Genomic DNA, 70,244 nt, shown 5'->3' with positions numbered 1-70,244 from the left:
ATTTTTCGTTTAAAGGCTATGTTATTTTGGGTGCTTTGATGGATCTTATCACTGGACGATTCACAGGCAATCCTTGTGTCTTGTCAGGGCTCTTTCCCTGATTTAAACCTCTTCCTTGTGAATGACCTATGTTGAACAAATGGAACTCGTCGAAGGGAATTCCAGACCTTACTCGTTAGAGAGAATCTTAATTCTCCCTGTTAAATAGAGTTTACATATGTTTTCTTGTTTGAATAAAATGCTTATAACCTAAGTAAATTAAGACAGGGGCTCTAAATAATGAAAGACTCATAATATCTCTCTACAAATACTTTTAATTAAAAAAGATCTTCTAAAGATATAAAATACTCATAACTAAAATCTCCTAATAAAATAATAAAAAACTAATCTTTTAATAATTACTTGACCTCTAACATTACTCCCCTTCTGGAAACAGTGCTTGTCCACAAGCTCGAGATTGAATAGCTCATGCATTTTTTTGGCTTGTTATTGCATGTCAAGATATTTCAGCTTCCTTACACTCTTGATTTTTCCCAACATCATCGGTATCTTTTGCCTCAAACCAAAATAATTTCTTACATTGGTGCTTGAACAAGTATGGTTCGTCACAATTGTAACTAAGACCCTTGGCTCTTCTCTCTGCCATCATTACACGACTTTTTAATAAAAGGAGGATCTTTCTTGCTAGCACTAGAGTCTCTTGTCAATTCCCAACTACACAGGTCGGCAGCTTGAGTTAGTTGATATTTTGTCTCAAAAGTTCGCGCCAAATTCATAGCATGAACATAGTTTTTAGGTTTCTGCATCTCCACATATATTCAGATTGAATCTGATAACCCTGTAGTAAATAAATTAATTTATTGATCCAGTCTCATGGAATTTACACGGGCTAATAGTTCTTGAAATTGGCAAAAACAGTCTTCCATTGATCCCATTTGATTCAACTTCACTAATTCCCTCAAAGGATTCTCGCGCAGTGGTGGTCCAAATCGTAGAGTACAATATTCTTTGAATGCCTTCCACAAAAGATTAAGCTCTTCCTACCCCATTTGATAATACCACAATTGTGCCTTTCCTTGTCAAGTGAAAAGCGGCTAGACTCACTTTGTCTATTTTGACTGTCTTCTGATTCACAAAGAACATCTTGTATCAGTGCAACCAAATTAGCAATTCTTTTTAAACCGGACTGGTGGTCGAATCGGTCAGGCCACTGGCTCGCCAGTTCAACCGGTCCAATTTAAAAATTATTAAAATTTTTTAAAATTTAATTTAAAAAAAAAACTCGATTCAACCATCAGTTTTTTAGCCGGTTCAATCGATTCAATTGGTGGTTCAACCGGTTTGTACCGGTTATCAATTTAACTGGTTCAAAGCCATTCTCTGGACCGATCCCTTGGTCGGTTCCCAGTCCAACCGGCTGGTCCTGTCCGGTTCTAATAACACTATAAATTAAAGGGTCTTCTGTTCCATCGAAAGTTGGAAAATCTAACTTCATGTATTGTGGAACCACTCTGAATCTCGTCGCTGTCCCTAATTGGTTTTCCTGTTTCTCTAATTGACTTACTTTTTTGTCAACATTGCTGTTATTACTGTCAACCCCTTTTCCCTTATCAAAGTTTTGATTGGAAATAATCAATTCCCCCATCTATAGCATGAATTGATTGATCTTTAACTCTATTTATGCTTTAAACAACTCCAACTCCTCTCTTGTAATGGAACGTCCATTGTTCCTGGCTCTGATACCAAATTGTTATAGCCTCGACGGATGAATATTGTCACCGGAGGATTCACAGGCAATCTGTTTGTCTTGTTAGGGTTCTTTCCTTGATTTTTACCTCTTCCTCACGAATGACCTATGTTGAACAAGTGGAACTCCTTGAAGGGAATTCCAAACCTTAAGACTTGTTAGAAAGAACCTTAAATCTCGTAAAATTTGCTTAATTTGACTTCATTTTATTTTTAGCAATAGACCTCTTAAATAGAGGTTAATAGGTTTACTTGTTTGAATAAAATACTTATAACCTAAGTCAATTAAAACAAGGACTTTAAATAAAGAAAAACTCCTAATATCTCTCTAAAAATACTTTTAATTAAAAAGATCTCCTAAAAATATAAAATACTCATAAATAAAATCTCCTGATAAAATAGTAATAAACTAATCTAATAATAATTACTTACGTCTAACGTTTTATGGTATAAATAGCATTTAGAGAGTGTGGTTGATTTTGATATGTTCATATGATTTTGAATAGGATTTTGATTTTGTAGCTGAAAACTAGCTTGCTGGAACAAAGCAGGTCATGGACATGCATTCTACCGTAGTGGCATGTGGATCATTCTTTTCTTTTCCTTTTTCTTCTTTCCTTTATGGGCTTTTATGTCTTTGGTTCTGAATGCTGGCTATTATCTCTTCTCTCACATTTGCAGGGTGTTGCTTCAGATCAGCTATTACAAGTTGATAAAGAAAAAACTGATATTTTGATGTATTGTACAGGAGGTATACGTTGTGATGTATATTCAACAATCTTAAGGTAACCTGCTGTTCTGTTCTGTCCTGTTCTTCTGCTGTTCTGTTCTGTCCTGTTCCTTTCATTTCTTTTCTGTAATTATGTTTGAAATTTAGAGCTTTACATCAGAATTGAAAAATGCATATAGAGCTTAAACATGCACATTAAATTACAAATCTAATATTTCAACATTAAAAATAAAAATTATAGAAGTAAAAGGAATGGCATAGGTGTAACATAGTATCTTAATGCCAACTAATTCAATGGGCATACATTAAGCAAACTGTCCAACATACAACATTTCAATATCATGACTTTTAGAATACTTAAGGTTATTCTTTGGCTAAAGAGTAAGTGCTTCTAGGAAACATATACATGGAATGTAGAATGACATCATAGAGATGGAACAATATGTTAATTTCTGAAAAATGAGGACATTTCATAGTGGTTTATTGCAATAAAAATACATTAGATATATAAATATGTTTTATTTGCGTTTTCTCACTATACTTATAATTAATTTTAAGGAAGTTCAAACTAAATGATCGTTTAAAACAAATAAAATGAATTTAAAACAGTTCACTAATTACATTAATAGATTGTTAATTTAGCTATCTTGAACATGCTTTTCTAAATAGGTTGCACTGTCAGTTTGGGGCTCTAAACATTGAAATATGTTTAAGCCGAATGCTTTGCCCAAACACCTTAAAACACCATTAAACCAACCAAAATTATATGCCCAATGGCACTTAAGATTTGTTGTCTCCGTAAATCCAAGTAGTATCATTCTCTTCAGAACCCTAACTAGCTTTTCCTCCCTCTTTACTTCTTCAATGGTTCACATCAAACTTGTTCTAGCAAAATCATGAATGGTTAATTGTAGTGCAATAATTGGAGGTTGTATGCTTAGTTACGAGTAAATTCCACCCACCCATATAGCTTGCACTTTTCTTTTTCCCGGGTAGCACCTTGGGTTTTTTTGTCTCAACTAGCAGCCTATGATTGAATTTTGTATCGGAGTACTCCGCCATTAATTTTACCTGGTGAAAAAAATCAAAATTCTGAAGTATCTGTGAAAAAAAAAATCTGAAGTATCTTATTTGTTTACCTTTAAGTTCTATATCTCTTTTGGATAACATTAAAAGCTTAACCCTCTATTGCTATAGAAACTTAACCACATCATGCTTAATTAAGAGAAAAAAATCTTAGGGTGCTATGAGGAAAAGCTTGAAATATAAGCGGTGTTTTTGTTGTATCTAACTACATAAAAACAGAATGCAAAAGAAAAAAAAAAAAAAAAAGAAGAAGAAGAAGAAGAAGGATAACTGATAACATGTAACCCATTGGGATTTAAATTGTGGTTGGGAATGTGAATTTCTTTCACATCCTGTTATTGCTATTGTGCACAAATGGATGTTACCACGGTAAAAAATAAAGGCTATGAATATTAGGGGTGAAGAGAGTGGAAACTGTTAGATAGCGACCTGAACCTTGTGTTACGGCCGCTATTTAAATCCTTGATCAAACATGGATATGACACTGATATGTGGGGGCTGCAGTGTGTACTGTAAAGAGGGAATGCTCAAACTTAGTAACGATGTAAATTGTATTTATTGGTAGGAAGAGAAAACATAATGAGATACATCTTAGCTGTGATTGAATTACATTGCAAGTCAATGTACTATAGAAAATTGCCCACTCTAACAAGATAGTCCATTTTTATGTTAGACAACAGGGTTTTCAAAATTTGTACACCTTGGAGGGAGGGGTATCTCATTACCTCAAAACTGAAGGTCCTGTAAAATGGATTGGGAACTTATTCACATTTGACTCTCGTCTTTCTCTCCCACCATCTGCCTATAACAATGAAACAATGATTGAAGCCAGCATGACTCAGCAAGCATTTGACAGTGATAAATTTGCTAAATGCTACGTTTGCAATTCACAAGTTTCTGAGTTAAGGCATCGGAACTGTGCCAATCTTGACTGCAACTTTCTTTTCTTGTAAGTTTTTTTCTCCCCTTTTATTGCATATTTGGCCTGCATAATTGTGAAGGTTTAGCTCATGCTAGAAATGCACGTCACACAAATAACCTAACCGGGTTATTGTGGCTGTTTGAAAATAGCCATTAAACATAATTTACCTATGGACTGAATCAATCATATCAATGATGTTGGTTCTATAGTTCTAGCTTGTGCTTTTAACTCTAAATTTCTGGACATATGGGAATTCTTGAAAGATCATGCATAGAGGACTGATGGCAGCCTATTCATGAATTTTTGTTTTTGGAAATAGCATGAGAGTTGGAAGTGGAACTTCTTATCTTGGTAGTGGAAAATATAATGTTTAAATCACATTGTTTTCTTTTTTGTGTTTATTTCTAGCTTTCTCACTGGTCATCATACTTGTTCTACATTTATTTATTTATTTTTGAGGGGGAGGGGTGATAAACCATAAAAGTTTAGCAAAGTAAAAGGCGTTCTCACATCCTTTTTTTCTTTTTCTTTTTCTTTTTCTTTTTCCTTCTATCAAGATCAGGATTACTCCAATAAAAAACCACAATATATAACTTATATATTTTTATATTTTCATGTAGAAAATATTCAAAGTTTACATAACATATAATCAATTATTTGAGAAAAATTCATATTATTACTCAAAAATGTCCAGTCAATTTTCAGACTCAGTTTATATCCCCTAAATGTAATAAAAAGGTTGAAGTGTTATAAAATGTAAATAATTACTATGCTTAAATCGATTTCAAGGGCCTAAAGAATATCTTAGCGCAAGTATTCGGGTTAGAATGGTGCCCAAGTGTGCTTTTTGTGTGTGTGTGTGTTGAATTAGTGACTATAAGTGGATCACAAGATTAAACCTTTTTGTTTCAGCTTATTAAGTATTCAACCTTTTCAAATTGATACAAATAAGGAATTAATTGAAAGTTTTCAAGAGAGCTTTTAATAAAACTGTTCTATTATTATTAACTAAAGATCTGAACTTAAATAGAGAAAAGAGTCTTAATCCTAATTGGGAAAATAATTCTCTTATTCTAAGAAACTACTAAAACATAAGGGAAAATAGTTCTCTTAAACTAATAAACTACTAAAAGATAAAATAAAATTTTCCTAGAATATGAATAAAACTTATCTACCTAAATAAGATTTATCTACCTAAATAAATTTAAAATATATATTTTTCAACACCCTTCCTCAAGTTGGTGCATGTACATCAATCATGCCCAACTTGCTTACAAGAAAATCAAAATTTGTCTTAGAGAGCTGAGTATGTTAGCAATCTGTTGTTTTGAAGGAACAAACGGCATGCATACTTGGCCTTCTTCAATCTTCTCCTTGATAAACTGTTTATCAATCTCAACATGTTTAGTTCTGTCATGCTGGACTGGGTTGTGAGCAATATTAATGGCAGCTTTGCTATCACAGTACAACTTTATTGGTGAAGTTATTAGTTTCTTTAGCTCTTCCATATGTCTTTTTAACCATATAATTTTACAAATTCCTTGAGCCATTGATCTAAACTCAACCTTTACATTACTTCTTGCTACAACACTTTGTTTTTTGTTTCGTCAAGTCACAAGGTTTCCCTAAATAAATGTACAGTATCCTGATGTAGATCTTCTATCTGTTATTGAGCCTGCCCAATCTGCATCTGTATAAGCTTCAATTCCTCTTTGTTCGGATTTCTTGAAGAATAAGCCATTTCCAGGTGAACTCTTCAAGTATCTTAGAATTCGAAACATTGCTTCTTCATGTTCCTTCATTGGGGAGTGTATAAATTGACTCAATAAGCTCACTGCAAAAGCTATGTCTGGCCTTATATGTGATAAGTAAATTAACTTACCAACTAATCTTTGGTACTGCCTTTTATCAACTAAACGACCTTTCCGAATTTTACATTTGGATCAATTGGTGTGTCAGCTGGGCAGCAACCACTCATCCCAGCCTCTTTTAAAAGATCAATCACATATTTTTTCTGAGAGACCACAAGACCCATCTTTGATCGAGCAACTTCCATTCCAAGAAAGTATTTCAAAGGACCCAAGTCTTTGATCTCAAACTCCAATGCTAGATGCTCCTTAAGATGCCTTATTTCATCCACATCATCTCCTGTAAGAATGATATCATTGACATAAACTATAATAACTGCTATTTTACATTTTTGTAAATGTTGATGTCAGATTACAGTTTACTAATTAAGGAATATTTAAGTGTATCAGATAGGATTCTGTAAATATTTTACTGATTACTATCCCTAACTTTAAGGCTGTTTTTTTTAGACAGCATCCCTAGAGTTAGTCTGTTTCCTAATATAGAGTTTCCTAAGTTAGGCTTACTATGTGTATAAATATTTATGTAATTTCTTATGAATAAGACGGAATAGAAAAAGCCTGTTCTTAACATGGTATCCGAGCCGTTTTTTAGCTCAAATTCGGGTTTTTTCTTTGTCCGCAACTTCTTCTCATTCCCGATCAACCCTTAAGCCAGTAGAATTTGTTCAAAAGAAACATGGCTGAAATCTGTCAAAACCAAAGAACACCGGAGAACGGAATTCTCAAGAATCATCTGTTGAGTTCAAGAAAGAAGAAATTGAGAAGTTGAAGAATCTGCTGGGATCATTGGAAAAATCTCCTTCAATAGGTACTAGTGGTTTGGTTTTTTCGGTATATCCTCTTCTCAAAATTCTAAAATCTCGGATATACCCACAAAAGTTCTTGGGTCATTGACTGGAGCTCTGCACCACATGACCCACTCCTCACAAAAATTTGTTTCATATACACCTTGTCCTAGTAGTAGAAAGATAACAAGATGGCCGATGGTTCTGTGATCACGAGTGGCTGGTCAGGTGATATTGTTATAAACAAAACCCTTGCTCTTAAAAATGTCCTTCATGTTCCAAAACTATTTACTAATCTTCTATCCATCCAAAGAATTACCAAAGACTCTAAGCGTAGTGTGGTTTTTTATCACAATCGATGTCTTTTTCAGAATGAATACGAGGAGGATGATTGGACATGCTAAGGAAGTAAATGGCCTATACTATCTTGAGGAATCCAATGGAGAAGTTAGTGTTCAATTCCTCACCATTATCTTTCATATCCGAATCTATTAAAACCAATAAAACCAAATTTGGCTCCATCACCTCCGCCTTGGTCATCCATCGTTTAGAGTCCTTAAAATTATGTTTCCTTCATTGTTCAAAGGATTAACTGTTGAAAAATTCCATTGTGATGTCTGTGAACTTGCAAAACATAAACTTACCTCTTTTCCTAGTAAGCAATAAAAGAACATCCGCTCCTTTTACTCTTATTCATAGTGATGTTTGGGGACCATCCACTATTTCAAATATTTCGGGGCTCGGTGGTTTGTATCCTTTATTGATGATTGTACTGTGTGTCTTGGATATTTCTTTTAAAAGAAATCGATGTAAGGCCTGTCTTTCCAACCTTTACAACATGATCAAAACACAATTTGGAGCTAAAATAAAAGGTTTAGGTCGACAATGCCAAGGACTATTTCAATCGGTTTCTCTCACCATATTTCTAAGAAAGAGGCATTATACATGAGTCATCTTGTGTTAGCACACCCCAACAAAATGGTGTTGCCGAAAGAAAAATAGTCACATTTTAGCTATTACAAGAGCCCTCTTGTTCCAAAAAATTTCCTAAACAATCTTGGGGAGGTTGTTTTAGCTGCTACTCATATGATAAATAGATTGCCTACAAAAGTCTTTGAATCTCAAAGTCCTATGCAAGTTCTAGCAAAATTCTTTCTTGATTTTAGTACTTCAAGTAGCCTTCCTCCCAAAATATTTGGTTGTGTTGCCTTTGTACATGTACATTCTCAAAATAGAGGAAAATTTGATCCACGAGCTGTCAATTGTGTCTTTCTCGGTTATTCTTCCACTCAAAAGGGGTACAAATGCTATCATCCAGCCGCAAAAAATTTTTATGTATCAACGGATGTTACTTTTGCAGAACAAGAGAATTTCTTTACTCGTTCTTATCTTCAGAGGGAGATCTTATTCACAGAAGATAAGGACAGAGAATTCTTTCTTCTTGACATTCCACTCTTGTCCAACAACCAAACACTCACATTCCAGCTCTGTCCAGCAATCAAACACTCACATTCCAGCTCCGTCCAGCAACCAAACACTCACATTCCAGCTCTGTCTAGCAACTGAAACAGAGCCTAATACACCCAAATCACAAAGAGGATTCAGGACACTACCCGTCCTTCTTGGTTTACTCAAGGAAGAAGGCACCGTGTAAGTTCAATCATTTTCTCCTCCTATACAACCTGAGGTAATTGCTGAACCTACTACTGAAACTACTGAAAATTTAGATGAATTTCTCATCCCTATTAGAAAAGGGATTAGAGCCTCTACAAAACATCCCTTGTACTTATTTTTGTCTTACAAAAATTTGTCCCATAACCACAAAGCCTTTCTTACTAGCCTAAATTCTATCTCCATTCCCAAAATAGTATCCGAGGCATTAGAAGATGAGAATTGGAAAAATGCCATGAAGGTTGAAATGGAAGCTCTTGAAAAAAATAAGACATGGGACTTGGTGAAATTATCGAGAGGAAAGAAACCAGTGGGATGTCGCTGGGTGTACACAGTGAAGTATAAATCAGATGGTTATTTGGAGAGGTACAAAGCAAGATTGGTTGCTAAAGGGTACACTCAAATGTATGGAGTAGACTACCTTGAGACATTTGCCCCTGTTGCAAAGATGAACACTGTGAGAGTGTTGTTGTCACTAGCTGCCAACCGAGGCTGGAAATTACAGCAATTTGACATAAAAAACGCCTTTTTACATGGTGATCTTGAGGAGGAAGTCTATATGGATGTTCCACCAAGATTCGGTTCAAATCTGAGATGTAGTTTGCGACAAAAAAGGCTTTGTACGGACTAAAACAGTCCCCGAGGGCTTGGTTTGGAAGATTTACCAAAGTAATGCTCAAGTTGGGGTATAAACAGAGTCAAGGAGATCACACTGTTTGTAAAACACTCATCTTCAGGGGGAGTGACTGCTTTATTAGTCTATGTAGATGACATTATAGTGACTGGTGATGACCTGGAAGGAATGGAGAATTTAAAGAAATGCCTAGTAAAAGAATTTGAAGTCAAAGAACTCGGAAAGTTAAAATATTTCCTTGGTATTGAAGTGGCACACTCTCGGGAAGGAATCTTCATATCTCAGCAAAAATACATAGTTGATTTGTTGACAGAGATAGGCAAGTTGGGATGTAAACCAGCAGACACACCCATAGAGGTGAATCACAGACTTGGAGATGCACTAGAAGATGCAGCAGTTGATAAAAGTTTATATCAAAGACTTGTGGGAAAGCTCATTTACTTGTCTCATACCAAACCGGATATTGCCTATGCAGTCGGTGTTGTAAGTCAGTTTATGCACAACCCCAAAGAATCACATCTTAGAGCTGTGTATCAAATTCTACAGTACTTAGGTAAAGGAATCTTATTTAAAAAGGGGGAGAATTTAACCCTTGAAGTCTATACTGATGCAGATTATGCAGGGTCTATGGTTGATAGAAGATCAACCTCGTGCTATTGCACTTTCCTAGGAGGCAATCTTGTGACTTGGAGGAGTAAAAAGCGAATGTTGTGACTAGATCTAGTGCGAAGTTGAATTTAGGGCGATGGCTCTTGCAATTTGTGAGCTATTATGGCTAAAAATTATTTTGGAAGATTTGAAGATCAAGTGGGAAGGTCCAATGAAGTTGTATTGTGATAATAAGTCTGCTATCAATATTGCACATAATCCAGTTCAACATGATCGCACGAAGCACGTTGAGGTTGATAGACATTTTATAAAGGAAAAACGGACAAGTGGCTTAATTTGCACTCCATTTGTGTCCATCGATGGTCAACTAGCGTACATACTTACCAAAGGGTTGTCGGAAAGTTGTTTCAAAACTAGTAAGCAAGTCGAGAATGGATGATATCCACTTCCCGACTTGAGGGGAGTGTCGATTACAGTTTACTAATTAAGGAATATTTAAGTGTATCGATAGGATTCGTAAATATTTTACTGATTACTATCCCTAACTTTAAGGTTGTTTTTTAGACAGCATCCCTAGAGTTAGCCTGTTTCCTAGTATAGAGTTTCCTAAGTTAGGCTTACTATGTGTATAAATATTTATGTAATTTCTTATGAATAAGACGGAATAGAAAAAGCCTGTTCTTAACAGTTGATATAACATCGTGTGATCAGCTTGCCTTTGTCAGTAATCTTGTTTTTTAACAACTTGAGTGAACCGTTCAAACCAAGCTCGAGTAGACTGCTTTAGACCATACAAAGATTTTTTGAGTTTACATACTCGAGTTCCAAATTTTTCTTCAAAACCTGGAGAAGGATTTATGTAAACTTCTTCTTTAAGTTTCTCATTCAGGAAAGCATTCTTCACATCTAGCTGCTGTAAAGACCAATCAAGATTAACAGCAATTGATAAAAGAACTCTAACGGAATTTAATTTGACTACTGGAGCATGTTTCAAGATAATCTATCCTATGTGTTTTGAGTGTACCATTTAGCCACCAACCGGGCTTTGTATCTATCTAAAGATTCATCTGGTTTGAATTTGGTTGTGAACACCTATTTACAGCCCATTGTTTTTTTTCTTACAGGTAGTTCCATTGCTTTTCATGTACTTGTTTTTACAAGAGCGTGCATCTCCTCTAAAATAGCCTCCTTCCATTCAGGAACCTGTAAAGCATTATTCACATTTTTGGGTATTTTTACATTATCGAGACACAAAACAAAGGTTGAGAATGTCGAAGATAAGGCTTTATAGGATACAAAGTTAGACATTGGATATTTGACAATATTTCTAACACATTTTCTTTTGGCAATTAGAGTATCTAAATCAAAAAATTTATTGGCTGGATTATGAGCTTTACCTGGACTTTTGACAGGATCTTGCAGGTCGGATTCTTGGTGATGAATCTGGTAGATTCCACTTTCTTAATTTCGATTTCTTCTTGAATAAACAATTAACTCCTTTGTTTGTTCTATATTCTCATGATCAGACTCTACACCTTTATACTCCTTTTCGTTAACATTAACATTATTAATTTTTGTGTTAATCATAAATTCGCCTTCCCTATTATTAGAATCCCTATGTTGTATATTCCTAGTCTTTTCTTGATCAATTATAGAATCTTCCTTACTATAATTCCCTCCCTGAAGATTAGAATCAAAATAAGATTGTGTTTCAACAAATGTGACATCCATGGTAACAATAATCTTCCTATCAATTAGATCATAACATTTGTAACCCTTTTTATTAGAAGCATAGCCAACAAAGACACATTTTTTTGCTCTAGGATCTAGTTTACCTTGGTTGTAAAGATGAACAAAAACACTACAGCTAAAAACTCGGAAGGATAAATCTGTGATCAATTTAAAGTTAGAAAAGTTATCTTTAAAGAGACGAAAAGGAGTTCTATAGTTTAGAGTTTTACTGGGCATTATATTAATAAGATATGTAGCTATTAACAAGGTTTCGCCCCAAAGATAACGTGGTACCTGACTAGTGAATATCAAGGCTCTAGTTACTTCCAAAAGATATCAGTTTTTTCTTTCTGCAATCCCATTTTGTTGTGGTGTATTTATACAAGAACTTTGGTGGATTATTCCATGTTTGGTTAAGAAAACACCTATTGGTCACTAAAAAATTTCCCATCATTATCACTACGAAATACTTCTATTTTTACACCAAATTGTGTTTTCACCATAGCATAAAAATACTAAAACACATTTTTAACTTCAGGCCTATCTTTTAATAAAAACACCCAACAAACACGAGTATAATCATCATAGCTTTATCAAAATCAGAAACAGAATTTAAACATAAAATAGTTGTTGGTTGACTTAGATGGTTGTCTTCAAGAAAGTAAATTCCACCAAATTCTTTAGTATTGTCAATCATTCTTCCCAAGACCATGTCTTGAAATTTACACATAGAGGAGTCAAATATAACATGACAATTTGAGGACTGGGATAATTTACTAACCGGTATGAGATTACAAGCTAGATTTGACATATGTAAAACATCATGTAAAACCAAGGAAGATAAAATTTTAACTGTGTCTTTTTCAGCTATTGTCTAGAAGGACCCATCTGCTACTTTGATCTTTTTGTTTCCTGCGCAAGGTGTGTAAGTTAAAAAAAGAAAATGACTACTAGTCATGTGATCATTAGCTCTAGAATCAACGATCCACGTGTTTGTTTTACAAGGCTTGACATTGAAAAAAACAAAAAAAAAAATCAATTCCTGATTGGGCAAAAGAGGAAGAAAGATTATTGGATAAGTTAGGAATAGAAGAATTCACTCGAAACTGTGGTGATTGAAAAAACTAGTGTTGATGCTCTAATTGTTCTTTAGTGAAAAGAAATCCTCCCAGAGAACTTTGGCCCTCATAATTTCCATTAGTTGTTTGGAAAGCTCTGCTATCCCCTATTGTGAAACACGACCATTGCCACTCTTTTTCCTTTCATTTGTCGGTTTCCCATGGAGCTTCCAACACGTTTCTCGAGTATGCTAATATTTTTTGCAATGGTCGCACCAATAGTTACAAGAGTAGAATTATCATCATTAGCTTCAAAACCTGGCCTTAACATTACTTTTCTACTTGTCTCCTCTCTTCTAACCTCAGAAAAAATCTCACGAAGTTTTAGAAGCGGTTTTTTCCCTAAGATCCGAGATCTCACTTCATCAAATTCTTTATTTAAACCAGCCAGAAACAAATAAGCTTTTTTATTCTCTTCTTTTTTCATAGGTTTTACACCCTCTCCAGGACACTCCCATTCATCATTATAACATTGATCCAATTCTCACCAAAGAGACATCATCTCGTTATAATAAAAAGTAACTTCTTTTTCCCCTTGCTTAGCTTTCCAAAGTTTTATTTTTAACTCAAAGACCCGTGAAGCGTTTTCTAAATCTGAATAGGTGTCTTTCACAGCATCCCAAACATCTTTAGCAGTTGGGAGAAAAAGAAAAGGTTTACCTACGGATGCTTCCATGGAATTAATAAGCCACGCAATTATGATAGAATTTTTTGACCTCCACTTGCTCATCTTTGGATCACCCACCTGTGGTTCCTTGACTTCTTCATTTAAATGACCTAGCTTGCGGCACCCATCAATTGCTAATTTTACGGACTGCGACCGTTCCAAATAATTCTTGCCATTCAGCTTGTGAGATGTCAGCTGAAAAGAAAGGTGAGACGCCTCTGTCCCTTGAATCATTGTACTCTCGGTAGTTGTTTCAACTGTAAAATTTTTTTCCTCAATTTGATTGCTGGATCTCTTATCTCCAGTGAAGGTTGTTTTAACCATGATGTTACTAGAGATTTAACCTAGCTCAGATGCCATGAAAGTTTTCAAGAGAGCTTTTAATAAAACTATTCTATTATTATTAACTAAAGAACTTAACTTAAATAGAGAAAAGAGTCTTAATCCTAATTGGGAAAATACTTCCCTCATTCTAATAAACTACTAAAAAATAAGGGAAAATAGTTCACTTAAACTAATAAACTACTAAAAGATAAAATAAAATATTCCTAGAATATGAATAAAAATTATGGTCAGTAATCTAATCCTTAAAATTTAAGCCTATTAAGTATTCAACTCTAAAGACCAGTAATCTAATCCCTAAATATCAGTAGTAATCAAATCAGGTCAGTTGTCATCAGCTGTCAATGCTTGGTCAAGCATTCTGCTGTGGCTCGGTCTTGACTCGAATGCTAAAGGAACAGTTAAAAATAAAATGTTGATGGTAGTTGCTGATAGAATAAATTTCTAAGAGGGAAAGAATAAGAAAAAAATGGAAGAGCGAAGAATGTTGAAATTTTGAATTATGCTAAAGGAACAGTTAGGTAAGAAGTGTGGAGCATGTTCAGATCTTGATACCCTATGAGACATCTAATTTAAAACCACTTGTGACTAAACCAATGGGCAAAAGTAGTGTTTTTCTATCATCTTATATTCAAGGTCAACCTCCCCATTTATTGTCTATTAGTTTTTAGGTAGGATGCTTAACATTGAGTCAAGGCCTCGAGTATACTTTGTTCATCTTGCCTAACCGCATTTGAGGTTGATGACTCTTTGTGAGGCTGTTTACGTGTAGGCCTTTGTTGAGTTACATGTGAGAGGGAGTGTGAAGTGGTATTACCTCAAATCTATTAAGTTTATTGTGATCTTGATTCAAGTTGCCGATTAATTTTAGGTTGGATGCTTAACAGTTTATGTTACCTTTGTGTGGTTCATTCTTTACTTTTTGATGTTGATGTTTTGATTGGTTTATAAATAAACTTTTATATTTTGAAGCCTCCCTTTGGAGTTTATTTCCTCTCTTCATTTATTTGGATGGTGTAATGACTAGATGGCACTTAGTTTGGTGGTTATATTTAACAAGCGTTCCCATTCAAACTTCCTGCTTTTAACTTGATTCTCAATCTGTATAAGATTAGATGGTATTGGGATTGAAAATCTCAATAAATGAGAGCCTGAAGACCCACCCCCTTTAAGCCCTTGTCAAATTCAAAGTTCTGCTTGTTTTATGTAGAACTTTGTTGATGAATATTTGTTTGGAGTTTTGCTTGAGTTGGTCAAGCAAAATTATTAGTTGATCTTAGTTTGCTTGGTTTTATTTTATAAGCCTTACCCATTCTTTTCTCTGCTATCTTCTTCTTCAATCTGTATAGAATAAATGAATGGTATTGGCTTGAAAATCTCAGTAAATAAAAGCATGAAGACCAAGCCCCTTTAACACCATATCGAAGACGAAAGTCTTGCTTGTTTTATGGAAGATTGTTTATCAGTAATTTCTTTGGAGTTTGCTTGAGTTTGTCAAGAAAAGTTATCTGTTGATATGAAAAGTCAATCCAGTTTGATCTAGGAACATTGGGTTTTGCTTGAAGTATCATGGAAAATTATTGATGGTAACGAAAAACTGTTGATGATAATGATAACTTTGTGATCATTCAAATTTTGGGAAGTTCTATGGTTTTAGAAATATCATATTTCGGTGGAACTAATGTATTTTTTTACATAAAATATTTACTTTCCAAACGTTCGTTTTAGGTAAATAACCGATGGGTAAATTGTATTTATCTCTACTATCCAGATGTTGTGAAAACTGTGTGATGGATTTGAGAGGATGTTGTTGTTACAATTGCATGACTGCGCCCCGACGCAGACCTGTTTTACCGGGGTTTCAAAGATACAAAAAGTGGCATGTGTATCGAGATCAGAAAGTCGAAGCTTGAGCTCAATGAAGAATTCATGATTAGGATGTTTTTGAGGTAATCATTCATAATCTACCACAATTTTGTGGTACCTTATAATCTTGTTAGTATCTAGTTATTGTATCTAGAAAACATGCAATTTTTAAGTTTGCAACAGTTTATGCTATGTTGTAAGTGGCCACTGTAGTCTAGCACTTTCATTATAATTTTATATTTCAGCAAACAAGCAACTTAAAATATCAACAGAAACAAGAAGAAATCTAAATCAAAAGTTAATAAGAAAAATAATATGGATTAAGAGATTGCGAAAAATATTCAAATGAAAATTGAACACAAATATGTCTAGTGAAAGGCAAATTAAAAACAAATTTGGGGATATCATAGCTCCCCTAAGAGGATGATCAAAGCCTTACCATTTTGTTTTGAAACGCAGATTTGCATAATGCTATATAGGAAATCAAGTCCATTAATAAGCAAGACAAAGACTGGAAACCCCAATCAATATAATAACACTGACTTTAACCTCCACGGTGAATTATCTCACCTTCTTTATTTTATTATTTCTTGTTTTTACTACCACCGGCAGTGTAAACTCCAGCCGCCGCCTTTTCTTGTAAGGCCTTTGCATCTCTTTCCCACCGTTGTTCAGGGGTCAATCCATCGTCCTTGGATTTTCAATGCTATTGTACCCTTATGAAGAATACATAAGAACAAAAGATCCAACTTTTTGCTTTTTCCATTTTTGTGCTCAATCAAATGCCATGTTTTAGTGAATTTAAGAGAAGATTAGGTGATACTTTTATGGTTTCACAATATATATTCAGTTTTCATTCATTTGAAATCTTTTTTTAATCCCTTGATGGCTATTATTATTATCATCATCGTTTGATTTTGATTTCTTCTTCTCTCTCCATGTATAATATTTTTCCTTGGAAAAGCTTACATGAAATGAAATTGCAAAGAGATAACGACATATATAATGCTGACATGGAAGTTCATTGACTAGTGTAATTTTCTGCAACAAAGTTGATGTTACAGCAATATATATTTCAAATTAGGAAGCTAAGTTTGGATTGGGTGAAATGGATTTTTATAGAAGTTTCCATCAAATAATTATTTTTATGAAGCCAAGAATGAAGGAGGGAAAAAAAGCCAATTTTTCTTTTAAGAAGTGGTACACCAAATCGGGCAAACGACTTTTGTTGAACATAATTACTTAGATACCCACAACCTAAAATTATTTAAGAATTAATATTAATACCAGATTTGCCTTCACTTTAATAGTAATGTACAAATATGGAAAACTAAGGCATGGGTTGAATCTTTTTTATATCTATATATATTTTCTACATGAAATATATAAAATGATAAGTCTCGGAAATCATACAGTTCACTTTGTAAAGTGAACATATTTTCGTATTTTCTTGACTAAGTTGGCACCCAATTTTCAATTGATATCAACTCGATTAGGGGTTTCATAATAAGTGTAGATCAATAGCATCCCTAATTTAAAGTATAAATGTTTTTAAATTGTAAAAGTACCATAGAGACCTTTGTACAAGAGTCAATTTGCATTGTCCCTTCTACTCAAAATGGGCAAATTAGTCCCCGTACAAAGAGCAACTGTTTGTTCTATTGAAAATTGCGTCTACTTTTACTGTTAAAAATTAGTTCATATATGTCAGAATGAGGTACATGTAACATACAATGTGTAATTGATTGATACGCCAGTTTTTAGCTGTAGAAATGAGGTGCTAGCTATCCTACCGTGGATTGAGCGAACACAGTTGTTCTTAGTCCCTTGAATGGAAGATGTTGTCCTAAAAAAAACTTGAAAACAGTGTTAGTCTTGGACGCAAATGGTTGAGAGAAAATGGTTATTGCAATTCTGAAAATATTGAAAAGGAACGGCTTGTGAGGAACGTTTGTCCAAGAATCTATTAAAGAAAAAAAGTGAAAAATAAAATAACCCAAAGAGAGGCGACTTTGAATACTTTATATAGCAATCATGATAAGCGTAACTAGTGGGGAGTGTAAAAAGAAATGGCACCATTGGGATTACCTCCTGGTTTTAGGTTCCATCCCACTGATGAAGAGCTGGTGAATTACTATCTCAAAAGGAAAATAAATAGGCAAGAAATCGAACTCGACATCATCCCCGAAGTTGATCTCTACAAATGTGAACCATGGGAGTTAGCAGGTCTCTTTCTCATTTCTACGTCTCATTTCTATGTTTATTTCTCTACCACTTGCCTTGATTCTTATGTATTATTTTCACAGAAAAATCATTTTTTCCAAGAAGAGATCCGGAGTGGTACTTCTTTGGACCCCGTGATCGAAAATACCCGAATGGGTTCAGGACGAACAGGGCGACAAGGGCGGGATATTGGAAATCTACAGGGAAGGATAGGAGGGTTAGTTGCCAGAATCGAGCCATTGGAATGAAGAAGACATTGGTTTACTACCTAGGCCGTGCCCCTCAAGGAATCAGGACCGATTGGGTAATGCATGAATACCGGCTCGACGATAATGAATGCGAGGGCACCTGTGGGATTCAGGTAGTTGCTGCATCATAAACTTAACATTCCATGATAAAGATAACAAGCGTAACAGGACAAAAAACGAATGGTTGAACTCGTCAGTTGCTTGCTTTAGTATGAGATTATTATTCACCAATTAATCAGGATTTCAACTGCATTCATCATAGCATTTTCAATCTCATCCTAGGTTTTCAATTACTCACGGTAAACAATAGTGAAGAGAAGAATAGAAATCCATGCTCCAAGCTCCGGCAGCGGCGGAACGTGCCGCTGAGTTTTGATGGCCTATTTAAATTTTTTTTAAAATTTTAGGGGTCTAATTGAGTTTTTAAAACTTTTGAGGGACTTAATAAAAAATTTAAAAATTTTGAGGTTTAATTAAAATTTTTCAAACGTTCGAGGCACCCCTTTGGCTCCAATGTTGTTTTGCCTCCGGCATGAATCCTACTTTTCCTCTTTTATCTTTTTTTCTTTTTGTTGCTATGTTTCAATAAACAGAAAAAAATTAATGTTGTTTGAATCGGATTGGATCGGTCGGTCAAATCGATTGAATCGAAAAACGATTCGGAGAAGGACTTTGAATTAATTGATCTGAGAATCGACACGAACTGATTGAATTGGGTAAAAAGTCGATTGAACTAATTAAATTAATTTTTTTTAATTTTTTTAATTAAATCAATTAAATTAATTAATAAACCGATGATCTGACCGATTCGACCACCGATTTAATTTAAAAAAAAATCCACCAGGAGTGTTGACAATTCTTTAGGATTTAGACCTAACATCATGAAAATCAATTACTTGCTTTAGTTTTCTTCCCTAAATTGCTGAATCTTATGAAATGTAGAGACGTAGGCAATGCATGACTTGCATGCAAAGTTAGGGCATTTAGGCACACTTTTACTTTATCATAATTTTTTATTATAAAAAAATCGATACAAAAATGGGTGACATATTCCTTACTTGCAGATCTCTAAAGTAGGAAATGTTTTGTCTTACTTTGCCTTTTCTAATAAGACAAGACCATTCTCCTCTCTCAACATTTCAAGGTTTAATTACTATAATTTGATATAATATTTACTTTATATCTCTTTTCTTCATATATTTTAATCATGTTTAAATTATATAAAATTTTTCATGTTGATAATCCATATTATTTAAGTTTAATGCATTTCTTATAAGTCTTTGATTGAACTTAATGTTCCAAGTTAACGGTATTGATTTTATTAACAAAATTTAAAAAAAATTTAAATTCTAAAATAAAATTATTATATAATAATTTAATTTTTTTAATTGAGTTTATTGTTACAAGGTAAAATATATCAACTTATTAAGTAATTTATAAAAAAAATTACAAAACAAAGGTATGTAATTATGAAGAGATTAATGTCTTTTACTTTTTTAAATTCACTACCTATTTTTTTAATCACCACTAATAAAATTTTGAAATACTGAACATTACAAAAAAATAGTCATTTTAATTTTCTATTTAATTTTTCGCCTATTTTAGTTCTTAAACTTATATTATTTGTCAAATCACTTTAAAATAGATGAAATAATTTTATAGTTTTTTTAATTTTAAAATTAAAAAATATTAATTATTGATGTGGCACTCATGTAGCAATTCATGTGTATGCCACATCAGCAAAGTTAACAAAAATTAACTTTTTATCCATTTTAAAATGATTTGACAAATAGCACAATATAAGAGTTAAAAAGACTAAAAATTAAATAAAGGTTTTTTAAGTTGAAAGATTTAAATAAAACATTATCCTAAAACTTTTCCATACATTGTTAAGATTAAAAAAAAAAATCATCTAAACAGTGGTATGCCATATTTCTAATGTATATTGTGTGTGTGTATTTTAATTTTTTTTACAGTGTATTTGTATTGTATAATATGGTAGTGTCCAAAATTATTCTAACTTGTAACTACATCCCAACACCATTAAAAGTTATATTCCAAACATATATATTCAGACACCTTTATAAGTAGAGTTGTTCATGAGTTAGGTCAGATCCTAACAAAAATCTAAATACGGTTAATAAGTTCAGTCTGAAAAATAGGCTTAAACTTTTACTCAAGTTTGATCCAGATAAAAATGTTAAATTTTAATTTGGCTGTCCATATTAAAATTTTTATTTTATTTATTTATATAAAAAATTAAAAATATAATTCATCAAAAACACTAAAAATATTAACATAAATATTTCCCAACAAATTGAAAATAAATTTTAAAAAAATTCTTGATATTTAAATAACACCAATATAGGTGCAATTTAACAAGTAAATGCCTCTAAATTAGTAGCAAAATTAACAATAAAACAAGAGTTATACAATGTCCAAACAATAACAATAAAATAGTAGTAACATAATAAGAAAATAACATTAAAATAGTAGGAAAACAATAAAAAATAATAGAAAAACAACAACAAAATAGGAAGTTATTTTTACAAATTCAATTAAGCCTAAGCAAAAATTCTTACTTAAGACTTAGCCTGTTTTTTTAAACAGATCTTATTTCTTTTACCTAAATTTATTTTTAAAATTATATTTTACCTAAATTTTTCACTTTTTTAAGTCTAAGCTTTTAGCAGGTGCACATAAAACTTTACTTATAAGCCAATGAATTTGCTGCTTTATTTATTTATTCATTATGTTGATATTATCTTCAGTCCAAGGCCCTTTGCTATGTTTTGTTTAATTCCTCGTTATGGGTAAAGATTTATGAAGAAAATGGGTTACCTTTTTATCATTAAAATTGGTAGCCAATATTTTAATGCCTCTCCATCAACAGTTTCAATGGATGTTTATCCTGTATTTGTGTGTTTTTCGTGTTAAAATTTTTCGAGATTTAAATCATTTTTATTTTCAAATTAAAAAAAACATATTAATAATATTGATTATTAGTGAGATTCAATGTAATTCTTTTTATTAAATATTATTTTCATTTAATTAAAATGGTTAATAATTTTTTATGCAAAATTTAAATATTTCCACTTATGATTTTTATTCCACTTAGGAATAAAATTACTTTTACTAAAATTTGAGACAAGATGTTATTATAAAAAACTAATTTAATAAATAATATACTTTATAGTTTATAGTTTATTGTTGCTATTGTTATAGATAAAAAGTTGTTATAGAAGATAAAATAAAACATAAACAGAAATAAATTTTATAATAAACTTGACTATTACAATAAAATGTTGTTATAGAAAAATCTGATTGTATGTAACTTTTGACAAGTTTGTAATATGTGTTATATGGATTTAAACACGTGCACATCTTAGTGTCATGTTCATTTCATGTCGTATTATGTTTTATGTCATGCAATTAAATTATAGGTTAAAATATACCATTAGTCTCTGCACTTTAATAAAATTTGAGATTTAGTCACTATACTTTAAAAGTTTTAAAAAAAAAAAAACTAAGCCATCTTACTTTCTTGATTTAAAAATCCAGTCCAATAATTGAAATTGTAAGTATTTTTCATCAAAATTTGTCAATTTGACATGTTGACTAGACCATCCTCATGTGATGTGGACGAAAAACAAACATGTTACATTGACAAATTTTAATTGGAATTACCAATTATGGTAATGATTGAACTAGGATTCTTAAATCGAAAAAGTAAGAGGAATGAAATTTTGGCTATTAAAGTATAGGGACTAAATCTCAAATTTTATAAAAGTAGAGTGACTAACAGCAAAATTTAACCTAAATGATATAAATAGGAAGTAAAGAGAAGTGGTTATTGGCAGGATTCTTATGCGCTATGTCGGGTGTTCAAGAAAAATGGCATTACGGGATCGGAAACAGAAGAGCAAGGGCAGAGTAGTTTAACGGTAATGGATCAGTACTGCTCGCAAGGTGTAATTATGAATGATTCGGAAACGATGTATGGAGAAATCCCCATAGGCGCCTCCTCATCTTCATGCATGGAAGAGGAAGAAGATAAAGATGATTCATGGATGCAGTTTATCACTGATGATCCATGGTGCTCTTCTAACTGTACTGCTGCCATGGCTGGGGATGAACTTTCTAATACTGGCTTTTACAATCTAAAATAATTTTGAGATGGTGAATATACAACACAAAATTAATTGGGTAGTTATGTTTCTTGAAATAAGACGCAAATATTACACTGTAAAATCTCTGATATTTTTCTCTCATTGATCATTAGGAGATTAGTTTCTCTGTTTGAATGTAATCACTTGGGGCCTCATTATTATTATTATTAAAACAATAACTACATTATGCTCGGCTTCGGCTTTTATTATTCTCTCACCCATAAATCAGATCAGATATAATAATTAATTATGTCTCACTATATTCATCATCTTATTCCTTTATTATTTCTTTTATGAAAAACCTAATTCCACCAATTAATTACATATCCAAAAACCTAAAATTACACCTACTTTAATTTTTGCACAATTACTTCATCATCGACTCAAAACTTTGTATTCTTTACATTTTGGTCCAAATCGACCTCGGTTTAGCAAATAAGATCTCGTAAATTTGTATAAGACTTGGAATTGATTATATAATGATTAATAGGCATGAAGTACTTGTAATTAAATGTATATTGATTATCCAATTGACTGCTATAAATTGCAGTTGCTTTAGCAACAAATGTGATATCTTGTAATTGAATTTTTAGCTCTTTTAACTTCCACTACATCAAAACAGGTTTTTAGCGGCGTTTTTTTGGGCCTATAGCGGCTTATAAGTGTCGCGAACTATTTGCGGCGCTTTTACAAGCGCATCAAAAAAATGCCGCTAAAGACAAGCCACTAACATTTTGTAGGGTTTATGAAAAAACGCCGCTATAGAACATAACCTTTAGAGGCGCTTTTCCCACAAACTCCGCTAAAGAACATGACCTTTAGCGGCGCTTTCCCACAAACGTCGCTAAAGAACATGACCTTTAGCAGTACTTTTCCCACAAACGCCGCTATAGAACAGACCTTTAGCGACGCTTTTGCCACAAATGCCATTATAAAATAGACCTTTAGTTGCACTTTTCTCACAAACGCCGCTAAATAACATGACCTTTAAAAATTATTTTAATTAAATAATATTTATTTCTATGATAAATATTATATTATGTTTAATTTTGAAATTTGAACCTTAAACTATATACTTTTAAGAATAAATAAAATATTAATTAAATTAAATTTTCTATTAAAATTTTAACTTTAAAACTAAATATAAAAATTAATGAATTTAAATTTAATACATAAACATTGATTCATTATGTAATTTAATACATAAAAAAAAACACACAGACACACTCACAAAGTATTATTATTTCTAAAACAAAAATCATCCTGGTGAGAAAAGAATGCCAAATCATCATCACCTCTCATTAAGAAAAAGAAAAAAATCAGAAAAGAAGAAGAAACAATATACAATAGAGGGTTGGAAGAAACAATATACAACAGAGGGCTGGTTCAAGCTTAGATGAAGCCAAAGTATTGCAATGCTTACATATAACTTAGAGAAGTCCTTTGATGCTTTCAATTCAATCGTCAAAGAATCCAAAACACCGAAACAGAAAGCCAAAGTATGTACTTGTAAACCAAAGTCAGGCCAGTAAGGAAATCACTTATACGACCCTCAAAGCCATATATGTCAAAGCACATTATCTGATCTCTTTGAATTATGATATGGAAAGATAAATTTTTAATAATGCCACCATAAAGCAAGAATCAGAATTTATTTCAACAAAAGAGAAATAAAACATTGTTGCTAATAACCGGACAGAACAAAAAAAACCTAATAGCATCGCTACACAGGCTCAAGAGTAAGAAGGAATTAAATGAACTAACCTCCATATCTAAGAATATCCTTTTGCTGAAAAGAATCACAATTGTTTGCAATATAAATGCATCACCAAATACATATATATGAGAAAAAGAAAATAATATTCCATAGTTAATTCATATCATCAAGAAAAACTAGAGGTTTCACAATACAATGGAATGCTTCTGTTATTTAACAAGGAACAATAGTATTAATTTGCAAAAGGTAGAATAGAAACATACTGCACTACTGTTGTTTAACGTTAGATAGAAATTATTCTTTAGTTCTAATATCTAAAATTACAAGCACAAAAGGCAATATCAGGGTCTGATGAACAGTTAGATTAGACTAAAAATACCAATAAATCCAATAAGCCCTAATTATAAATCTAAGGATTTGAAATCTAACTTTGGAAAAATTTATAACACAAAACTAACAACAAAAAACACAAAATAAACAAACAATCACGCAGCAAAACTAGAGCAAATACAAGAATTTAAAAAATAAAAAAAAAAGATGATAAATCACAGAAAAGCTAAAAACAAGTAGCAAAGTCAAACTACGTACGCAGGCGATAAGAAGAAAAGAAAGTTACCTTAATCCACAAAGTAAACTGAAAGATAAAGCTAGCAACAAATCCCCGAGGTAATTTGAGTGCCTTGCAATTCCCCTATAAAGAAATACTGTAATTCAACATGGTTTTACTTATGTAGCTCGACTTATCTCAATTATTCAACGGTATTATTTAGAATACTGTGGATGAATTACATTAGGAGACATGCTTTAGTTACATGAATACCTTGTCCAATGTAAGTCTTTCAAGTTCGTAAATATTAGAAATTAATGCAATTCATCATTAGATACTGGAGCTTGGTACGGAAAGGAGACTATTAGGAATTAATCCTCATAACTATAAATGGGTAGATCCAAAAATAAAGAAAAAGAAAACCTGAAAGACAGATGAAGAAACATATTGACCGTTGGTATGTGAGAGTGCAGCCAGGGAATTGAAGAGCGATTTGAGATCCTCTAATTCCTTTGGTGTAAAAGCTCTAAGACATATTAATGTTTTCGATAGTTTAATTATACCAACAAAATAAATAAAAGCTGTTCATTCAAGTAAAAAGAAAGAAAAAAGAATTCAGACATTAAAGCAAAGAGAGAGAGTTTGAAGAAAGAACTACCTTGAAGCAGAATTGAAACGAGGATTTGGTGGAGGTGACTGGCTGTTTTAAACAAGGAGCAGAATTAGCTTATCGGCATTCTCACTTTTTGTTTTATTTTTTGTTTCTTGTTTACACTCCTTGGAAACTGGAACGTAATCAGGAATTGAATAGTGGACACTCAGAATCCGCTGTCATAATCCAATTATCATTTATTATTGTTGTTTTTTTTTTAATCCCAACATAATAAACTATCATATCTACAGTCTATATGGCAATAACTAATTCCTGATATCAGTTGCTGAAAGAAAAACCTTGCCTGACGCAGTAAAGCAAATAACAGTTAATGAAAAATGGAAAAGAATGAAATTCAATATAAAAAACACTAGTTAAATTCAATATATATACCTCATCCTTACTAAATCTACCAGCATTGCATATCCTTTCAAAAACTTCTCCTCCAGCTGCATATTCCATGACTATGGCAAGATGGGTTGGTGTTAAAACTCAAATGAAGGTTATGCAATAAAAACTCACCTTTGCAGGCATTCAACATAAAATCCATTTACTATAATAATTGAGTGATCTGGCAAGAGAAAAGAAGGACTAAAGATTTCGTTAGACATTTAATAATTGGTTAAAAGCTCATATTAGAGCTTGAATTAAGTTAGTGTCAGATTGTTTATCTGAAGAAACCATCTTCCCCTTATCCTTATTATTATTCTTCTGCATTTTCCTCTGGCTGTCAAGATCCTTTGCCAACTCTTTCAGTCTCATTTGCTTTAGCTGTTAATCAATAAAACATAGAACAATAACCCAAAAATGCATAAAGTTTAATCCAAATACGAAAAGGAACAATCATTTTCTCCACCACACATTAGAAATTATATTTTAACAAGGAAACAAATAGAGAATAAAAAAGAATTAGCAATTTTCATTCAATTCAATTGCTGGAAGTGTTTTTTTTTTTTTTTTTCAATCTTAAACTTAAAAGATGCTATATTTTTAAGGACAACATTTGAATTCAGTTATTCATTTTTTAACTAAATACTATTACTTTACTTTTATTCTGTCAATAGCAAAAAATAGTAGTCAATAACCAAATTTCACTGTTGGAGGGTTGTTTGAATAATTGGGCGGAAAGCTCATTATGGCATTGAATATATATTATTTTATTCAATTGGTAATTTGTATGATATTTTAGATGGTTTGAATAAAATATTGAATTTATAATATGATTTGAGAAAAAGTAAGGTCAGTTCAAAAAATGAATTAAGCAAAAGTAGCCGTTTGTGGCGTTTTTTTCATAAACGCCGCTAATGTTTGACTTTTTTACAATTTTTATATTGAATTTTTATATCTTTCATGTCAATTTTAAATAAATAATTTTTAAAATTGAAGTAATATTTAAAAGAATTAGATAAAATTTGTAATTTTATATAAATTTTTATGTAAGAAAACAAAAAAACAAAAAATTCAAAATGTGAAAAAATAACAAAAACAAAAATTTCAAAATATGAAAAAAAATTGTTATAATTTGGTCCTATCCAAAATAGATAGTTACCTATCCATAACAATTTGTTATTTTTTTATTTATTTATCAATTTTTTAAATCTAATATTTTAATATATCAAATGATTTAAATTAAATATTTTTAAATATAAAAGCATTAATTGATTGTATAAAATTTTATCATTTAGCAAATCCTAAACCATTTAATATATATAAAATTTATCTATTATCTCTTAAATAATTTAAACTATAAACATAATTTTAATATATTAAATTTAATATTATCTTTTTACAATTATATAAGAAATTATTTAATATATAAATTAAAAAACACTAATTAATCTAAACCCTATCCCTAAACCCTAAATCATAAAACATAAACCCAAATCATTAACCCTAGCCCTTAACCCTTGACACCTAAACCTTAAACCCTAACTCTTAAACCATAAACCATAATCCATAAACCTTAAAATAGGAACTCCTAAACCTTAAACCCTAAACCATACTCTCTAAACCTTAAACCCTAAACTAAAATGATAATTAATTCAATATTTTAAAATTAATAGTATCTCTTTAACGATTATATAAGAAATTATTTAATATATAAATTAAAAACAATAAGTCATATACCCAAAAACTTTAAAATTATTTTAAATAATAGTATTTTAATTTTTTCATTTTTACAAATATTTTTCTATGTTTTTACTTTCAAATTTTTTTCACGTGTGATTATTCTTTCGAAGAATTTAAATATTCAATTAAAATAAATTATATTTTAATTAATATAAATAAACTAGTTAAATAATAAATAGACAAATAAAATGTTTTTACGGCGTTTTTCAAAAAGCCTCGCTAATGCCACTAAAGCTCAACATAAAACGACGGCGTCTTACTGAATTTTTTGCTGCATTTTTCAAAAAGCGCCGCTAACGGTCAACTTATAGCTGCGATTTTTAGAAAGCACCGCTAATGCTCGATCTATAGCGGAGTTTTTCAAGAAGCGCCGCTAATGCTCAATCTAGCGGCATTTTTCAAAAAGCGTCGCTAATGCCACTAAAGCTCAACATAAAACGACGGCGTTGTGCTTAATTTTTTGTGACGTTTTTCAAAAAGCGCCTCTAATGCTCGATCTATAGCGGCGTTTTTCAAAAAGCACCTCTAATGCTCGATCTATAGTGACATTTTTCAAAAAGCACCGCTAATACTTGATCTATAACGGCATTTTTCAAAAAGTGTCACTAATTCTCGATTTACAGCGATGTTTTCCAAAAAGCGTCACTAATGCCACTAAAGCTCAACATAAAACGACGGCGTTGTCCCTAATTTTTATGTGGCGTTTTTCAAAAAGCGCCCCTAATGGTCGACCTATAGCGGTGTTTTTCAGAAAGCGCCACTAATGCTCAATCTATAGCGGCGTTTTTCAAAAAGAGTTACTAATGCTCGATCTATAGCGGTGTTTTTCAAAAAGTGCCGCTAATGCCACTAATGCTCAACATAAAACGACGGCGTTGTGCTTAATTTTTTTGTGGCGCTTTTCCGCTAATGCTCGATCTATAGCGGCATTTTTCAAAAAGCACCGCTAGTGCCACTAAAACTCAACATAAAACGACGGTGTTCTGCTTAATTTTTTGTGGCGTTTTTCAAAAAGCGCCATTAATGCTTGACCTATAGCGGCTTTTTTCAGAAAGTGCCGCTAATGCTCGATCTATAACGGCATTTTCAAAAAGTGCTGCTAATACTCGATCTATAGCGGCGTTTTTCAAAAAGCGCCACCAATGCCACTAAAGCTCAAAATAAAACAACGGCGTTGTGCTTAATTTTTTTGTGGCGTTTTTCAAAAAGCGCCCCTAATAGTCGACCTATAACGGCGTTTTTCAAAAAGCGCCGCTAGTGCTCGATCTTTAGCTGCGTTTTTCAAAAAGCGTCGCTAATGCCACTGAAGCTCAATATAAAACGACGACGTTGTGCTTAATTTTTTTGTGGCATTTTTCAAAAAGCACCGCTAATGGTCAACCTATAGCGGCGTTTTTCAAAAAATGCCGCTAGTACTCAATCTATAGCGGCGTTTTTCAAAAAGCGCCGTTAGTGCTCAATCTATAGCGGCGTTTTTCAAAAAGCGCCGCTAATGCTCAATATATAGCTGCGTTTTTTCCCCAAACGCCGCTAAAAACCTGTTTACTGTCAGGGCAATTAACACAAGAGTTGTACCCGGGTAAACTTAAATTGCAAACTCAACCTCACGATCAAGAGGCAATTTTGGCAATTTTCTTCTAGAAACTCACATGTTGTCCGTATCTTGCTTATTTGGCTTCCATCTGAGTTCGAGTTAATAATATAGACTACATATACTTCGCAGCCTTGATTCAGAAGCTTATTAGCTCCAACCGATGAAATGATACGAATAGAACTACTAGATCTGATGTCTTTAACTTCAATAATTTCGCCTTACGAAATTTGGACAAAAAACCTTTTTTTTTATGGAAGTCCAAAATCACATCATGTTCAGTTAACCAGTCCATTCCCAAAATTACATCAAAATCGCCAGACGACATGATCAACAAATCAATAAGAAACAATATCTTATGGATTTCTAATGGGCACCCCCTACACACTTGGTCAACAAGCACAGTTTGTCTCAAATGACTTGAAACAACTATTGCTACTTTCGATATTTCATATTTCAATTTCTCTGATGAAGCTAGAATTTGTATAAAAAGAGTAGAGCTAGGGTCAATTAAAGCATGCATAGGTGCAAAATATAAAAGAATATACTTGTTACAACATCAGTAGCATCACTCTCTTCTCGAGTTCAGATCATGTAAGCTCACACAGTTGTTGAACTGCAAACTCAGTTCCTCTTCTCTGACTACCCCTCGATACAAAACCACCACGAGGATTTCCTCTACCTCTAATTGCAGGAGTGAAACTCTGAGTGGTAACAAGAGGATCATTATCGTTCCTCAAACAATCTCAAGTAAAGTGTTCTTGAAACCTACATCAATTGAAAGAAAGGGATAACCTAACCTTTTTCTACAAAACTGACTTGAACCAAGCAAAAGTGATCTAAAATATCTTACAGTAGTTATGTACTTACTCTAGTCATAAAGTTAATAATAATACTAATATTTGTTTCTTTTAACTAATGTTGAGAGCGTTTTACCAGATCAATTTTCTAGATTCTTGAGCTTTAGGAAAGTTGATGATTTAACTATATATTTAAGTGTTTCATTATTTCATAAAAGGGTTATGAGTTGCACATATCAATTTATTATTGACTTTAGCAAAAAATCGGTGTTATTTGCTGATCTTAATTATCTTATGAAAATGGCACTGATTCTAATTGGAATTCGTAAGGAGATTGAGAAACTAGTGAGTATCTTCATTTGATTCGCATACAAAGTGAAATTTGCCTTTGTTAATTGGAATTCTTTGTGTCAACCTATTAAATGCGATGGATTAGGATTAAGGCATTTGGTTGAACATTACAAGTCTACAATTTTGAAGATAGGGTATAATGTAGTAACAAAAACTTTAGTTTCATGGGTTCGGGTTGTTGGAAAAAAATACATATTGACGTTGTCCTATGAACATTGATAAGCCAAAAGTGCTCCTATATTTCACAATTAGTATCAAAGATGAGTTCAATTTTGGCTTGATAGATGGATCTCCAGTCTTAAGCCATTAAAGAACTATTGCCATAATGTAGATAAAGAGAATATGAGGTTTTGGATAATACAATGGTGACTGAACATAGAGACTGGAACTAGGAGGTTATACAACGGGAATTAGGTCAACCAATCGTTACAAAGATTGTAACTATTTTGGCCTCTTGAAGAACATAATGGTGAAGCCCATGACCAGCCCTGGGGTTGTTTGGAGGTGTGGCCGCCATTAAAGTGGGTCTAAAATATCATTTTCTAGTTTTCAAGTGGCTCAAAAAGTTATTTTTTTAACTTTTAAAGGTTAAAAAAAATTAAACCAACTTTTAAGTGCCCAAAAGTTTTTTTTACCAACTTTTAAAAGACTTAAAAAAATTTTCTCCAACTTTTAAGGAACCTAAAACCCTATTTTATTGTTTTGCTTAGGGCCCCAAAAATGTCAAGAACGGGACTGGTGAAGCCTCATGCTTTTGAAGGTAGGCGGAGGATGGGAATTACTATGTTGTTGCTAGTTATTTAGGAAGCACAGACATGACTCATCCTTTCTCGTACCGATGTCGTACGTGTGTTGGACACGGACACGCCGAAATACGTACAAAAAAGGTCGAACACAGTCACGATGGATAGAGACCCCGGATTGAAAACCCACAGTTAAGAGTGAAAGGGGAAGCAGAGTTTTAAATTTTTTTCCCCCCTGATAGTTATTTTTTCGTGAAAGGAAATGAAAAGTTTTTTGAAGCCTAAAAATTGAAGGGTTTTCATGGAAGGAAATGAAAGGCTTTTTGAAGCCTGAAAGTTTTAGGATTTTGTTTTTTTCTTAGATAAATTTGAAGCAACCCAAGGTCCTATCTTGGGCTATTTGAAATTAATTCAAAATATTAGGTCGAATTTAATTTACGTTTATTATTGTAGGCAGCCCAAGGTCCTGTCTTGGGCTATTTGTAAATTAATTTAAAATACTAGGTTGGATATAAAGTTTTAGATTTTTTTCCAAAAAAAAAAAGTAAAATAAATTACTAAAAAAGTAAAAATGTATTAGTATGTTTTGTTGTATTTTATGTAATGACAAGAGAGTTTAATGGAAAAGAATCCATTATATATTAATGAAAAATATCAATATTTTCATTTCATAAAAGTACTTTTTTATTGTCATATCTAATCATATTTGTGTCCTCATTTTTTAAAAACTATAATGTTACCGTGTCTGTATTGTGTCGTACTTGTAATGCGTATCCGTGCCCATAGCTGGTTATATGCTCCTAATGGGAGAAAACTAGGACCCCGTAAATGCAATTTGGTGAAAAGTTTGGGAGATAGATGCTCCCAAAGAGTTGAACAATTTTTACGGCTATTTGCCTAGAGTAGACTCTTGACTAATGAGGAAAGTAGTCGACGTGGTATGATGGATTATGCTTCATGTCAAGTTTGTGGTCATTGCGTGGAAACTATAGTTCATGCCATTCAAGAGTGTGATATGGGTAGAGCTGTGTGGGTAAGGATTATACCCAGGGGCGTAGCCAGGGGGGTTGGCATGGCCCCGGCTCTCTCTAAAATAGAAAATTTTATTTTAGGCCCTTAAAATTTTTTAAAAATTTTAAATTAGTAAAGATAAAATTGTACTTTGGCCCTCCTTAAAATTATAAAAATTTAATTTAATCCTTTACAAATTATAAAAATATAAACTATAAAAAATTAAAATTTTATCCGGACTTTCCTAAAAAAATTTTCTGACTTTGCCCCTGATTATACCCCAACGGGCAATTGACAGCTTCTTCTCCTTGCTTTTAAAATACTAGTTTGTGGGAAATAGTAAAGATGATAACCAGTCAGATGACTTTATGGCGAAGCTAGGATTCAGATTGCAACAAAAGTTCCAGCTAGAGCCATCGCCTCACTTGGTATTGAAGGCTTTCTTATTAGGGATTATCTAGCAATAGAGGAGTGGCTAATACTCTAGTGTTTTGATTATATCTCTTATTATTCCAAAAAATAATAATAAAGTAAATAAAAAAAGACATAATTATACCATTTTATAATTTTTTTTTCTTTTATCTTTTAATCAAATAAGATTTCCCTTCTTCTTTTCATTCTATTTATTTTATTTTTATTTTTTTGCATTTAAAACATGCTCTGGTTTCTGGGTGCTTGAAAGTTAAAACAGGTATTCCACAATTGATAAGCTTGAAGAACTTAGCGGCCATGGAACGTGAACCGTGATCATCTGCTCTTCATAATTGAACTCGGTCAGTGTCTCATCAATTTTGCAGGCCATCGGCTTCTTTGAAGCGTACACCCTCATTTCTCCACTTCCTTTTACTCCAATCCTTACCAGATTTTCACCATCACCCAACACCGTCGACTGAATTGCACCACCGGTATTAAGCATGTTCACAAGCCCGATGGGAGCAAAGTGGATGTTCTTTCTTGGTAATAGTGTCACAGGGGAAACTGTAAGTAGCTCGTAATTGAACGGCTCAAGTGAAACCTCTACTTTATCTGATGGTTTCATCAGCATTAGCTCCCTTTTCTGGTACATGTATACAGCAAAGATGCTCACACCATCCACCGAAACAGGGTTCTTGCCATTGCTCCATTCCACGTCTTTAGGGCTTGCAAAACAGCCTACCCTGGCTGAAAACTGAGAGGCACTCTCATTCCTTCGAGATTCACGGGACCATCCACCCCCTTGACAGTTGAACAGTCCTAAAACTCCTGTAAACTGATGTCAATGCAAATGATTAATTGACCAAAATAAAAATTTACTTATAATTTAGTGATTACAGTAAAATCTTACTTTGTTGAGGTTCCAAATCTTGAGCATTGTTTTCCCATCATGCAAAGGGTCTTCAAATAGGCAATCTCTTGTTGGGAGAGCATAGTGTTGGCATCTTAAGATGGATCCATCAGGCAATGCAAGGCTCTTTAGCAACTTGAAATTGTGTTGTCCGACTGAGTCACTTATATAAATGGGTCCACCAGATATAGCTCGAGATGCGGCATGGAATTCAGCACATTGATGAGTTGATTGGAACATGTCCCAATCGGGTTGTATGAAATTGCCCATCCACAAGCTGTTGTAGGCACAGTGCACCATGTGGCAACCTTGAAGCCAATAGGTCCCATGTGGATCGCCTGAGGGGTCAGTGCACCAGAAATCATCACCTATGACAGCACAGAATGATATTATATTAAATCTAGACTTAATCCCATACTTTTTTTTTTTTCTTATTTTAGTTTTCAAGTACATACCAACACGACCAAGTGAAATGGCCTCTGTTCCAAGGAAAAAGAAGTCATTACAGTGCTCCATGCTAGCGATAATGCCATTTCCTTTGAAATGTTTCCTGATAGAAGCAGTTAAAGCCTTGTAATAAGCTTTGGCCAGATCTACACGTCCGCCGAACTCCTCCGCCAGCATCTCAAGCAACTGAAATACAGCAAATTAGCTAAATAACATACGCAAAAGCTTGGTGAAAACTGGGGATTTGTTGTACTGTGCATTAGAAGCATTTAAAATGTTACAAAATAAAAAATACACTTGCTAAATTTAGTAAAACCAACAAAATCCGATTGGACAGTCCAATTAAATTAAAAACTGATCCATATATAATTTAAAATAAGATAAAAAATTAATTGACTTGTGAATTAATATAAAATTAATTGATTAAATTAAAATCAATTCAACTAGATTTTATAATTTTTAATAGATTTTTAATAATTAATTTAATTTAAACAGAATAAATCAACCAAATTCAATTCTAAATATATTTAAATATCCTACAAAAGGAGCTTGCCAAATTGCCACCGCTAGCTTTAGCTATGTGACGACGAGTTTTTATTGTAAAGCCTGATCCTTGAAATGACGATCCAAAATTTTATGCACGTCATGCCAAATACATTGTATTGGTACCCATCTCACCGCTGACAATTATACCATTTTATACCTCATTCACTCGCTCATCTAAACAGGGGACACGTGCCAAGGAACCTGAAAATGGTGCTGTCGTGTACTAAACCCTGCAATCACAATTAACCAATCTTTTTGCACCACAGCCTCTTCATTCCTACCATGCAAATGCTATCTGAATTACATAAATATTACATGCTGGTACATTTATTTATTAATGAGATAAATTAATTATTAATGTAATAGAAGTTTATATATTGTATAAATAATAATTATATTTATTTAATATAAAAATAAATTGATATCTTTATTTTTTAAAATGTGTATGATTAAATTAAAATTAAAGTTTTAAGCATACATTTGAACCATAATTAAAATTTTATGTATATAATTATATCAATTTAAAATTCATATATAACTATATATTAAATTAAAATATATGTATAATTTTAATATTTATCAATGATGTTTTACTTTCATACTCAACTCACTAATCAATCATTAGTGACGTTGGAGTCCTTAATCTATATATTTCTTTTAGATTTTATAAAAATAGTTAAGATAATTTGTTCCTTATATTTTTATAATGTTATTAATACATTTATATAATTAATATTACTAAAACTTAATTTATATACTTTAATTTTGACTAACTTTATCTGTTACTTCTATAACATCATTTAATTTAAATAATTAATATTGCTAATTATTTCAATTAAAATATCATGTTAATTTTTAAAAAATACTATTCCATAAAAATTATTTTTATAAAAATTCAAGTAAATATTTTAAGAAAAATCATAATTAATATTTTCAATATTATTTTTATTATTATATCACTATTAAATAAATATTTAAAAAATAAAATCTCACGCTTGAGAATTTAATAAAAAAATCAACAATGGTAACAACAACTTTTAAATGAAGAAAGAATAATAAAATTTTAAAAAAGTAATAAAATTAAATTTCTAATTTACAAAAAAGTAGAAATTTATTCAAATTTATAATAATCCTGGAATAAAAGAAGAAAATCTTAAAAGAGAGGTTGGAGAACTTACATGGATTACGTCAACCTTGACGCCATCAATCCCCACCGATTGAAGATGAGAATGAAGTCCTTCATACATCTCGTGGACTGCTTCCGGCGGGACCAAGCCTACCCCATTATTCACAATCTTGTCTACTGCTAAATCTTCCATTGTCATCTTCAACCCCTGCGACAATTTAGGAGTTACTACCTTCGCGGGTGGCATTCCTTGGACTTTCGGTCTTATCCCACCCCAATATCCACATAATGCATGCCACACATACACATATTCTATGGTCTTATATTCTTCTTTTAGGTCCCTAATAAAGGCACCCATCCCCTTCTTATTACCTAACTTAATACTTTCATACTCCCTAAACTTATAATTTTCTTCCATTTTTATGAGCCTACACGGCATTTGCTCACCAGCTGAAGTTCGATTCATGCCTTCTTTATCGCTGATGGGGTCATCGTCATGACAAATGGACTGCCACCCATCATCAATAAGGACCATCCCAGGAGGGCAACCACCTTCAGCTAGGCCCTTCACCCCTTCCCAAACACCTTTAGGGTGTACATTAAGGTAAAAAGCATCCCAAGTGCACCAACCAAATTTGTCTACGACACCTGGTGGAGTTTTCTCGTCGAGAAGCTTGAAGGTCCCCAGATGGTGCCTGGCCACCTTCATGGCCTCTTTGACGAGTTTATACGGATCATCACCAACATGCATATACAGGCAACTCCGGAAAGTAGACCTAGACACCTGCGTGGACCCACTTTCCATGCAGATGTCTACATTGTCATCAATTCCTGGCTGGAGAGAAGCCCTGAAAGGGCCTTCAAGAAGTGGAAGGAGCAGAACGTAAGGACGTACAGACTCATCTTTGTCCAACATCATCATCTGAGTCTCATGCTCCAAGTCTTTTCCACTGTTTCCAACCCAGTGGGTGGTCCACCAGACTTTGAACCTGAATATGCTCATGAACCCTATGCAGTTGAGCTTGCCTATGGACACTACGTGTTGGCTTTTTGGTTCCTCAGTGTCGAATCCAACAAAGCATCCTACTGTGCCCTTGGATTTGTCTAGAGAAGAAAACGGTGATGGGGTGGCTACAATGTTTTGAGGGACATTGGAGAGAATTGGTTGGCCATTAGCAAGGAAATTTGTTCCTTTCAAGGTTATTGACATGAATACATGATCATCAGCTAGCCCTATTCCATCCAGGGCATTCTTGGTTATGCTTGGAGGAGCCATGGAATGATTGTGGTGATGTATGTCAAGGTTTGGTAGAGAAGGAGAGGTTGGCAAGGGAGACAAGGAAAATAATCTAGAATTTGAGTGAGAGCAATGCAGGGATACGCGGTGGTATTTATAGAGGCGTTTTAAGCTTTGTGTATACTGGAATGATTCCACAAACTAAAATATTAAAAGTTTCTCCAAGACTCTCTATACATTTTAATTTAACCTTTTTGCTTTTCCTATTTAAAAATTTAACCTCAGATATTTTGAAATTAAAAAAAAAACATATAGTAATAATATGAATTTAATGAAAAATTTTAATCATAATAAAATATTTAAAATAATTAATAATATTATAAAAGTTGATATATTAAATTATGTCAAAATTTAAATATAAAATCAAATTTCAAATTTGATAGTATAATTTAAGGATCAAAACTGAAATTTGACAATTGTTATTAATCTAGAAAATCAAAAGATTCTAACAGCCACGTGTTGCGTGAGATGGTCTATGGCATTCCTTTTATATACAGTATCAGATTGTTGTTACTAGATTTCTTTCCACGTGTAAAAGAATGTATGCATTTAACTTTTATATTATCCATACTTTGTCTTTTTATATGATATCTATCCATATTTATTTTAAGTATTTTATGGCATTAGTGTCACGGTACTAACTTAAGGGTAATTTTATTTTATATAATAAATTAATAAAAATTAATATTTGAATTAATTTCTTAATTATATTTTATAATTTAAATAAGTCATATTATTTTATATTAATTATTGTAATTAAAAATAAATTATTTAATAAATTAATTAAATATTAAACATATAAAATTACATAAAACGTATATAATATTAGAAGTTAGTATAAAATAAAAGAATTAATTACTTATCATTGACATTGATCATTTTTGTTTTTATCTACTTTTTAAAATTTTTATTAAAAATTGGTTTGGCCTTGAATAAGGCATTTTTGACCCGGGCCTAGTCCTATTCGAATTCACTAAATGATAAAAAAATTTATTTTTTTAATATTATTTTTTTGTTGTTTTCTCCCTATTTTGCTACCATTTTACTATTATATTGTTACTATTTTATTGTTATCGTTTGGATATTGTATAAAACTTATTTTATTGTTAAATTTGTTATTATTTTAAAGGCATTTGTTAAATTTTTTATTATTTTAGAGACATTTGCTTGTTAAGTTACATATATCTTAGTATTATTTAAGTATACATTTTTTAAAATTTATTTTCAATTTGTTGGGAAATATTTATTTTGATGTTTTTAATATTTTGATGTATTATGTATATTTAAAAATAATATAAAAATTAATCTGAGCTAATCGAGTCAGCCTGCTTTTAACATTTTTATCCGGGTCCGGATTGGGCAAAATTTTTGGCTCATTTTTTGGGCTGAATCGGGCCCGAGCCTAATAAATAAGTCTAATTTTTTTATTGAACCCGGCCCGGCCCATGAACACCTCTATAATAATAACCATGCTAATAGCTAGCAAGAAAATATGCCAAGCAAAAAATAAAATATTGTAAATTATGAAAAGTAAAAAAAAAAAAAACTACCAAGTAAAAAATATAATATATAGTAGTTAATAATAAAATTATACATATTTATTTTATCTATATTTTCCTTTTAATCATAAAAACAAAATATTTTTGTGAATAGAAAAAATTGTTATATAGGAAGTCGGTAATAATTCAAAAATATGGTTAGAGGAGAGCCAAGGGAAGAATTTAGCCATGGATATCATGTTTTGGTAGAGAAGGAGACAAGGGCGAGCGGGTAAATACAAACAGTATGTTTGGTTGGGTTGAATGACTATTCCATTCTATTACAAATGTTTGGTTTGTTTGGATCGGGTGGAGTTGTTTAACACTCTATTATAACTGGACTAGGAATAACCATTCCTTAGTCCCCTTCTCAATCCCAATTCAATGCTCTAACGATTAGGGAAAAAGCAATTATTTCATTTATACCCTCATTTATTCACGAGTTTCTTCCCTAATTAGCAAAAACTGAGATATTGAACCGAAATAAAAAATTTGATTAAACCAATTTTGAATTAGTCTAACCGTAGTTCTTAGAATGATAGGTTCAACTAATTCACAGCAAATAAATCATTAAAAATATATAAAAATTGATTCAATTAATTTTTTAGCTCGGTTCAACCAGTTTGTATTGGCTCTCGGGTCAATTTGACTTTTACCTCTCATAGAACTGATACCCTAGTTGGTTCTTGATCCAACCGGTCCGATTCAATCTAGATAACATTGAATTTTAGAATTTTTTAAAATTTATTTTTATTTTTATTTTTACTTTAAAAGAGTTTATTATTATTATTATTTATTTGTTAAAAATTATAATTTTTATGTTTTTGTTTAAAATAAGAAAATAAATAAATTTTAATTAAAAAATACTTTTAAAGAGTATAGATCAAATTGACAAAATACTATAAATGTTGAAGGCTAAAAAGTTTAAAATTTAAAAGAAAGACAAAAATAAAACAATATACCCATGAACTGATACAGGCTAGTTGAAGTAGACTAAAAATCACTTGAATTGACAATTGAACTTATTTTTATATTTTTAATTTTTTATTTTTTAATAATATATTTATTCTAAACCGGTCGAACAACTCATTTTGGAAACCAATTAGTTAGGCTAGTTCAAAATTGATTCAATTGTCGGTTCAATCAATTTTATAGCTTGATTCAACCAGTTCATACCAATTCGTAGGTCAACCGATTTTTATTTCTCACTAGAAAAATACCACAACTAGCTCCCAATCTAACTAGCCGATTCAGTCTAGTTTAAATAATATTGAATTTTGAAATTTTAGTTTATATTTTTAAGATCATTTTTATTTTTTATTTTTAAAGAGTTTTTTTTTGTTTATTTTTTTAGTTTTAAAGAAAGGATATTTTAATTTAATTTTTAAATAATTACAATTTTTAATTTTTATATTTTTATTTAAAATATAAAAATATTTTTACAATTTATGTACTTTTAAAGGATAAAGACTAAATTGACCAAAAACTATAAATATTGAAGGCTAAAAAATTAATTTACCTTTGTCAGTTAACTTTAATGGCAATATTAAATGGAAGATAAAAATTTTAAATTAAAAAATATAAAACTCAATGTCTCAAAATTAAAATATAAAGATTAAATTTTAAATTTTGAAATAATGTATATAAACTTTTTATATTGATAATATTTATAATAAATATCTAACTTCAAAATCAAGTTGGATTGGGCTAAAAAAAATTTACTCAAACCAACCTTCAAGAATGAATAACACCTATAAACAGTTCTACTATAATGTTTGAGCCACACTTTTTTGTTTGCCTAATAAAGAGATTTGTTAAATAGTCTCTTTTATACTTAATTAAATTAAAAATGTTATGTAATACTTAGATTGTGAAAGAAAAACATCACTATTTTTTGTCTAAAACAAATCCAGGAGAATCAATTTTTCTTAAGAGATCTTTTTTATAAATATTTTATTTACTTTATAATTTTATGTTGTGTTTTCTTTTCCGAAATAAATATAAAACTTTAATTACTGAAGTCTTTTCGAGATCTTTCACCATTTTGAAAAATAATAATAATAAATTTTTTGGACTATAAATGTTTAGTACTTTTTTTTGTTCTTATATATAAATCAGAATTGATACAAGTCAAATACACTATAATACCATAGATATAAGAAAGAAAGAGTAAGGTTGCGGTATTATGGAACAACTTTGCAAACAAGGGATTAGATTTCAATCAATCTCAATTTGTTGAGGGGTGTCTTCTTCCTCCTGGAGTCCTTCAGAAATATCATCCTCACTGATGTTAGAGGCTTCCACAGTTCTAGCAACCCATTCCTTTAATGGCTCTTCATTCAAATCAAGCCTTAAAATCCCAGCAAACATCCCACCCATGAAGGCTACTGGCTCCTAAACAAGAAATCCATGGCATTAACACCGAGTTTGGATAATATAACCTACATTACATTTTAACATGAAACACAAAGTGAAAAAAGAAATCATCAACCAATGACCATTTCAGAAGTTCTTTTAGGACATGTTTAGACCATACAACCATGACAAGCTTCCACTTAAAACTTTATCGATCTACCATCCGGGCAAAAATCCACCCCATGCTGCTTTTTTGCCATCTCTATTTAAACCTTACACGCGAGGACTAAAGTCTAAACCAAAGACAGTCTGATCTCTCCAGTATGTGCGTGAGTGAGTGGGTGCTTCCTCAAGAGGACTAAATGCTAGGGCTAAGTAAAATCGAAAAATCAAAAACCAACCAGAATCGAAGTATATGAACAATTTATGGAATACAAGTTCAAAATCCATATTACCGAAACGAAAATTTATTTTTATTTAATTTATAATTATTTTAAATTTTTACGATGTAAAAATAAATATTTTATATTAAAATAGTGAAAATATATCTATATAAAAAGTATTTTTAGAAAATATTATATACAAGTTATTGGTTTTTTTTTTTTTTAATTATTAAATAAACTTTGAAACTTTATCAAATAAGGTCCAAAAGCCACAAAACAAAGTTTATTTAGTCAAAATAAATCCAATAACTCAACCAACTAAATTAGGTTGGCCGGGCAGATTGTAGTACACCATCGCTCTGTATTGGGACCATAGCCTCAACAACTCCATAGAAATGAAGTCTTCCAGAGTTTCCAAACATTCTCTCTTTTGATTTTTTGTCCCATTCTAACATAGGTATCTTACCCTAATTTGCGTCTTACAAATTACATCCTCCTTTTGGCAATGTACAAAGCACATTATAATTTCATTCATGTTTCATAATATGTAAAACCCTCATTGTGCACCATGGCCAATTTTATCCTCTCTTTCTTTGCAGTAAACGACACAAGTAGAGAAAAAAGTACCCTTGTGTATTATTCTCCTCAAAAGTGAGGTATATACACAACTTACAGAGGTTAAATCCCTAAATATCAACTTTATAATCCTTATGTGGATCAGCCCAGGATTATTTACATAATTCTACAGATTTTGTTACACTCTCCCTTGAATTGGAGCATAGACGTTAATCATGCTCAGCTATTTACAAATATAATCAATTCGAACTCCTTTCTATGTTTTTGTTATGTCCCCTAATTGATATCCAATCTTGAAATAACTCAGGAACTAGCATTTTACATTTGATAAAAATCACGTTTGATCAGAATGAACAAGCAAGTTATTTGAATCCAGAGCATGCTAGCAGATTACTCTAGAGGCCTTTCATCATCAAAGTCAAACACTTCCAAAGCCTAAATCAAAGTGCAGACAACAGACCTAAATTGCTATGAAATGTAACAAAGATTACATAAGAAGACCAATATAAGGAACAAGAAATATTCCCTAACTCAAGATATCATTTGTCCTACAAAGGTTGGAAAGGAAGGTTGTAAAAATGAAGTAAGAATCCTCCGAATTAAAAGAAGGTTGGCAATTACTGAAAGTGGTGGTAAAAGTACCATGGAGGAAGTTGTACTAGGAGTCAAATTGAATTTTGTCCTCTCTACTAATAAATTGGGCAAATTAGTCTATAGGTTAGATCAAAGAACAAATTTACTATTTGATTACTTCATGCTGATGTATAAAGATCAATTTTTATCCATAGATATGGATGGAGTTTTTAATAGAAAGACCAGTTTACTATTTGATCTAAGGAAAAATTGCCTATTTTCTAAGTAGAGAGACCAAAATGCAATTTGGCTCCTAGTAACCAAAGTAGTTCATCAATCATTTCCGCCATTTAAAATTGAAAAACACCTAGATATGTAACCTACATTTGATTATTGTTTTGCCCCTAATCTCTCACATAGTTTCCTTAAAACACTGGCAAGTTAGGATATCTCTCCATAGCCAATTTATTATCCAACTCGAATAAAACAGCAAATTGAGTTGGTTCTTTTAAGAGATTCAAAACCTCAAAATCCATTCCAATGAAAAGAAAAAAAAGAAGAAAGCACGCAGAGTAATTATCAGTTAATCCAGAATCAGGTCCAATTCCAAACATCGAGAATTACAAGAACACACCACATGGATGAACTGTAAACAAAAAGAAATTCTTAGGTAATTAAAAATGAAAAAGAATGTTTCAACGGACCTTAACAGCTTGATTAAGGATGGGCACTTGATTGGGATCGAAGAAAAAAGCTTTGATGACCCTCCGCTTGGAGAAATTTGAATTGAAATTCACGGAAAACGACGAAGGTTTCTTCCAAGTCCTCAGCCAAAACAAACAATAACAAATATACGATTAAGGTATGTCGAAAGTGGAAGGAAATGAGAATGGAAGCACAAGAAATGAAGAGGAGTTGGAGTACCAGAGCAGACCAGAAAGAGTTGGTCAGACAGACGACGCCCATGTTTCCTTTAGGACCAAATAGTTTTTTTTTCTTTCTCTTTATCTCTTAGGTTTGTGTGATTTTATGCTTTTATATAAATATAATTTCTTTTAATTTTTCTCATAAAAATATCATATCATTTTATATATCATATAGGTTTTTGTGGGTACAAATATATCATATATTCTTATATCAGTTGCTGGAAACATCTAATATGTTTGCAAATTAGGAAATTAGGAAGAATGAAAAATTAATGATGTAAAATCTTTTCTGGAAACAATGTTTTTCTTCAAATTAATTTTTCTTTAAAAAGTTTTTTTTGAGCAACAATTAGTAATATCTTATTTTAAATGGTTATATTTTGAGGATAGTCCCTATACTTATTGATTTGTGTGGATTTAGTCCTCTACTTTTATTTACTTAAAATTGGTCCTATTTTTGATTTGCTCATTAACTTTGTTAAAAAATTAGGTATAATCATAAATTTAGCTCCTCAACCTTTACAACGACTATTAATTTAACACATACTCTTAATTTTTGCTTTAATTATTAAAAATTTTAAAAATATATAGCAAAAGTTTAAGTTTTTCCCATATAAGACAAAAATTAAAGATATATATAAAAAAAACTTACTATTAATCGATACTACTAGAGATTTTAACTTGTAATTTTATTTGGCAACAATAAGTGTCGTGTATATTAAGTAAGTTACATAATAAATTTTAAACTTAACCTCAACTTTCAAATAAGATTAAACTTTTGACTTAATCAAATTACATCTTTTAACTTTAATTATTAACAACTTAGCTCAATTAAAACAATATTGTTAAATTATTTTAACAAAATAATTGAATCCACATTCCTACTATGCATGTTTTTAACATGTAAACAAATTAATATCTACTTGAAATTTTAAATTGTTATACCCTTTTGCTACTTGGACATGTGTTGGCAAGATAGAAGGCGTTGACTTCCCTTTTGACTCTACCTAAGATAATATCTTGGTTGGCCACCCACCCATACTGAGGGAGAGGTATCCTTCTGATACTAAGAGTGTCCATTTTCAAGTGTGAATACTCCTCAAGTGTGAACATGCTCTCAATGTAATAAAGAGTTTTTTTAGGAATAACTATCTCGTATTGATTGAGTACATAACAAAATGGGCCACACGATATATGTCCTTCACACCTATGAATATCATGTATGCATTTGGTAGGACTAAATATTTATCCTGCCACATCATATCAGTGGACAATAGGACCTCTCTTATAAATACTCTTCCAACAATGAAGAAAAGATCAACCTTTTGAAACCCCAAAGTTACTTTGAATAGATCTTTTTACTCTCGTTCTCAGTCAACCTGCCCTCTTGTTCTTGTCCAGCTCTTCGCCTCTTTAGGTGAATTGACCTACATAGAGCTACCATTGTCTCCTCTCTTGTTGGACTTTGCATCAACAATTGGTGCGATAAACATGGACCAAAAATGTCTCAGATTCAAAAAGATACAACTCTCAACTCTTCTAACACTGCCATGTTCGGTAATCTTAGCAACTCCTCTTAGGGAATGGCAAGGATCCTGCCAATATTGAGCTTCTTTCGAACCAAAAACTTCCTTCCAGCACTCAAATAACGAACCACCCAACTGTTACCCCTTTTAAAGCCTTCACATAACTCATGGCCTCCCTCAACATCCCCCTGTCCACTATTTTGTATCATCATGCCATTGCTACAAGCATGCCACCTGCTACCCCAAACACTCATATCTCGCCAGTAGTAGTACTATTTTAATTTTTCATAGTTGGGTGACAAAATTGAATAGTTGGGTGACCATTTTGTAACTTTTCATAATTGGGTGACCAAAAAAGAAAAAAAAACATAGTTGGAGACTACTAATGTAGTTTACCCTACTTTTTTTCATATTACCCAACTGTTTTAATTTTTAAAATACATAAATACCATATAATGCAACAAACCTTAGCATATTAAGCATTTTAATATGGATTAATATATCATTTGGTACTCAAGTTTGACTTTTAATGTGATACTTGTGTTATTTTTAGTCCAATATTGCACTTGTATTTAATAAAAGTTATATATTTTGGTACCCAAAGGTAATGGTGTTAAATTTCTAGTGTTTGATTTGAATTTTAAGGTTGATTTGATGAAAATTAACTGCTAATATTATTATATTTGAATTTTTCATGATTTTGTTAATAGAAATTTAATGTTAACTATGAATTTATTAAATTTTTGTTTAATTTGTCAAATAAGTCCGATAGGTGTGATTTAATTTAGGTTTTAGGGTTGATTTGATTAAAGTTAATTGTTAATAGTATTAGCTAATTATGAATTTCTATCAAATCAAATTTAAAACATGAATTAAACACTAAAAATTTATCGTTGTTATCTTCAGGCAAGCTTGATCAAAGCTTATTGAATTTGAGCAAAATGTTGATGAATCTTATATTTACAAACGTATTGTGGGTGGAAAGATAGTTTTTTTTTTCTTTATGTCGATGACATTCTACTCATTTGGAATGATGTAGAGATGTTCTCATTAGTTAAATTATGGTTAACCCAACTGTTTAGTATTAAGGATTTGGGTAAAGCCAACTGTATTTTAGGAATTTGAATACTTAAGGATCGAAAGAACAAAGCAATACATTTATCGCAAGTTTCATACATAGACAAGATAATAGAACAATTTGCTATTGTCAATTTTAAGAAGGGTTGTTGGAATGCCACTACGCCCTGTGGTACAATGGAAAAAAATTCTGATGATCAACAACATGGATCCAAGTATGATGAACGAATTGGGTTGAAACAAAGTTGAAGATATACTTTTTCGATCTGATCCCCTACGCAATGCTGATCCCAAGCCGCAACAAAACTGTCTCGGCCTCTACGTAGTCCACCTAGTCAAAAAAACGAACAACAAAAACTCTTTTGAACCTTTTAGAGAGAATAATTAAAAATTGGGTGCTAGACCTCTTTTTCTTTTTCTTTGACAACATACACATTATATAGGATATTATTCATTTTCTTCAATATCACATAATAAAAACAAATTTATTCTTTTTTCCTTTTAGAGAAAGATATGGAAAATATTAAATTATTATTTTCCAATAGAATATTAACTTCTATATTTTTATTTTTGATCGAAATTATTATAACTATTTATTTTAATAATTTCAATAAACTATATTCAATTAATATTTTAAATGAATCAAATTCATATATTAATTTTAATTATGTTCTCTATTTTTGTACAACAAGTTTGTATATATAATGTGTTTAATATTTAATCGTCAAATTAAATTAATTCAATAATTAATTTAATTCATGTGACAACTAAACACAATACCAACTGTGTTTCGATTCTGTTCGCTTCAACAATAGGGTGTGACCCTATAGGCTCTTATAATGCTAGTAGTAATACTAAAACATTTTTAATGTTATAAGCAATGAGTGGCATCTAGCAATGCATCATTACTACACAAGTTACAAGAAGTCGTGATTCAATAGAACCTTTCTATGATAAATTTTTCGTTTATTATATCTTTTTATCTTTTATATCTAGATTGGGCACAAATCATGAAATAGTCACACTTGTATAGTCCGATCTCATATTTCTTGTTATTCTGAGTAGACTACAATAAACAAATAAGTGTGGTATCACATATCAACTTATTTGAGTATGACCATTCATTTCTAGTCTATCTCCATCAAGTAGCTTAAGATATTGCTCTCATTATGTAAGAGAGACAAATCCCATCTTCGTCAATCACATCTCACTACATAGATAGTGACATACCCAACATTAGTCTTTATAGTACAACATGTTACAGTAGATGTTTGGTTCTAACAAAATATACGACTCACGATACTGGGACAATGATGATCTCAAGTTTGAGGATAATATACATAGTTATCATTTTGAGTAATGTTGTCATTATTAAATAATAATCCAAGAAACATACTCATAGTAGGTCAGTCCAGTATGTTGTTCTCTACTCATGTATTGATTTTGACATTCCTATGTCAATGACAACACTTTGTCATCAATCAACTACACATTAGTCTCAATGTATTATTATTGCCCAAGCCCACAATAATACTTGACTAAGGACCTTTTAAGAATAATCATATTATTATCAAGAATTTATTATTAATCATTTATTTACACACACAGAAAAATAAACTGAAATAACAATGGCAACGTTTTCTGTTAACAAACAAGGTAAAACAAGTATGTGATTACAATTATCTCATGATTGATCTTTGGACATACTCTAACATATGCACCTTCTATATCAGGCTTCCATCCCTCTTTGGAGGATTACTTTATGACAGTAAAAAAAAAAAAAAAGAGCATATGAGAAAGGTTCCTTATGTTTTGGCAATAGGAAGTCTCATGTATGTTATATTATGCACACATCTAGATATTTATTTTGAAGTAGGTTTCATAGGTTGATATCAGGCCAATCTTGGTTCAAGACATTGACAGACAGTTAAACATATACTCTAGTATTTATAGAGAATAAGAGATTATATGCTTATATATTTTGAAGGAGATTTAACTCCTATTAGATATACAGATTTTGACTACCAAACGTATAAGCATTCAAGGAAATTGACATCAAACTGTGTTTTTGTCATAGGCGGTGGAGTCATACTATGGAGAAGTGTCAAGTAGAGTTGTAATATTGATTCCATGGTGGAGGTCAAATATGAGGCTGCTTCTGAGGCTACAAAAGAAGCAGTTTGGCTTTGAAAGTTCTTAACAGATCTCAAAGTTATAACTAATATGGAAAAAGCTATCACACTATATTGCAATAACAATGTGACAATAGATAACATCAAGGAAACCAAAAATCATAAACAGACAAAACACATTGATCAAAAATATCACATTATATAAGAGACAATGACAGAAAAAATAGTGAATGTAGTCAAAGTCACATCTAGAAGAAACCTTGTGGATCCATTTACCAAGACTTTAGTGGTTAAGAATTTTGAGAAACATGTAAAGAGTATGAGTAAGTAAAATGTAGCTCACCTATTTCACTAGGGCAAGTGGAAAACTGTTGGGATATAGTGCTCTTAATGTAGTTATTTTGTCATGAATGCTTGTAATTTTTTGAACAATTTGGTTTATAAAATTCCACCATTTATATTATTATCTTTTGTATATTTCCTCAATGGTTTTTGCACGAAAAGCAAAATGTATAAGCAAATATTAGGTCACTGAATACTTAACGTTTAACTAATATTAAGTTACATAATGTGGTCGGATCATGATGCAAGAAGACAACTTATATTAGTGGATAATTTATATGGTCCATAATCTTAAAATTAAAAAATAAATTGATTCAAATGACTATTATGTCGTCCATCAAATCCAATTAAAGAGATACCTTGTATTGGGTATTGGAGCGGATGACTCTTAGAAAAATAGGCACAGGTGTGATTGTCTGGACTAACAATACATCAAATAAGACCCAATTTGAATATATACTAGATTTATTTAGGGATTTATTAACTTGTGACAATCATATTATGACTTACAGTAATTGATTATGTGTATGCAGCTCATATACTTTGATACATTGAAAGTCTAAGTTCAATTGGTAATAAAGCTAAAAGCTAGCATGTTAGGCATACAACTTATATATGGCATATATTTACTTACAATAGTGGAAGTCATAGCCCAATAAGGGGAAAAAATATCCTCTCATAGATATTGCATGGTTGATATAGAAAAGTAACGTGGCCACGGATCATTTTTCTAGGACGAATGATTTATTTACTGTGTATTAGTAATTGACTTTTTTATGAAGGAAGATGTAGTGGTTACTATGAGATAAAATAAAATCATATTGGGATAACAAATTTAACCTAAAAAGATTAAGGATATCCTATAAGGACAACACACATATGACAAGGTCATTGGACAAACATATATTAAGTTGCTTTCATAATAATATATAATAAGAGAAAGTTTAGTTATGGTAGTTTTATGACTCCATGACTAACTAACATTGTAATTAATAGACGAAGAGTCGAAACTTAATTATCCTTACTTTAGAATTCATATAGAGTCTTGGGGTTAGACTTAGGATTAGAATTATGCTATAGGTTTAGAATTAGTTTTAGAGCTAGGCTTAAGATTATGTTAAACTTAGGACTAATCTTAGAACTAGGTTTAGGATTAGACATAAAACTAGAAAAACTAGAATTAGACTTAAGTTTAAAACTTAGGATTAGACTTAAGTTAAGAGCTTAGGTTGGATTTAGTCAAACTTTGGACTTAAAACTCATTAAATTGGTATCTTGCATTAACATGCTATATCTTTAGATACCTTTTCCATGACATAATTTGTGCTTTTATTTGAAATTTGTTGTGTGGTAATATGTCATGATCACCTCCCTCATGTCACACTCATTGGTATCCGTTGTATTATTACATTGCTATATTATTGAATGAAAGCCTTTGTCATGCCGTGTGCTAATATCTCTTTTGTTATTCCTATTAAAATCTATGGCTACTAACTTACCCATGTGCCCAACATATTTTCTCATTTTAAATTTCTAATAGGGAAAAGTCCAAAATACCCGTTTAATAAACCTCACATTCAATTTATCACTAAAATTCTTTTTATGCAAAAATTATGCTTTAGTCCCTATACTTTTCGCTTTCATTCAATTTAGTCTATTCTTTGATTCTCAATTCTTCATGCCAATATATTTTTCCATGCCTCTTCACTCAAGATGATTATTGAACTACTCTTTCTTCGTAATGGTCAATTTACACTTTAATCCTTATATTTTCTCCAAATCTCAATTTAACTCCCTTTCCAAAATTTTGAACTCTCATAGATCTTTACAATTTCCTTTCCCAAATATCTAATTAATTCCTTTAAAAGAAATTATTTAATGAATTCATTCCAATTTCTAAGGAATTCTATTATGCATGTCCTCGGGACATTGCCATTAATGAACCAAAAATTTTAAATTGTTACATAAATAGTTTAGAGAAATATGTTTGATTGCTACCACATAAAATTTTCAAAAGTTACAACTTGAGAAATAAGTTTAAAGATAAGAAATTGAAAGGAATCACTATAAAGAGATTCTTAGGAAAAAAAAAAACTTTTTCTTGAGTTTCAAGTGGATAGGATGAAAAAATTATCCTTAAGCGGGGATGAGATTGGATATTAAGTTGGTTTAAAGAGGCGGAACCAGGGCCATGTTTAGATTATATGATATTTAGATTACTAGGTAATGGTGATGGAAGTCTCTCTTCATAGCTAGAATATGATAATAATTTAGAACATTGTGGTTCCAGGGGAAAGGTAGTATCAATGGAAGATTCACTCATGAAAAGTTACGATTACAATAAAATTACTACAAAGCTTTTAATTATTTAGTTGAGTTGTATTAAGGAGATTTTGATACTCAATTGCAGGCAATTCCATATTAGATTTTTATAATGCAATGATATCTTCAATTCATTATTTTTCTTTGGAAAATGATTCTAATCAATCCATTTCTCTTGTGTCATCTAGCATTGAATCAAGTGGTTCTAATGATCGGAGAAAGAAACTAGGAAAGATAAAGAAACAAGTTCATATTAGAGGTGGAGAAAGTGAAAGAGAACATAGGGTGCATTTAAATTAACTGGTTCTAATGAATTGACTTAAGGGATTTCAAATGTCGGACATACTAATGGAGAAAGGGAGCATAGTATTTAGCAATTAGGTATGTAGCCATAAAGGAGCAGATGTTGGTGATCCATGTAGAGGTAGCTATCAAGAAATATTGGTAAGTGAAAATGGCCACTAAGGATGAAGGAGAGCTTAGTTCATCAACATTAGATCGAGACAATTCATAGGGTTTTTAAATTAAGATGGCCTAAATTCCTTATAAACTGATGCAACTAGGTTATGATCAAACCCTTAGAGAATGAAAATAAATGTAACATCTATGAAATTAACGGAGTACATAATGATAGGTTTGACTTTTAAAAACAAAGAAAGTGAGGACTCTTGGAAAGATCAAAGATGAACTTTGGTCAAGAGTGGCTATTAAAAATTTGAGGGAAAAAGAAAAGAGAGTGTGAAGGAAAAAGGTGCAATCGTTGTTTAACAGAAGTAAAAAGAAAAAAATTTACGCCAATAAGTCTTTTACTGATTTCAATATTAAAACTGTAGAAGAACTTTATGCAAAAACGAAGAGGAGGCATCATGGTCAACAAGCTCTTTGGATTATCGTCAAATGTTGATGATAAGAATTGATTTATCTTGAAATCAAGGATATATGAAGTGTTTTTTTTTTTTTTTTTAGGTTTGTGCATACTTCTTTTTAAAAAAAAACTAATGTTTTGGGGTTGGATTGTAAAACCATGAGATTTCTTTTATTGAACATTAAGACGGTAAAGAGCGAAATTAAATTAAATATTTCATGAATATGGTTCTTTCTTCTATTCATCTTTACTTAACATGGAATGAAAAAAAGATACACAAGTTTAGGTTAAAATGATTTTTTTATGGCTGGCTTTTATTAAAAGAACAGTGGGTGTGAAAAATTGTTGAAATTGTATGGCTTTTATGCTTGTATTTTATGGGATTGGTTAGAAAAAATTGGGATGAGATATTAGAACTTTTATGATGGGAAGTCGGTGAATTTATTAGTAAAGGGAAGATTGTTATTTCCTATTGCACTAATTTTTAGATTTAAGTGTAGAAGCAGTGATAAAATATTTTAAGTCTTAAAACTATTGATGTATGAATTCGATGATATATGTTTTTTGATGAAACAAAAATTATAAAGGAGAGATGAAACATATCCATGATATGGTGGTAGAGTCTTTTTATCATCAGTGTCAAGAAACATAACATACATACACGCCACGGAAACAGATATATGGATTTGTTTTCATTTTCATTTTTATACGCTTTTCAGTACCAGAAAGTGTCTTAAGCTTGTCAAAGCGCATAAGGCTAGGAAACTTCCTTCCTTTGGCCTTTTAGTTTTATATATATGGATTTGTTTTCATTCTCATTTTTATATTTTTAGCTTACTTATCGTAAGCGAGTGGTCTCAGCTTTGTCTTCACATATCTCAAATTCTACCCTTTTATCCGACACTTTACTGGATCTTCAAGAAAATTGCTGCCCTTTTTTCTTTTCTTTTTTTACATTGTCGTATCTCTCAACATTCAGCTCTTTCTTTCCTTTTTCTAACTTTTTAAGGTTCAAACATTTCAGTCACTGCTACTCCGTGCTTATCTGGTTGTTAGCGGATTACTGAACTTTCATCGAAATTATTCATCCGGATCATGTGTTGGGTGCGAATTTGTTTTGTTAGTGAGCTTTTCAGGAAAGGGTAGTCTTAGTTTTGTTATATAAGGGCGATTGCTGTTATTGGAGATCTGGGTTTTCTTTTATTGATTTGAAGATGGGGATATCAGATGAGAAAGTGGTTGCTGTGATCATGGTGGGTGGACCCACCAAAGGTATGGCCTTGATCTTACGGTGAAATTTGTCATCTTCAATGTTATGCCTTGCTTGTTTATAATTCCGTTTCGGATTATTTGGATCGGATATGGAGTTTTGTATGCAGTGAATATGTGATCTTGTCTTTCTTTTCGTTTATGTTCAGACTTTGATGTCAAATTGAATCTCTTTCTTTCTCAATTATTTGCTGGGGATTTTCGACTGAGAATTGTAATGCAATTTTTAAAATTCCCTTTGAATTTGCGGATTGCAGGCACTCGGTTTCGTCCATTGTCATTGAACATTCCAAAGCCTTTGTTTCCTTTGGCTGGACAACCTATGGTTCATCACCCCATTTCTGCTTGTAAAAGGGTACAATGTTGGATCTATACTAACAGAATATGAAAAACACTTTTTTGGTTTATAGTTTCTGGTATGTATTAAGATTACTATCTCTGCTGTAGATTCCAAATCTAGCACAGATCTATCTAGTCGGTTTCTATGAAGAGCGTGAATTCGCTATGTATGTCTCATCAATCTCTACTGAGCTAAGAGTTCCAGTCAGGTAAATCCTTGCTTTAAATTTATACATTCTCATGAGGGGATTGATGTGTCTTTATGATTGCTTCATCTTAGAGTTAATCCTTTTTGTTCTTTCTGTTATTAGATACTTAAGGGAAGACAAACCACATGGTTCAGCTGGTGGGCTTTACAACTTCAGAGATCTGATCATGGAAGATAATCCGGTTTATATCCTAACCTATTTCCTTCATAGAAGCATATCTTTCATAGAGAAAAATACACAGGCTGTAATCTGCCTTGTTTGTCCATATTTACTTTGACAAAGTTATATGTGTTGTGTGCTTTTGTTTTTGCAGTCTCATATCTTCTTGCTGAATTGTGATGTTTGCTGCAGTTTTCCACTCCCAGAAATGCTTGGTAATCTTCTTCACAATGTTTGAACCCTGTAATGTATCAATCTTAATTTTCTGAATATAGTTTCTTGCTGCTATCATGCTATGTAGTGTGTTCTGCATTGCAAAAACTCTAGTGTCAATCTTTAAGGACTAATGGCTAGTTTAGCATTGCTTTTGAAAAGGTTGCTGTTACTGTCAAAAAGTGCTTTTGAGAAATAAAATATTCATCTTAGGCATGATGTTGTAAAGTAAAAAAAATTGCATTTAAATGATGTTCAAATTCATTAATATTATGATATTTCAGTAAAAATATTAAAAAAGAATTTGTTATAACTCATTATTAATATTTTGATATATGAAATTGAAATATAATTTTAAATATTTTTAAGTGATTAATATTGACTATTTATAAAATTTATTTTGAATATATAAACTATATTTTAAATATTAAAGTATAACCATTACAAATACAAATATATAATGTTATATATTTGAAATAAATTTCAAATGGGAAATAATTGTATACCCAATATAAATATTACACAAAATACATTGGATTATAACTAAGGCTTAAAATTGTCATTTAACTCCAAAAGTGCTTTTTTTCCAAACTTAAAAGCTATAAATTTTAGCTTTTGTGTTTGGGTTCAAAAGCACTTTTGGCCTCAAAAGCTATTTATTTAGCATTGCTTATGGCTCCGAAAGTGCTTTTGAAAAGCAATGGCATACAAAGCCTAACTGCAATTAGCAGTAAATTACTGCAAAGTTTATTTATGTTTATTTTGTCTTTCTTGAAGATTAATTCTTCCTTTTACCTGTTTTTTGCCTTCGTAGAGGCTCACAAAAGATATGGTGGTATGGGAACTATCCTAGTAATCAAGGTTGGTTGTCGTGGTGTGATATTTTAGCACTTATATTTTCTGTTGTCATTTGGCCTTATTCTCCTCTCTTTGCAGGTTTCAGCTGAGTCAGCCAGTGAGTTTGGGGAGTTGGTAGCAGATCCTGTCACCAATGAACTGTTACATTATACAGAGAAACCTGAAACTTTCGTATGTGCAGTATCAGAGATTCAACTACAATTTGGAATATTCTCTATTTATTGTTACTTCGATTGGATTTAATGGATGCTCTGCTGCAATTACTTGCCATCATGCAGGTAAGTGACCGAATCAACTGTGGTGTCTATGTGTTTACACCGGATATTTTTACTGCTATCCAAGGTGTTTCCTCTCAACGGAAAGACAGAGGTCAGTAATAAATAATCTTTGAATTGTGCTTCTAATTTCAAAGTTGCTATGGCTATGTACTCATTGGAAACATAAACTGAATTCACTGGCATCTTTCTTTTCTTTCTCTTTTCTTTTTCTGTGGATTATTTCGAAGGTAGTGTTTTTTATCCCTTTTGAAGCTATGCCATTTTTCCACATCCTTATCAGTAGAAATTTTTTCTTTGCTTAGATCCCCGTTATATCTGAATATCATTAATCTTAATTGTACTAAATTCTCAACTCATGTTTTGCCATCTCTAGCCAATCTGAGACGTCTTTCCAGCTTTGAAGCCCTCCAGTCTGCTACAAGGTATGTCTGTTCTTTTCTTGATTTTACAGCATTACAGCATACTAGGTGCATACTTCATTCGCTTCTCTTACTGTCATTATGAATCACACAAATCACTTAGTTTATTTCACTTCTCTATCTCCATTCAAATCAACCTATGCTTTTGAAGTTATGAGATGTGGCATGCCATCTTTTTTACATTTTCCATGTATTCTACCTCAACAATCTTGCTGTTGACACAAAATTCTAATAATAGATTAATGATGTTTAATTTTTTTTTCAAAGCCATTGAAACATTCATTTGATAATTTGACATTTTTCTAGGGGGGCAGGGGGCTATACAACAATAGTTTACACTCACTTCTTTAGTTAGATGGTGCTGGAATCTAAATGAAACTAAACCGCACACTTATATTCCTCAGGCTGTTTCAACCCATATTTTGATTTTTAGTATTGGTTATGCCTTTCTTTGGCGTTCTTTTATATAGAGAAATATTTGTCTTTATGTTGGAACCTCAACATGTATCCTAATAAGAGCTCCTATTACCAGGAATCCTCCATCAGATTTTGTAAGGTTGGATCAAGACATCCTTACCCCTTTTGCGGGGAAGAAGAAGTTGTATACATATGAGACCATGGATTTCTGGGAACAAATCAAAACACCAGGGTAAGCCAAACTGTGGTATGGTGCAATTTGTTTCAGTAGCTTCCGCCTCATTTTTCTTCCCCTTCTTCATTTTACCCCCTAGTTTTTGTATTATTTTTTTAATGAAAACATAGAAACCAACATTAAAATAAAAAAATAAAAAAAAAATCAAACAAAATCCAAGTGAATGCGTAATAAAATGAACAAGCCAAGCTTAACTTCCCCTTCGACTAACCCTGATTTTTCCATGTTTACATCTGCAGAAAGTCCTTAAAGTGTTCTGGCCTGTATCTTGCACAATTTCGGTTCACCTCTCCCAATCTTTTGGCTAGTGGGGATGGTACAAAAACTGCCACCATTATTGGCGAGGTTAATATTCATCCATCAGCAAAAGTACATCCAAGTGCCAAGGTAACATCCTTTTCATTGCGTTTTAATCATGATGTATGATGGAGAGTTGAGTGCTGCTGTTCTATGTAATTTGCCTATTAAAGTGTTAATTTGTTTAATGGACTGTTTTAAGTGGGTGATAAAGTATAACTTATATGCTATTTGCCACATTCACTAAATGCTTTTCAAAAATAATATTAGCACCCACAGAGATTAGAAAACTATTTCCCTCCCATGTTTGTGCTACTCCTTACGTTATATGAGCATTCTTTTTCTTTTCTGTTGCCTGCATCATCTATGGGATTGATTGCTAGTGCTACATGGTTAAACAGGTCGGTCCCAATGTCTCAATATCTGCTAATGCGCGTATAGGAGCAGGTGTAAGGCTCATTAGTTGTATCATTCTTGATGGCGTTGAAATCATGGTATGTAACCGAATTCAATGTTTTCAAATTGCTATAAAAACATTGACTGAGGTTCCCTTGAATCTGACGCATGATTGATTTGCTTTGTCCAGATTAATGACTCTTTTATTCTGTTTTCAGGAAAATGCTGTTGTTTTTCATGCAATTGTAGGGTGGAAGTCTTCTATCGGGAAATGGTCCCGTGTTCAGGCAAGTTTAACTTATGGTTATTTTTACATGATATTGATGACTAAAAGCTATGTTATATAGACCTTTTTTACAAGTGTTCAACATTTGTGTCTAATACATATTCGGATGTGGGTTTGAGGTATGATCGGAAAAACTTAGAAAATTGAGCATATCCTTTTTGGATTCAAAGCTGCATTCAACACTCACTCCCGAGTCTAGGTAAACTAGGCCGAATGTTCTTCAGACTGATTATGAATACCAGCCTCCATAAATTTCCTCTCAAGATTGTCTCCTGCCGAATGACTCTTTCTTGCTCTACCACCTGCCATTTTTGCTCTAAATTCAAATCGACTCGACTCATTGCAGGCTGAAGGAGACTATAGAGCAAAACTCGGAATCACAATTCTTGGTACTTTGCAAACATTACCTTTTGTTTTATTTTTCCATTTCGTTTACGTAAGACAACCTGTTAATCATATTCGCATATCTGTTACAGGAGAAGCAGTGACTGTTGAAGATGAAGTCGTGGTCACCAATAGCATTGTTCTTCCGCACAAGACGTTAAACGTCAGTGTTCAAGACGAAATACTATTATGATATTTGTATCCGCTCCCGTTTGCCGCCTCTAGGCTCCCTCCTATTTCGCAGCCCCTTTATCTACCCTAGTTGTGATGTAATGGTTGTTACTGTGCATTTTGTGAACTAGGGAAATCAGTAGTATTTCTTAATTTTTACTCGTATGTATATTGAGATGCTCAAATTAGAATAAAATTTCAACTGACCGATGTTTGTTTTATTTGGTATTCTTTAATCTGACTCATATTTGGGATTCATAGTTGTTTCTCTTACGTGCTGAGCATGGGTAACTTCTGCAACGAACCTTGGATGGAAGTTTATATAGTCAAAATAATAGTAAATATTTTTATTTAAATTTAATTATTAAATTATATAAATAAGATTCGATTCACTTATTAAAATATTAATAGTATAAAAATTATATACCTACTTTAGTTAATCAGACTTTTTGGCGGACATTAAGGATACAAGGAAAATGAACTTGCAGGTCTCCTCTACGTATATGCTACCTCTATGAGAATACCATTCATTTTAAAATGAAATCTTAAAAAATAATAATAATAATAAAACATACATAATTTACAGTAGATGAAACTTAAACTTTAACTCGACAATACTAGAGAACCTTTAAAAGAACATGCTCATTGTTGTTATATTTATTTTAATAGTATAATTATATTTGATCTATTTTATAATTTACCATGTCAGTATTTTTAACATACCAAACTCAATATAACGCAAGAAATAGTAGTATACATGATACAAGTTCCACATTATACTATTTTATAAGATGCCATATTGAAAATTTTCTTAAAATACCTAGAGGTCAAATACGATATTAAACCTACTACAAAATGTGAGCGTTTGTTATGGAGGGAGAAAAACAAAAACAGTCATGTTCATGTAGATTACAAGTCAAATGCATGTATATATCAGTCAATCATCATCATCATCATCAGAACTTGCATAGGCTAAGCCTAGTAAGGATTTGGTAGACTTTTCCACCTTATTCTGCTTTTCTGCTGTATTTGATTCCGAAACACAATGCTCAATCTTCTTCTCATGGTTGGACTCCTGCCCCTGAGATTGTAAATTGGATTGATTCCCTTCAGGCTCAGAGCTGGAGGGGGATGAAATTTTGGGGCGTTTGGGTTTAACTTCCACAACTTTTTTCAGCAAATCTTGCTGTCTGCAAAACAAAGAAGATAACAGAAAATGGTAAATTAAAACAATAATAACATAACAGTGTCCAGAAATATAAATATAACTATAAATATTTTATAAGTGAGAGAGAGAGAGAGAGAAACCTGATTCCACTCTTTGGCTTGGGTTCAACTCGAAGAGGAAGAGGAAAGGATGCAGCTGAGGAATCTGCTAAACTTGCAGCTTTGTGTCAAATGGTTAAGAAAAAGTGAGCACCAATATAAAACATGTACTAGGTAGACAAAACTATACAGCATTCAAGATCAACTTTGTGTGATATGAAACAACTCGTCGAGTAATCTAATGCAACTGAGGAAACAAAGTGGGAACTGATGCTAGAATTCTAAGACATGCAACATAGAAAGTTGAACTTCTACTAATAACGATGTTTATGTTAAAACAGTTCACTTGAGGAAACAACAATTTCTTCCTCCTCTTTCAAAGTAGTAATTGCAATTAGAAAACAAGAAACTCAAATGAACACAAATTCAAGAAAAAGACAATTACTTTCCACTGACGAATCGGCTGCTTGGTTTGCAACAAAATCAAAGCAAACCAGAGTAGCAATGAACAATTGGACTCTGCTCAACCTAAACTGCGTGATCTAACACAAGAGAAACACCATAACAAACAAAATAATTTTCATTTTCTTTAACAATCATGAGCTCTTCGCAAATAAAAGTTACAGGGATGAACCTACATATTTCAGCACATAATACCTTAAACAAAATCATGCTCATCCTATGTTTTTTACCAAGTGGCATAAAATGTTGTAAGAAGCAAAACATAAAGCAGGCAACAAGCAAGAACAATGACAGAAATACCAATGCACTAAAAGCACGTGGCAGTGAATTCAATTAATTATTTGCCAAATAAAAGCTCAAAATCTAAATGGCATGGGGAGCAAGAGTCACAAAAAATATTCAAAATAGGATATCTTGAATGCAGCAAATGCCCGCTTCTCGGTACGGCGCAGGAGGCGTTCAGCATCCTCCTCTGCTTCCATCTGCTCCTTGAGATAGAGTAAATCATCACTGTCCAAAGCTGCATAAATAATACATAATAATATATAGGTTTACCAAAAGAAAAATCTATTGGGGTCTCAAGATGTAGGGACAGATATAGAAGAGCTACCGCCTCGCCCATGTAGGTAGCCTCCACGTTCTCCAGCGACCTCTTGCATCTGCTTGTATCAAAAGCCCAATGGGAGAAGCCAAGATCCCTGCCAGGGCATGTTATCAGAAAACTACCACAAATTTGTATTTATAGCAAAAAATTGATGCCAGCCAGATTTAATTCAACAAGTAAATTATTAAAATTATAGCAAACATCATCATTCCTTCCACTTCTAGTCCTAGAACTGTCAAAGATATATTATATCTTACTAGCTCTTCATTTTCTTTCAAGTACTAGCATCTACCACACATTCGACAGCTATGAGCATACAGATTTAAACCTCATAATATAGGGCAGAACTTAGAAAATATTAAAATACCCTTAATATATAGTCATATCCAATACTCACACAAGGCATAATATGCCATGGTACATCTAAATAATCTAGAAGAACTTGCAAGCACACTCTTGTACCTTCAAACAAATATCTAATTGAACCTTGAACTTTAGATGATAGAACTGGTATTCACAGCAAAGGAAAATTGAGATAATTGAAATGATTAAAGGAATTAGCATTAAATAGAGCCACAAATGAAAAGGCCAACCAAAGTCGTACATATTAAGGCTATGCTTGTTTTACATTTGGAAAACAAAACCCTTTTCTCTGTAACAGTATGAATTTTGTTCTCTGGACGAAACTATTGAAAATACTTTCCATTGTTTGCCATCTTTGAAACACTTTATCGGTAATCTAAACCCTAATCCTCTACATCAAAACCCACAAACTACCATAAGATTATCAAGTGCTCAAATTTGTATGGAAACCTGTTAAAGCTACCTGAATCATTCCTTTTTATCATCAATAAATGAACAAGTTTTAGGAAGAAGAATGATTCTCTCTTATTACTTCTAATCTGAATACAGCCTTTTAAAGAATAGCAGGAAAAATAAAAAAGGAAATAATCTCTAGAAATTAGCCTATCCCTAAAAATTAGTAATTTGATTATGGCTAATAGACAAGGAAATTCCTAGCACTAATGTAGAAAATATGCTTAATTTAAGGAATTCCAACACTCCCCCTCAAGCTGGAGTGTAGATGTGAATCAAACCCAGCTTGCCCATAATTTCTTCGAACATTTTTCTTTAAATGCAACCCCTTACCAGGAGTCCCTTTTAAGTATCTCAATATCCTGTAGGCAGCTTCCAAATGTTTCTCACGTTGATATCTCCCCCTGTCTACTTCTTCTCCATCCTTATCAGTTCCTAATTTAAGGTTGGGTTCCATAGGAGTCTTGTCTATGTTCTTTGGAGTTTCTACAGAGTCAACATTAGAAACAAAGGCATTGTAGAATTTAGACAAGTTTCCATAGGATACAAACCGAGAAATGGGATGTTGAGTGCAGCTCCTAGTGCCCTTTCTTACTGCAATTGGAAGATGGATGGAAGATGAAGGAGGTGAAACTTCTTCCTCAGGACAGTCCTCGGACCTCATCAAGATCACGATTAGTCCTGCTAGGAACTCATAGAGACGTTCTTTGTTAAGATGACCCATGAACTTGGTGTGTTCCAAGCCCTCGCCCCAATCAACTTCATAATACATGTCTAACTCCTGCCATAAGATCTTTAGGTGGTTGTAATATTGAGTGACTTCAAGTGTTCCTTGTCGAATATCTTTCAACTTTAATTTGATCTCGAATACTTGGGAAGTATTTCCAAGATCCAAGCAATTCTCCTTGATTGCATCCCACATTTCTTTGGCAGTTTTGAAAAAAAGATACGTTCGGCTTATATGACCTTCCATCGAATTTATAAGCCAAGCCATAACCATTGAGTTGTTAAGCTCCCAAGTTGCATAACCAGAGTCTGTTAATGCTGGTCGAGGAATTTGTCCATTAATGTACCCAATTTTTTCTCGGCCACGAAGAACCATAAGGACAGATTGTGACCATTGCAGGAAATTTTTTCCATCTAATCGATGATTTGTGATTATAAGAGAAGAGTTAAGGTCACCTTGTGGGATTCCTTGACTGTGATTTTGAGTTATTTGTGAGATCTCAGTCTCAGAGAAATTTTCGGTGTCACCCATGGGAGTAGGGTTTCTAACAGAGAAAAACAGAACAAGAGAAGAAAAGAAAGAGCAGGATCAAATGGATTCCTGATGCTCTGATACCATGAACAAGTTTTAGGAAGAAGAATGATTCTCTCTTATTACTTCTAATCTGAATACAGCCTTTTAAAGAATAGCAGGAAAAATAAAAAAGGAAATAATCTCTAGAAATTAACCTATCCCTAAAAATTAGTAATTTGATTATGGCTAATAGTACAAGGAAATTCCTAGCACTAATGTAGAAAATCTGCTTAATTTAAAGAATTCCAACGATAAATTTTCATCATCACCATAGCCAAGTTAGGCGAAATTTCTGAACAAATTAATCAAAGCTTACAAAATATCACAAAATTAGATGCTAACCAAAAAAAGAAGTCCAAACAAATGAGAAATGGAGCAGCAATTAATGAAAAGAAACAGAAAATGGTTGACAGTGGTTGAGGAATGAAAAGATGGGTTGTGACTTATTGAGCTTGGCAGCCACAAAATACCACAACAAGGGATTCAGAGCTATATGGAAAATTAAGGAAAGAGAGTAATGTAGGAGGCAAAGAGGGAAGAAGAGAACATGGACATGGAAGGCAGGTCGTAGACATAGCAAAGGAGTATGAAAAAAAGGAGAGGGCTGTTGTAGGCAGCTAAAAACAGCTGATAGTCGGTAATGAGAGGGTCCGTGTGGTGAGTGTCAAGGAAATATGGGTCTTTGATGACTACCAAGAGATTAGGTTATCTTCTCTCCTTCCAAAATTATCTTGTGGATTAAAAAGAAGAAAATTTCACCAATCTATTAGGTAGACCATTTAAATTTCGGCCATAAAAACCAGAAAATGAGATAAATGGATTTCCCAAAGTCATTTTCAGCAAAACAAATGGGAATCTCATAATCTATTGATTTGGTTGAATGCTCTCTAGGATGTATGTATAAGAACAAAGAAACGAGACAGTGAATTGATAATGGTTTCTGTCATATCAATGCTGTTACTTATGAGATAACACTAGCCATTGTGTCCCATTGGACAACAAGAGCTCTTTCACTGAAATGGTAAGGGATTCTAGAAACCGCAGATTCCATTAAAACAATCGATATCCAAAAGAAACCATAAGAGAAGGTCCAAAGCGTGCGGGCAGGTTCGCATAACATAATTCCCATAAAACCAAGAAAAAATAATAATCAAATTCAGGAGGAAGGAAAAAGATGGGAGAGGCGACGCTCTAACCTTGGCAACCATACGCTGGAAAGCAATATCTTCATCGTCCAGTTTGTCCTTTCCTTTGCCCCACCTTTTATCTGCAATTAAGATTTTTAATCAGTAGAAAGAACAAAGAACAAATCGGGAACCTACGATTCAAGTTTCGGTTTTCATACTTGCCTTTGGGGTCGCTCAGATTGGTGTACTCACGAACTTCTCTCCCTGCCATATCTCAAGAACACAGCAAAACAGCAAATCAAGAAGAGAAACTTGGGATTTTTATTCCAAAACCTAACTGGGAAATTTTTATCTTAGGGGATTAAATTAAATCCACGTACACGACACTAGCGTCGAACACAAACCAAACCGTCCCTTCTTTGCTTCCCGTCTTTCGGGTGCTTGACCCAAGTGCAGCATATTCGATTGGGCTTAGGCCGATAAGGGCCCGTACAGGCTATATCACAAAAGTTAGGCCTTACTTCTCATTGTCATTTCGATCCAAAACGCAACGTAAACATAATCCCGGATTACTTTTTAAGGCTTAACGATTAAAAAAGCTTTTAATGTGAGAGCGTTGATGAGAAGATGATGATAATGCTAGGACATGTTTGGTTTCTTACAAGTATTTTCCTTTTCAGTTCCAGTAATGCGGGCGAAAATGGGTTTGGGGGCTGGGTAACCGGGTTGGGTTGGGTTGGGTTGGGAAATTTTTTACTTTAGTTTTTTTTTTTTGGCGGCGGCCGCCGGGGGTTATTTTGTGGTATCATATGTTGTCAACTTTAAACTAGATGTTCTAATAATAACTCGTATATTTTATTTTTGATTTTTTTCTATTTTACCACGTTAGATTTTTGGGTGGAATTTGTTAATACCATTAATCATTAATTATTGTCTTTAGTTGTTTAATTTTAAAATTAATTGGGATTAAATTATTTTATTTTTTTATTGAAACTAATTTGTTCAGTTTGAAATTGATAACGACTAGGCAAGTCTTTTACAAAAGCTATAAATTTTGTTATTGAAGGTAACAGTGATAACTTTTAGTATTTAATTTAAGTTTTAAAATTAATTTGATAAAATCCATAATCAACTAATAATATTAGTAATTAACTTTTATCAAATCAACCTTAAAACTAAAATTAAATCACATACGTGATACTATATTTGACAAACTAAACGCAAAATTGAATAAATTCACAATTAACACTAAATTTATTCTATTAACAAAATTAGAAAAATTCAATTTAATAATATTAACAATTAACTTTTATAAAATCAATCTTAAAACCTAAATTAAATACTAAAAGTTAACATTACCTTTTAATACCAAAATGTATATTTTTTTGTCAAATAAATTGAACCAAAAAATAACACAAATACCACATTAAAAAAATATCAAACTTGAATACCAAAAATAAACTAAACCGCAATTCTTATAATTAATTATTTTGATTGGTTAATAAATTATGAACAAATCTTTTATATCATAAACATTAATTAAATATTAGCGGGCATCATTATTATATATACACATTTTATTTAGAGATTTGCTGAATTAATTATTTAAATATATAAAATCTTTGAATCCTTTAATTTATAAATTTTACTTTTTAAAATAAAGATAAAATTATTTTTGATATGAAATGATTTTAAATGTATAAATTATTTTATTTTTAAAACATTTTCAATATTATTTCTTAGCAATATTTTAAATATATATTTAATATTTCTATTGATTTAAACATATATTTTAATATCTTTCACGTGAGTTAAAACTAATTATAAGAAAAATTACTAAGTTCTATGCATAAACTAATCCATTCATCTCATAGATCACAAACCATAATACATTCATACATGCATAGGTATGCATATGTATATTTTGAAAAACAAGGTGCAGTAAACTTGATGCATAGATGTTGGAGTCTGTCTCATATTTGAGTTCTATGAACGATAATCCTGCCTTCTCTTTAATCACCTCACTACATGCCAATCCTCTCATAAAATACTCTTTAATGGATCTTACCTTATGTCCTCGATGGTTTATTTATTCGAACAGCCCCCAATACTCTCACAGCTTTGATGGTGAGCGATACCACCCCCATGGTTCATCGGAGACATACTGCGTGACCTGCTTCACACTCAAGTAATTGTCGAGACCCCTGTGTCAAAACCAACCAGTTCTTAGAAACAATCCCTATTTTCTTTTGAATGAGGAAGTTAAAACATTAGTTTCGTCCAAGGTTTTCAAAATTGGATCGATGATCAAACCGGTCAGAACACTGGTTCCCAATCCGGCTGATCTGTCCGATTCAATTGAATAGATTCTTAAAAAATCATAAAAATAAAAAAAATAAAAAAAGAAACAGAAAAAACCAATTCAATCGGTCAAACCCCTTATGCAGGACTGGTACCCAGGCCAATGTGGTCCAGTTTTCAAAACAATGGTTTGTGATGCAAGGAGCACATATATGCTTAGCATTTATAACAATGAAACCGTAAGAGGACAACTAATAAGATGACACTGTTATAATATAATTTGGATAATCGGGGTGCATACCATTCCCCAAGTTCACGCCCAAAGCCACTGCGTTTATTGCCTCCCCATGGAGCTTGACAGAAGCATGGCTGTGAACAATTGACCCACACAATTCCAGCTTGGAGATTCTGCAAAACAGGAGGGGAAGAAATCACTAATAAATAGTTTACAACATGAAAACTAATTTTCATTCTAATTTTTCACTCTTTTTTATTCTCATTTTCTATTCTATCAAGCACACCCTTAAGGTGCATAGTAGCTAAAAGCTTCAACTACCGACTATAAACAACTCTCACCTTGCTTACACGATCACATCTTTCCAGGTCATTTGATATCACGGCAGCACCCAAACCATAACTGGAAATTAAAAAATATATAGAAATCAGAGACATTTTATGGTATTAACCAGACAAAATAGCAATTCACTGCACTTCAACACGAGAATTCGGCAACTTACTGGGTGTCATTTGCCAGTTCAAGGGCTTCCTCTTCTGTACTAAATGTCTTGACACAAAGAACAGGTCCAAAAACTTCTTCTCTCCAGATTTGCATGGAAGTTGTCACATCAGTTATTATAGTTGGTTCAACAAAAAATCCCTTCTTTAAATGCTGTCAAATAGTTCTCAAATATGAGAAGTTTAGACAGAGAAACAGTGTTAATAACAAGCAGCAGCAGCAAATACCTCAGGACGAACTCCACCACTCAAAATGGTAGCACCTTCACTCTTAGCAGTTGAGATGAATTTCAATACTTTCTCATACTGCAACCAATGAAATAAAATTTGAGCAACTACTGATCGTGAAAATATAGGTATTAGCATGTCTAACAATCCACTCATTTAATAACATTTCCAAATCACCCATATTTACAAATTCACTATCTATATCTCACCCGAATACCTATCAAGAGAATCATAGACACTGAAGAACGTAAAATACCAACATGGATTTAACAAAAAACATTAATGAGACAAAACGAACAAGGGTGGAATAGTTTAACAACTCTGACTGCTACTGCTTCCCATTCCAATAGAAGAAAAGGAAGAAGGCAAAATGATACATATTGATCAAACAGAACCCTTACCTGTCCTCCACTAACAACGGGGCCAAGCCTGCATCCTTCTTCAAAGGGATCAGAAATCTTAATGTTTTTAGTCCATTTCACAAGCCTGTCCAGAAATTCTCTCGCAATGTTTTCCTGAGACATTTGAACATTGCAGTTTCACAGTGAGAAGAGGGGACCAAGAAGGAAAAGGAAAAGGAACTAGGATAGACTTCTAATTAAATAAAATACTATGGTACATCTGTTATATGAGATTTCAGCTGCCAGGGCATAAAAATAAGCTTGCTTTATCTATTGAACAGAAACGAGTTATATTTACAGCTCTTGCTCACTACATCAGGAATGAGAAATCATGTCTTCCAAAAATAACTACAAAGAGCCCCAAAAAAATTCAGCACAATATTCCAATTGATATGATGTTTAAGCCCATAGCACCAAATTTACGGAAGAGCAGGTGCGCAATAAAGAGGTACGTTCACATGGCAACACCGTTTGCTTAAGCAAATAAATTGTGATAAAACATGTAAGGAGGTGAAAGGTGCATAAAGTTCTGATTACAGCTCTTAGTGATCTTTCTGAATTAATGGTAATCAGTTGAACAGCAAAATGATGACAGTTCTGGCTGGGTCACTGTATTGGATTTCCATTTTTCCAGTGCTTCCCTGAAATAGTATGTCCATTCTGGTCGCCGACCTCACGTTAGGCTTTTGACATTTGAGATTGGGGTCCAAGGGAAGTTAATTTGCATGGTTATTTAATTCCAAACAAGATACACTAAGGAGCCCCTCTAGGTTGTATGGTGTATACAACCTTGTTTCCGATCATACAACTACTCCCCTTCCAAGTATTGAACCAAAAGTAAATATGGCAATATGAAAACATATTTCAGAACCGTATAAAGAAAGAACTAACAATATCATCAAGCAACTTACGTGTACAATAAGACGGGATGTTGCACTGCAAATCTGTCCATTTGTCCAGAAGCAACCAAATGCAGTCCATTCAGCAGCTATTGAATCAAAATGAATTTTATTTAACTTTATAAACATGAAGTCATGAAAAAAAACTACCATCATGCTGTACGGTTTTTGTAATATGATAGGTTTCAGAATCCAACTGTATGGAAACATATGCTTAAACTGTAATTCAGATGGCACTAACCTTTGTCGAGGTCAACATCCTCAAACACAATAATTGGGCTTTTCCCACCAAGCTCTAAAGAAACAGGCTGACAAAGAAAGCACATAATTATTAGTGCACAGAAGGAAATAAAGTGATTATGACCACAAAATGGGAGAAAAGGAAAAACATTTTTGTTTCCAGAACTTCAATATACCTTCACCATTTGAGCAGCTGCTGCCATTATCTTGCTCCCTGTTGCACTGCTTCCAGTAAAGGCAATCTGCTTAAAACCAAGTATTAAAATTTATACCAAAATTGATATTTATCTTATAATAGTCAATAACTGAAATCAGAAAGTCATAGAAAAGCATCAATGGAATGAAGACAATTGAACCTTGTCAACATCTGGATGAGATGCCAAAGGAGCGCCAGCTTCAGGGCCCAGCCCAGTCAGAATGTTCAGGACACCAGGAGGAAGACCGACCTCCCTACACACTTCAGCCAGCTCCAAGCAGGTGCTGGAAAGTAAAAATGCATGCATAATTAGCAGCATTGTTGGTTCCAAATGAAAAATATAAACAAATGCTCTCCAAGTTATCATAAAACAGACAAATTACTGCAACTAAGTTAAGAATGTACATAGATGCCAACTCCGAAGGTTTCAGTATTGCAGCACAACCAGCAGCCAAGGAAGGAGCTACTTTCCATGTAGCCATCAATAGTGGGTAATTCCTTCAAAAAAGCAGAAACACAACAATATGAAAAAGCCATTATTAAGTGTCTTCAAGTCAGCACCGATGTATGAGTAGAATGAATTGATATGCAGCCTTATAACAAAAAAAATGCAACAATCAAGCCTGTAAGAGTAACTAATTTAACTTGCAACTAGCACAATGGTTTTGCAATTACCTTAAAAGCTAAAATTAATACAGAGGCCTAGTTTCATGTAATGCTCATGCATATGTATGATGCACCAAAAAAGTAAAAGATAAGTCCAATGCACAAAAATTAGCTTTGATAAATTGGACAAGAAAACCTAAGATTGAGCAAGGATAATGATAAAATCTGTACTTTTATTGGTGAAACTGAGCAGAGCAGCATAACAACATTTAGAAATAGTTATACTCCAATTGCACAAAGAACAATAAAATAAAAGTACCATGGAGTAATCAATCCAACAACCCCAATTGGTTCCTTAAGCACATAACTCTTAAATGTCTCCATAGGAAGAGAGACAGGAGCCTTTTGCTTTGCATCTAAGCCTTCAGCAAGGTCTGCATAGTACTCAAAACATCCAGCAACATCTTCCTGAATGAAATGAATTGAACGGGTAAGAAAATACACTAAATACTGAATCATAAAACTTTCGTCAGTGTGACGAGCATACAATGTCCCAAACTGCTTCATCAAGAGGTTTCCCACAATCAATTGCTTCAAGCTTAGCCAACTCAGTTTTTCTCTCTGTTACCTGGATCACTCAAATAAATACAAGACATCAAATCAAGCAATACAGCCAATTCAAAGATCAGCATAATCTTCAATTCATTCAGAATCAGAAAGGGCAAGAAGTAAGGAGATCCCAAGGGAACCATTACAAGGCTATGGATTGGAGGAAATAAGACACAAACAACAGGAAGTAGATTGAAGGCTTCTCTTATTTCAGTTTCATATAGCCAGATATGCCTCAACCGCCTGGATGGCTTAGTTCAACAGGCAACCTACAAATAGACTCAGCATACGGGATCACAATATGAAATTATTGATAATATTGAGCCCCTAAGCCCTCATATTAAGGGACCACGTTCTCAGCAAGTTCAAAAAGCTAAATTACAAGATGAAATCATAAAACGAATGCAAATAGTCTACACTCTAGACAATCCTACACAACTAGTAAGTTCACGGCATGTTTACCTTAGCAGCGATGGCACGTAAATACTTGGCACGGACAGCGCCAGGAGCGGTAGCCCAATCCTTGCCTTTGTTTCTAGAAAGAGCTCTCCGAGCAGCCGCCACCGCAAGCTCCACGTCTTCAGCTGTAGCCGCTGGAATGTTACCTGGAAAAAAAAACGCATCAAACCTCAATTTTTCAATAATTTCTAAAACATTATCCGCTAAACACCACGGAATAAACTTGTTAAACCACTAATCAAGAAAACTAGAAAGATCGATCCAAAACATAAAAAAGATGCCAAAGATAAAGAGTTCACCGATGATCTCTTCAGTAGCAGGATTGATGGTTGGGAGTCGCTTCTTGAGAATGGGCTCTCTCCACTCGCCATCGATGAATAATTGTCGACTCGGAACTTGGACCGCCATATTAACTCAGTTATTTTAGTTTCACTTCCAATCTCAAACTTAAAAGCTTTCTGGTTTATAATGAAGTTGATAGCTGTTTCTGGGTTTATAAACTAGATCCGGTCTCCATCTGAATTGTTGGATAATAATAATAATAAGGTTAAAATATGCCCTACATCCTTGTACTTTTCATAAATTAGTAATTTAGTCCTTGTACTTTTATTTTCAAGAATTTAATTCCCTATTTTTTCGATTTCAAGGTTTAATTGTTAATACTATTAATTTTTTATTAAAATTTTTATGTGACATTTTGAAATAAAAATATTCACTTGGTAATAATGTAACTAAACAAATGGCATCATA

General features: G+C 32.5%; 8 protein-coding genes and 1 long non-coding RNA gene across 12 annotated transcripts in view; 3 read left to right on the top strand and 6 right to left on the bottom strand.

Moving 5' to 3' along the window:
• The window catches only part of LOC108486213 (rhodanese-like domain-containing protein 8, chloroplastic), a 22,124-nt gene extending 6,094 nt beyond the window's left edge, over positions 1-16,030 (top strand). Inside the window, exons 6-8 of one of the 3 annotated variants that reach the window (XM_017790121.2) lie at positions 2,428-2,531; positions 4,236-4,511; positions 15,684-16,030. In XM_017790121.2, coding sequence (XP_017645610.1) covers positions 2,428-2,531; positions 4,236-4,511; positions 15,684-15,825 — 522 coding nt within the window. In that variant the 3' untranslated portion in view covers positions 15,826-16,030. Of the gene's footprint in view, positions 1-2,427; positions 2,532-4,235; positions 4,512-15,683 lie in introns of those variants that run through there. The other 2 variants (XM_017790124.2, XM_053030796.1) reach the window with 2 other exon arrangements.
• LOC128295365 (uncharacterized) lies at positions 274-1,998 on the bottom strand. Its single transcript, XR_008285788.1, has 2 exons — positions 1,565-1,998; positions 274-1,125 (listed from the first exon to the last, which is right to left on the bottom strand). It is a non-coding gene; the product is annotated as an uncharacterized LOC128295365 (long non-coding RNA).
• A 1,645-nt stretch (positions 16,031-17,675) lies between the features above and the next one.
• On the top strand, positions 17,676-22,627 carry LOC108485920 (NAC domain-containing protein 54-like). The gene is made up of 3 exons (XM_017789762.2): positions 17,676-18,004; positions 18,085-18,362; positions 22,110-22,627. Exons 1-3 carry the CDS (start codon positions 17,848-17,850, stop codon positions 22,416-22,418), a joined length of 744 nt encoding a protein of 247 aa, XP_017645251.1. The 5' UTR covers positions 17,676-17,847; the 3' UTR covers positions 22,419-22,627.
• A 9,938-nt stretch (positions 22,628-32,565) lies between these two features.
• LOC108484601 (galactinol--sucrose galactosyltransferase-like) lies at positions 32,566-36,761 on the bottom strand. Its single transcript, XM_017788451.2, has 4 exons — positions 35,456-36,761; positions 33,740-33,917; positions 33,285-33,652; positions 32,566-33,209 (listed from the first exon to the last, which is right to left on the bottom strand). The coding sequence occupies exons 1-4, from the start codon at positions 36,677-36,679 to the stop codon at positions 32,643-32,645; spliced, it is 2,337 nt and encodes a 778-aa protein (XP_017643940.1). The 5' UTR covers positions 36,680-36,761; the 3' UTR covers positions 32,566-32,642.
• Positions 36,762-40,358: 3,597 nt separating this feature from the next.
• Positions 40,359-43,186, bottom strand: LOC108484365 (UPF0426 protein At1g28150, chloroplastic). Of its 2 annotated transcripts, none has more exons than XM_017788130.2 (3): positions 43,050-43,186; positions 42,830-42,940; positions 40,359-40,632 (listed from the first exon to the last, which is right to left on the bottom strand). In XM_017788130.2, the coding sequence occupies exons 1-3, from the start codon at positions 43,089-43,091 to the stop codon at positions 40,456-40,458; spliced, it is 330 nt and encodes a 109-aa protein (XP_017643619.1). In that variant the 5' UTR covers positions 43,092-43,186; the 3' UTR covers positions 40,359-40,455. The 2 variants fall into 2 exon arrangements, with proteins under 2 accessions (XP_017643619.1, XP_017643620.1); XM_017788131.2 differs by having other exon boundaries at positions 42,830-42,950; positions 43,060-43,185.
• An 8,304-nt stretch (positions 43,187-51,490) lies between these two features.
• LOC108486481 (uncharacterized) lies at positions 51,491-57,466 on the top strand. Its single transcript, XM_017790546.2, has 15 exons — positions 51,491-52,587; positions 52,842-52,939; positions 53,032-53,132; positions 53,235-53,313; positions 53,446-53,506; positions 54,319-54,365; positions 54,441-54,533; positions 54,641-54,731; positions 55,014-55,062; positions 55,592-55,708; positions 55,951-56,098; positions 56,410-56,502; positions 56,623-56,691; positions 57,037-57,079; positions 57,167-57,466. The coding sequence occupies exons 1-15, from the start codon at positions 52,530-52,532 to the stop codon at positions 57,265-57,267; spliced, it is 1,248 nt and encodes a 415-aa protein (XP_017646035.1). The 5' UTR covers positions 51,491-52,529; the 3' UTR covers positions 57,268-57,466.
• Positions 57,467-57,956: 490 nt separating this feature from the next.
• On the bottom strand, positions 57,957-63,410 carry LOC108483972 (uncharacterized). Its single transcript, XM_053030605.1, has 5 exons — positions 63,043-63,410; positions 62,890-62,960; positions 59,584-59,632; positions 58,554-59,493; positions 57,957-58,435 (listed from the first exon to the last, which is right to left on the bottom strand). Exons 1-4 carry the CDS (start codon positions 63,089-63,091, stop codon positions 59,360-59,362), a joined length of 303 nt encoding a protein of 100 aa, XP_052886565.1. The 5' UTR covers positions 63,092-63,410; the 3' UTR covers positions 57,957-58,435; positions 58,554-59,359.
• On the bottom strand, positions 58,183-59,189 carry LOC128295454 (uncharacterized). Its single transcript, XM_053031033.1, has 4 exons — positions 59,169-59,189; positions 58,957-59,053; positions 58,554-58,632; positions 58,183-58,435 (listed from the first exon to the last, which is right to left on the bottom strand). The coding sequence occupies exons 1-4, from the start codon at positions 59,187-59,189 to the stop codon at positions 58,183-58,185; spliced, it is 450 nt and encodes a 149-aa protein (XP_052886993.1).
• A 1,251-nt stretch (positions 63,411-64,661) lies between the features above and the next one.
• LOC108486565 (aminoaldehyde dehydrogenase 1, peroxisomal) lies at positions 64,662-70,019 on the bottom strand. The gene is made up of 15 exons (XM_017790683.2): positions 69,794-70,019; positions 69,498-69,640; positions 68,974-69,054; positions 68,746-68,894; positions 68,226-68,318; positions 67,981-68,104; positions 67,801-67,866; positions 67,626-67,692; positions 67,397-67,473; positions 66,486-66,599; positions 66,085-66,162; positions 65,859-66,010; positions 65,698-65,758; positions 65,423-65,529; positions 64,662-65,024 (listed from the first exon to the last, which is right to left on the bottom strand). The coding sequence occupies exons 1-15, from the start codon at positions 69,900-69,902 to the stop codon at positions 64,934-64,936; spliced, it is 1,512 nt and encodes a 503-aa protein (XP_017646172.1). The 5' UTR covers positions 69,903-70,019; the 3' UTR covers positions 64,662-64,933.
• Between the last annotated feature and the right edge of the window lie 225 nt (positions 70,020-70,244).

This window comes from Gossypium arboreum, chromosome 7 (assembly GCF_025698485.1).
Source record: "Gossypium arboreum isolate Shixiya-1 chromosome 7, ASM2569848v2, whole genome shotgun sequence".
NCBI lineage: Eukaryota > Viridiplantae > Streptophyta > Magnoliopsida > Malvales > Malvaceae > Gossypium > Gossypium arboreum.
Note: the sequence above shows the minus strand (reverse complement) of the source record. Positions and strands in the feature narration are given on the sequence as shown.

Excerpts from the sequence above, each read along its gene's own strand:
- LOC108485920 (XM_017789762.2), top strand. The coding sequence starts at position 17,848 with ATGGCACCATTGGGATTACCTCCTGGTTTTAGGTTCCATCCCACTGAT. Across the intron at positions 18,005-18,084 it reads TGAACCATGGGAGTTAGCAG|AAAAATCATTTTTTCCAAGA; the intron begins GTCTCTTTCTCA and ends TTATTTTCACAG. Across the intron at positions 18,363-22,109 it reads AGGGCACCTGTGGGATTCAG|GATTCTTATGCGCTATGTCG; the intron begins GTAGTTGCTGCA and ends GGTTATTGGCAG.
- LOC108484601 (XM_017788451.2), bottom strand. The coding sequence starts at position 36,679 with ATGGCTCCTCCAAGCATAACCAAGAATGCCCTGGATGGAATAGGGCTA. Across the intron at positions 33,918-35,455 it reads TCAAGGTTGACGTAATCCAT|TTGCTTGAGATGCTGGCGGA; the intron begins GTAAGTTCTCCA and ends GCTGTATTTCAG. Across the intron at positions 33,653-33,739 it reads CATTTCACTTGGTCGTGTTG|GTGATGATTTCTGGTGCACT; the intron begins GTATGTACTTGA and ends GTGCTGTCATAG.
- LOC108484365 (XM_017788130.2), bottom strand. The coding sequence starts at position 43,091 with ATGGGCGTCGTCTGTCTGACCAACTCTTTCTGGTCTGCTCTG. Across the intron at positions 42,941-43,049 it reads ACTCTTTCTGGTCTGCTCTG|AAACCTTCGTCGTTTTCCGT; the intron begins GTACTCCAACTC and ends AGGACTTGGAAG. Across the intron at positions 40,633-42,829 it reads TCCTTAATCAAGCTGTTAAG|GAGCCAGTAGCCTTCATGGG; the intron begins GTCCGTTGAAAC and ends TTTCTTGTTTAG.
- LOC108486481 (XM_017790546.2), top strand. The coding sequence starts at position 52,530 with ATGGGGATATCAGATGAGAAAGTGGTTGCTGTGATCATGGTGGGTGGA. Across the intron at positions 52,588-52,841 it reads GGTGGGTGGACCCACCAAAG|GCACTCGGTTTCGTCCATTG; the intron begins GTATGGCCTTGA and ends TGCGGATTGCAG. Across the intron at positions 53,507-54,318 it reads TCCACTCCCAGAAATGCTTG|AGGCTCACAAAAGATATGGT; the intron begins GTAATCTTCTTC and ends TTGCCTTCGTAG.
- LOC128295454 (XM_053031033.1), bottom strand. The coding sequence starts at position 59,189 with ATGAGCATGATTTTGTTTAAG. Across the intron at positions 58,633-58,956 it reads AGCCGATTCGTCAGTGGAAA|CTGCAAGTTTAGCAGATTCC; the intron begins GTAATTGTCTTT and ends TTTGACACAAAG. Across the intron at positions 58,436-58,553 it reads AAGCCAAAGAGTGGAATCAG|ACAGCAAGATTTGCTGAAAA; the intron begins GTTTCTCTCTCT and ends TTTGTTTTGCAG.
- LOC108483972 (XM_053030605.1), bottom strand. The coding sequence starts at position 63,091 with ATGGCAGGGAGAGAAGTTCGTGAGTACACCAATCTGAGCGACCCCAAA. Across the intron at positions 59,633-62,889 it reads TCCAGCGTATGGTTGCCAAG|ATGCAAGAGGTCGCTGGAGA; the intron begins GTTAGAGCGTCG and ends TGATACAAGCAG. Across the intron at positions 59,494-59,583 it reads CTACCTACATGGGCGAGGCG|CTTTGGACAGTGATGATTTA; the intron begins GTAGCTCTTCTA and ends TTATTTATGCAG.
- LOC108486565 (XM_017790683.2), bottom strand. The coding sequence starts at position 69,902 with ATGGCGGTCCAAGTTCCGAGTCGACAATTATTCATCGATGGCGAGTGG. Across the intron at positions 68,895-68,973 it reads ATGAAGCAGTTTGGGACATT|GAAGATGTTGCTGGATGTTT; the intron begins GTATGCTCGTCA and ends CATTTCATTCAG. Across the intron at positions 68,319-68,745 it reads GTTGGATTGATTACTCCATG|GAATTACCCACTATTGATGG; the intron begins GTACTTTTATTT and ends GCTTTTTTGAAG.